We start from the raw sequence: 72,089 nt of genomic DNA on the forward strand, positions 1-72,089 counted from the left end.
CAATTAGAGTTGTTAACGAGAAGCGCATATGTATAGGCATATTTATAGATTCAGAAAACAAATATTTAGAACAAACTATAGACTGCAAACATCCCTTCGTGGGGATTTTTCTCTGTGAAATTATACCAGGTAGGCTTTTTAAAAATGAATTCAGAAAGTTTGGGTTGAGCTTTTCTTTTTCCTGTTTCGTAAAAGATTCCTTGAAGCAAATAGAGATGCTCTTCGTTGATCCAATTAAGATCTTCTCCTTGAAAATTTCATTGAGTAGTTTTTGAGCAGTAAGTTGTGGAAGATGGGGTTATTTTCACAATAATTTCATGTGGCTGATTATGGTTACAAGGGATAGATAGATGCATCTGAAGAGAAAGGCAGAAAGCAGATCACAATGTATCAGTATGTTTTGTGCCATTGTAGAATTATGGGCTAAATCCTCTAGATCGGTGGTCGGCAAACCGTGGCTCCTTGAGTGTTCTAACGCCACTTCTTCAAAATGGACTCGCCCAGGCAGAAAACCAACTTCTGTGCATGGGCCATGAAGTTTCAATCGCACTGTATGTGCGCACCCGCATGTGGTATTTTGTGCAAGAGCCACACTCAAGGGGCCCAAGAGCCACATGTGGCTCGCGAGCCACGGTTTGCCGACCACTGCTCTAGACAATGGGGAATTATTGAAGTTTTGACCATTTATGTAGTATGGTCATGTTGCATTTTATAAATGTATCTCTGGTAGCAAAGTAAAGCAGAGATCAGAAGGCAGAAAACATGAAGGCAGAGATACCAGCAGGGTAGGCAGGGAAATGAGTTGGGAGGCAGAGATACAGATTCAAATATTACTTAGTAGGTGAAATAGTAAGTCTTACAGAACAATTAAGTGTGAGGGGTAAAGTAAGGGGAGACATTTAGATTGGTTTTCAGCTCACCCATGGCCTTCATAATTGGGTAAATGATGGTATCATTAGTTAAGGTAATTGGAGAAGGAACAGGTGTTAGCAGGAAGATGATAAATTACTTTGCACATATTGAGTGTTCAATGCATATTCTAGGGGCATTCAAGAAGAGCTATGTTTGGGAGCCAGCTGTCTATACTAGTCTGAAGTTCAGTGGAGAGGTTTGAGCTTGTTTATGAATTTTGGCATGGTTAGAATATGTTAGCCAAAGCCATGAGATGCATTTGCCTAGAGAGAGTGTTTTGGGGAAGAACTAAGGAGGGCTCAGGATCAAAGCCTAGGCAATACCAAAGTTTAAAAACTATCGTATTTAAATAAAGTGTTTTCATTCTCCCTTCCAAAAATGGGCCTTCTCTTCTTGGTAAATATCCTCTAAAGTACTCAGGCTCCAGCCTTGGGACTGTACTCCTGACTCTCCTTTTGTGCACAAACAATTTTCAGGTCCCATTGAGTCTCCTTTTAAGTCTCTAGTCTCTGGCCCCTATTCTCCATTCTTCCTGTCTTTATCCTCAACCTCTAACATCACTCATCTGGCAAGAACCCTCCAGACATAAGAGGCTCTCTTATCATTGGGACCAGTAGCTTACCAATATTATTATTATTTTTTAAAATATATTTTATTGATTTTTTACAGAGAGGAAGAGAGAGGAATAGAGAGTTAAAAACATCAATGAAAAGAGAATCATCGATTAGCTGCCTCTTGCACAACCCCTACTGGGGATGTGTCCGCAACCAAGGTACATGCCCTTGACCAGAATCGAACTTGGGACCTTTCAGTCCGCAGGCCGACGCTCTATCCACTGAGCCAAACCGGTTTCGGCTCAATATTATTTTTAAGTCTGTATAAGCAGGGAATTATAAAAATTATGACACACATACATTATGAAAATATAGATATATACCCACTGATCATATTTTGATGTGACCATAGCATTTTCCTATTTGTTTATTTATTGGTGTTCTGCACTGTCCTTTAAAAAGACATATTACAGTGCATACTATTACTAATAATAGCCTTTGTTTAACATTTTCTGTGTAGTAGATACTCTTTTATGCACTTAAAATTTTTTAACTCTATTAATCCTCACTATAAATCATGAAGTATATAGTATTATTAACTCTATGTTACATATAAAGAAACTGAAACACATAAAAGCTAAGTAAATTACCTAAAGTTATATAGATAGCAAATGATAGAACTAGAATGAGATTCCTTAAATTTAGCTCTTTGACTCTTAACCACTGTGATACACTGCATCATCCTATACAATAAAGAGCTAATATGCTAATTAGACTGAACAGCAGAATGACTGTCCAGACGACCTTCTGGACGACCTTCTGGATGAAGGTCAGCCAGGGCTGTGAGGGCCAAACCCCTTGTATGACTTTCATGCATCGGGCCTCTAGTCTATTATATCGGGCCCAAGACTCTTACAAGTAACCTGCCTATAGAATCCCTCTAGATGTTTATTTTTCCCAATCCTTTACCCTAGTCTCACCCACTCTTACTCCTGCAGCACTTATTAAACCTCCATTTTGTCTTTCCAAAGCAGGTAGTGTGTTTTGCAGAAACAACTATCCTCATTTCTTTAGCCCTCAAAATTAATTGTATTTAAAAATATTTAATTAAATGATGTAACAAAGAGATTTGGGGGCAAACATTCTACCATTGGTAAGCAAGCAACTCACATGAAAGGACTGGGAATGCAAGGGTGAATTGGAGAGTGTCTTACTGGTCTCAGTCTCCAGGGTGCAAATCAGTCCATGGATTTTAGAGACAACACTGAGAGCAGAAATTAATGAGGCCTTTCGGTTGAGAGGAGGTCCCCTAAGAGAACTTCAGTTTTCGCTTACTTTTTCATCTCTTGCCATTCTGCCGAGGGCTTTCAAAGTGAGTCATCTTCCTAAATGATTATGCCATTCATCTGATCTAAACCGTTTGGCCATTCCTCTATTGCCACAGAGCAAAGTCCTGCATCCAGGGTAAAACCTAAATTCTCAACATGGCACTTAAAGCCCTCAAGGATTTAAAACCAGCTCTCCAAATATATTTATCTTTTCCATGCTCCAGGGATAATCTACATTGAGTTTGAATATTGAAAACCCATAATAAACTTTATTAATAATTCCCTAAGCAAAGTCCAGGCTTCTTATTAAGTCCCCTGCCTCTCTCTCTCTCTCTTCATAAAACTGCCAACAGCTACCGAGAGTATAAGCAAAGGAAGGAGAGGGGGACACAAAGAGATTGCTACATGGTATTCGTGCTATGAGCTCTATCGGGCTCTGTGACAGGATGTACAATATTTTACACTATGGCTATGGCAGCATTTCTGGCTGGACATTCCCTTCAGGACATCCTCCCAAGAGGCAAGGTCTCTGTTTTCTCACTTGAATTTGGGCAGGACCTCATAACCATTTCCACAGGTAAAATATGACAGAGGAGATGCTGTATGACTTTGAAAGCCATAGGGCATAGGAAGGATAGTGCTAGCCTACATTTGGGCTCTCTCCCTTAGGACGCTTGCCCCCACATTGGGATGATGTCAAACAAGCTTTTTTTGCAGAAAGACCTCATGCAGAAGCCCAACTGGAGTGGAACTCAGGCCCCCAGCTGACCATCGGGTGTTCACTGCCAGACATGTGAGTGAGGGAACCTTCAGATGACTACAGCCTCCGCTTTCGAGTCTGAGTCTTGCTGCTGAGGCCCAGACTGATTACAGGAGAGGTAAGCAGATCCCACTATGCTGCAGCATGGCCCACAGAATCTGAGCATAATAAATTGTTATCTTTCTCCAGTTTTAGAGTAATTTATTTTGCAGTCATACTAAGTGGATCAGGCCCGTTGGGCAAAAAAGTAGATAAATTGATTGTTTATGGGTTCTCCTCTCATAATCTTGAGTTAGAAATGATTGGAGAAACCTCCCATTTTAAGATTATTTGTTCAATGCTTCCTGCATGCCCCCCCTCCCCCCCGGGGTGGGGGAATTAAACCTGCAACCTAGGCATGTGCCCTGACCAGGAAACGAATCGGTGACCTCTTGATTGATGCTCAACCATTGTTCCACACCAGCTAGGCAAAATTCCCTCCTTTATGGAGAGTGTGAAGGGATCCTTGGTGCCTGAACTTGCAACCTCCGCTGATGACTGTCACCCAGTGGCCTCTTGGGCCCTATCACCCATCTTCACTGTGCACTGGGCTTGTCAGATGGCTGCCAACGTTGTCTTACCAATGATTCCTTTATCCTTCTGGGTGCTCCTTAGGTCCCCAGTAGATGTTTAAATGTTAGTTGATGCCAGCCTCAGTTGTTTTGGGCAATCTGAAGCAGGGAAATTTACTATATATGTTTCTATGGAAAATTGCCTTCTGCTTTAGAATTTCTTCACATATAATCTGTATTCAAAACAATATTTTCACAGCATTAGTGAAAAGGAGGTAAAATTATCATAAAATGCTGTGTGTAGAGAAGGGGCAGGAGATTCTTTATTATACTTTTTGCAACTCTCTCATCACCAATTCCAAAACAGTTCCTGCCCTTCTTTCCCCTTGAAGGATTTTCTTTGCCTGAAAAATCCCTGGAATTGTACCTATGTTTCTCGCCTTTCTCATCATAGATTCTCAATACATGCTTGTTTTCTTTAATTTCTGAATTAAATTTCTAAATGAAATAAGTGGTAAAATATTATGAAAATGATAAGTGAAATAAGGTTTCTATAATTTATGTTATATTACATGTGTATTAAAATATTTTTTTAATCCTCACTCAAGGATATTTTCCCCATTATCTTTTAGAGTGAGTGGGAAAGAGGAAAGGGAAGGGGGAGAGAGAGAGAAACATTAATGTGAGAGAGACACCTCAGTTGCCTCCATGACACAGACTGGGACTGGGGATCTAACCTACACCTCAGGTACATGCCCGCAACCAGGAATCAAACCCACAACTTTCAGTGTGAGGGCCAATGTGCTAACCACTGAGTAATCATACCAGCTAGGGCTATGTTATAATATATTATAATAAGCATCAACATTTAAAACAGATTAGAGGTCTCATATTGAGTTCAGGGTGTGTAGGTGTGTGTGTGTGTGTGTGTGTGTGTGTGTGTACACACGCACACATATATACATACATATATTTACATGTAATGTGGCATATCATTTCCTTCAGCATTTCAATAAATCATTGTTGCTACTATTTAGGCTTAATTTTATATGTAAAATCAGAAAATGCTCTAAGGGATTTACCTGGGAGAAACAGGGGATTTTAGTGATGGCAAGTTATCACACACCTAGTATTTAATTTAGATGATTAGTGGAAATGTACCCTATATATTCAGTTCTGTTTAAGAACTAATAGCAACTGAATGTGAAAATTTGAACATGGACAGTGATAAAATATAGATAAGAAGGAGCAAGAAAGAAATTTCAATGTTTTTCTCTAACAGATTTTGCTCAGTGGCCAGAGCGTTGGCCTGTGGATTCAAGGGTCCCAGATTCGATTCCAGTCTAGGGCATGTACCTTGGTTGCAGGCACATATCCAGTAGGGAGTGTGCAGGAGGCAGCTGATCGATGTTTCTCTCTCATCGATGTTTCTAACTCTCTATCCCTCTCCCTTCCTCTCTGTAAAAAAATCAATAAAATATATACTTTTAAAAAAGAAATTTCAATGTTTTAACATAGCTTTACTTTAAATTAAAAAGTGTGTTATCATATTTCTGTTTCAAAATAGTTGCTAAGTATATTGAATAATTTATACATACTTTGGGATTGAGATAAACTGCATAAAACAATTGTTTAGAATAAGTACACATTAGTGGATTATTCCTTAGTAACAATATCTTCATAGATCTTCTATTAAAAATATTAATAGCAACCCTTACATTATGCAAGATTTTTTCCAGCTACAGAATTTCAATAAACATACCCATCTATTTCCACATGAACTTGGGTTTCTGATAATTTTACACTAATTTCCTAAGATAAATAAATGAGATATTGGCTGCAATGCCTCAAAAAACTAAATCTTGTTTGGTGCTTGAAGTAACAAGTCCTGAGCCATGAGTTAATCAAGAAAACTATACTTAGGTCTTAATTAACATATCAAAAATTGGCCCACCAATTACAAAATCACTGAACATTTAATGGTGTAAAATTCAATCACACCCAACTTGGCCTGAAAACATCCGTATCTTAATAATTCCTTGTGTTTATAGGGACTAGAACCTTTCTTGTGGAGAGAGCTAAGTTCTTTTGCATTTCCTCTTTGATTACCCCCATGTAAGAGCAGATGCCATTACCCACAGAAGATCAAGGTGAAGTAGCTCAACCAAGGTCACGCTGCCAGAGAGAAATCCAAATCAGCTCTAGACGTTTTGGCTGCAATTAATGCTCTCCTGAGTCCAGAAATAAACAGGACACAATACATTTCTATTCTTGGACACATACAGGATAAATCTGTGGTCAAAAATGGCGCTGTCATCAGCCTCTGCCTCCCTCCTAGTGCTGTGTGCAATGAACAAATAGGTTTAGAAGAGGTGGAGGTGGCATCTAACCAGAGTTTGGAGGCCTTGATTCTGGAAAATGGTATAAATAGAAAACAGAGACACATGTATGTGTCCAACTATTATGAACTGTGGCTTTGGTCATAGATATTTCATAGTATGGTTTCAAGGGTTGTTATAACACGCTCATTCGTGAACATGGAATCAGGCACAAAGCACCCGTGGTAACACTGGCTGCTGTGGAAATGCTTGAGGGCAAAGGTTTGCGTGTCTGTGGTTCTGGGGGCTCCAGGTGCTGGTTGTAGAATGGGGGTACAGGAAGTTTGAAGGCAACATGCAATTAGTAGGGTTGTCCTAGGTTCTTGATATGACTCTAATACTTCTTCAGATGTTATTTTGGAGCCTGATTGGTACTTGTGTCTAGGTAGACGGTGCCAGATAATAGGGGTGAGGGGAAAAGAGGTGGGGAGAGAGAGAGAAGAAGAAGAAGAAAAAAAAAAGATAGAAAGAATAGGGAAGCATGGACTAGAAGTTAGGGTTGATGCTAGATCTGGCCTGGAAAACCAAAGACATGTCTGCCCTCATTCCTCTGTCGGAGGGCCCTGGAAGTGATACCCATTTGTCATCCTGGACTAGGTGCTCTTTAGAAATCCTTCTAGGTGTAACATTATCTTGTCCTACTTAAAGAAAGAGCTTTTGAAAATTATAGAACAATAATAAGTATTTCCCACATGCTATATTCTGTTCATCACCCTCCCTGAAAGCAGAGAATTATGGTTGTTTTTTAAAGGAGATAAGGCAAGTCAAGTACTGCAAGGTCATTTCAACAGCAACAGGTAAAAGAGCAACATGTCCTCTATTTAGCTATGTCAACTGCAAAGCTCACAGAGCGCATGAACAGACTGATTCAACAGAAGATGAAGTTATATTAGAGTCCTGAAGAAAACAAGGCTGAGAAAATGCTGCCCATAAATCAGCAATTACTGGTAGTTAGTCAATATCACAGGTTTGATAAAGTGCCAGAGCCCACTAATGGTATGAGAACATTAAGTCTTTGGTCACAAAGTCACAGCAAGACCTTGCGCGGATTTTCTTGGGAGCTGTCTGAGCTTGGAACTGCTGCTGTGAATAACAAATCAGGTGTTTTTCTTATGCCCTCATTTCTGTGCTGCACTTGCACTTGGTGAAAACAAAGGCAGGCTGGAGCAGAATAGCAGCTGGAGACGTGACACATTGGTGGAGAACTTTGACATATAGAAAGTTAAATTGGTCATGTAGTCTTGGTACATGCTTAGAATTCAATCCTCCAAACTCTTCTAATATTGACTGCTGGATTCTTTTGAACGATGGGCCAGCCATAGTCTTCTAAGACTAAAGGGATGCCCATGTGGGCCATAGGTTTTTTTTTCTCTTGCACCTACCTTTTCAGTAAAATCAATATAGAAATGGATTACCTTCTCCTAGTCCCAAGGAAATCTAAAATTATCTAAAGAAGTCAACAAAAATCTTTAATAAGATTCTATTTACTTACTTTGCTCAAGCCTCCTGTTAGAGTTGAGATTTTGCTTTGTAATATTAGTACCTGTTCAAAATAAATCTGCATAGTTCAGATACAATATGCTGCAAGTGAAATGGCCTAAATATTTCTGCAAGTGAAATGGCCTAAATCTACTCAGAAGCATAGTTCAGGGTGCAGTAGCATCCCGATCATCTGAGACCTTGTTAAAGTTCAGAACTCAGGCTCCAACCCAGAATCAGAAACTGTATTTTAACATAATTCTCAGGAGATTCATATGCATATTAAAGTTGGTTTTTTAATTAAGTAAATTTGACATGTAACATTGTTCAAGTTTAAGTACATAATGTATTACTTTGACACATGTATGTACTGTAATATGAATGTATTACATGTAGTTATACTTATTGCATTGCCTGATTATAGTACAATATTATTGTCTATACTCATTACACTGGGCATTAAGTCTCTATGGCTTATTTACTACTTGTTACATGTTTTTACCCTTAAACACCATCACTTAACCCCTCTCCCATCCCCTGGTATTTACTCTCTATTTACTCTTTTTTTTTTTTTTTACAGAGTTTAAAAAACTCTCTATTTTTATTTATTTATTTATTTATTTTTACAGATTTAACTTTTTTAGATTCCACATATTTACTCTCTATTTTTTACAGATTTAACTTTTTTAGATTCCACTAATAAATGATGTACAGTACTTGTCTTTCTCTATCTGTCTTATCTCACTTGTGCTTAAGGTTCATCCATGGTGTAACAAATGGGAGGATTCCTTCCTTTCTCTTGCCTGAATAGTATCCCATTGCTCATTAAAGTTTGAGGAGTATTGGCCCATATGACTTCTACTATTTTTACTGTAAAAATAGTAAAAATAGTAGAAGAATACCTGCTTAGCCCAGCCCTGTGGCTCAGTGGTTGAGCATCAACCCACGAACCAGGAGGTGATGGTTCATTTTGCAGCGGGAGAGGGAGGTTAAGAGCTCAGTCCCTAATGGGGGATATAGGAGACAGCCAATCAATGATTCTCCCTCATCACTGATGTTTCTATCTCTCTCTCTCCCTTCCTCTTTGAAATCAGTAAAAATATCTTTTAAAAGTTTAAAACATTAAAAAAGAATACCTGCTTGGATTCCCATTTATGGTTGGAGGTACAGACAAAACTGGAATAGAAAAACACACAATATGTTATGTCAAGTCCAACTCTTGTTCAAACTGAACATAAATTCCTGAACATAAATTTTATTAAAGGGAGAGAAAAATACTGATATTGTCCTTTAAAAAGGGCCCCTCCCATTCTCAAAATATGACCTTCAAAGAAAGAGCTCAGATACCCACTCTTCTGAATTTCAAATACTTGTGTTGGTTCCCTAGAGATACTGCTGAGTGATTGCATTAAGCTTGCTTTCTAGCTATACTAAAGGCTATGGAAAAATATTCATTATTAGGGAAATAGGACACACAAATATGAAATTGGCTTAAGACCTCTCATCCTATAAAATAGTCCAACACCATATGAGTAGCAATCTATTTAGTAAATAGTAAATAAAGTGCCCAGTTCCATAACAGATCAATCCCAATTGACCACTGTTAAATCTTGTCTGGCCCACCTCCAAGTTGTTTGTGCTGTCCTGGCAGCCGCAGGCATTCCCAGGGGACAGGAAGCCAGGAGGCGGGCGGAAGGGGCATGCTGCCAGCAGCCCATCCTGGCTTCTCACCCTCTGCTCTTAGTGACTTTCTTTGTGAGTCATTTGATTTGGAGGAAAAGACCCTTCCTCTAAAGCAATCAATTATCTCAACATTAAAGGCTGAAATGATAAGCAAGGAAAAATAACAAGAGAATAGTATATAACAGGGAGCTTTATATTTGGTAACATTTTGAGAAACCATTAGAGAGGAAAGCCAATTTCTCCTCAAAATTCAGAAAACCTTTTATATCAAGTTATAATTAAGGGGGGAGGGGTGTAAGCCTTATTTTAAATTTGTTTTTTATATTTCTTTTTAAATGTCTTTCTATTATTTGTTTCCATTTTCATGGAATATCTTTTTCGATCCCTTTATTTTCAGTCTGTGTGTGTCTTTCTATCTAAAGTGAGTTTCTTGTTGACAGCATGTGTAAGGGTCTTGTTTGGATATACTTCTTTCTGTTTCAAAGCACATGAGTAAAGAAGATACCATTATCAATTTTTTATTTATTTAAATATACAGATTATGTTACAATGGGGAAGGGACAGTGACAGTTGTGCAAGGGTGCAAATAAATGGGTGAATATTGCTTGCTTAACTGGATAATCTAGTTTCCTTAAATTTTCCTTGGAGGACAAAACAATTATGAGGATTGAAGGCTTTGAATTACATGGAACATTAATATTGGAACTCTCAGATAATCACATATCACTTTTGCTTTACTTGTATGGAAGAAAATCTTTGCTTTTTTTTTTTCTTTTTTCTTTTTCTGTTGATTATTGTGTCACTCTGTGAGTAGACTATAGGGATTTGCCTAATATAAATACACAGGAACTCTCAAAAGTTCACTTGAACCCTAGCCTGTTTGACTCAGTGGATAGAGCATTGGCCTGAAGACTGAAGGGTCCTGGATTTGATTCTGGTTAAGGGCCAATACCTTGGTTACAGGCTGGACCCCGGCCCTGGTTGGGGGACATGCAGGAGGCAACCAGTTGATGTGTCTCTCATATCAATGTTTCTCTCTCTGTCTCTCCCTGTTCTTCCACTCTCTCTAAAAATCAATGGGAAAATATCCTTTGGTGAGGATTAACAACAACAAAAAGTTCACTTGAAAAATGAAAAAGTATTAAGAAGAGGGATTACCTGGAGCAGTGGCCACAAGGTTCATTTTCACGGCTATGTGTTCCAGCCATTAAAGAACCATAGGCAAGAAGTTACTTCAGGAAGAGATCTATTCTGCCCACTGTCTCCAGGTACCCTGTTTCCCCGAAAATAAGACAGTGTCTTATATTAATTTTTTCTCCCAAAGTTGCGCTAGGTCTTATTTTTAGGGGATGTCTTATCTTTCCATGCGCTAGGTCTTATTTTCTGAGGATGTCTTACTTTTGGGGAAACTCGGTAGTATTTCTCCTACGTTATTCTTGACCACTGAAACTCTTTCATTATACTAAGTTTTCAAGTAAATGATCCAAGCTACATAAAAAAGGAATAGTACAAATCAAAACAGTACAAACTATGTTAGTTTTTATTTGTAAAATATTTTAAAATCTATTTCATGATATTCCTTTGAGATCTATGCAAATTCAGTCTAAAGTTTTTTTCAGATTTTATGCCATATATTTGATTTCTAGTTTGTCCTCACTTACCAAAGATATTAAACATTATTCATTGGAAGCCACAAGTTAAGTGACCTACATTTGAGTTTTGGCTTTGCAAAAACGTGCCATAAATTTTGGGGTAAATTTTCTAGTCTTTCTAGGCTTTTCTCTCCTCTGGTAACAATTGAAAGTTCTGTTCTGGCAATTTGTACTGGAAAGACTCAATTTTTGGTCTTCAACATGTTTTAATCCTATATAATAAAAACTAATATGCTAAGTGTCTAGTCGTCCAGTCAGCCATTCAACCAATCAAAGTGTATTATGCTAATGATATGCTAAGGCCTCTCAACTGTTTGCTATGAACGCCAGGGGGCAGACAGTCAACTGGTCGACCAGTTACTATGACATGCACTGACCACCAGGGGGCAGATGCTCCAACCAGTAGGTTAGCTGCTGGGGTCTGGCCAATTGGGACTGAACGAGATGGGCTGGACATGCCCTGGAATCCTCCATGGTCTCTCCCCAACTGGCCAACCTCCCATGTCCCTTCCCAGCCTCGATCATGCACTGGGGAGGTCCCTTGGTTTGGCCTGTGCCCTCTTTCAATTCAGGATCTCTCAGGGGATATCAGAGAGCCAGTTTCGACCCAATCCCACAGGCCAGGCTGAGGGCCCCCACTGGTGCATGAATTCATGCCCCGGGCCTCTAGTAATAGTAATAATATTCATACATTTGCATACTACTTTATAGCTCACAAAGTGCTTTCAACATATATGATCTCTTTTAAATCTCTGCTGTGCCTGTGAGCTGAGCACTGTTCACAGAACTGAGTACAAGTTCAGAGGAGTTGTAACTAATCCAAGATCACAGAGTTCTGTTCATGGCAGAGCAGCATAGACAGGTCCTCCTACCCCACGTACAATTTTCTCTCTAGTGTATTCAGCTCCTTAAGGTGATGGGGAAATGGGAGCATGATGAGTTCCATTTTTTGTTAAATTATAAAGTAATGTGATATCACTTTTTAAAACGCACTGATTTAAAGTCAGAGAATTAGGTTTCATTGACAGTTCTAACACTGATTTGGGGGAAGTCCCTTAACCTGTCTGAGCCTCATTTTCCTCATCTGTAAAAAAGGAGTTTGGACTTCATGACTTTTGGGTTTATTTCTTGCTTAAATTTTTTATTTTCTTCTTGATGATTGTAACTGTTTCTAGATTAATATTATGATAGATCAGTATTAAAATGAAACTTTTATTGACTATAAGAGGTTTTAAAAAGCACGCTGAGAGATCTTATTCATGCTTTTTGGCCACTGGCATATTAAAAACCTTGAACTAACATTACTGACTGAATACCACTTTCCAATAAACTAGTTAACTTAAAATTTCACAAAGAGGTAAATTATGTTCACTGAGTTATGTAGGAAGTGCATGGAGTTGCATTTTCTGAGTGGTCTTGACTTGATAGAAAAACTAACTTGGGAACCAATGATAGAATACCTCCTTGTGAAGACATTTTTGGCCCTTTTGGCAGTGAGATGGATGATGGTATCTTTTTTCTCTGACATAGTATCTTATTGTCATGCATACACCCCGAAAGTTTCTAATTGGTAGACATTTCGTTTTAAACTTTAAAAAAGCATTTGAAAATAGTGAAAGGTTATGATGATGAGTGTTTCAAGATTAGAAACAAAGAAGAGTTTTGAACCTGCTCCTTCTTTGCCCGCCTCCCCATCTGAGTAGACCATTGTTACTTTTGAAGCTAACATAGAATGGATCATAACCAGCTTGCTGAGCTGGTGACTTTATGCACAATTAAGCTTTGTTTGGACTTACTTTATTTGTAATAGTGCTGTTAAGGCGTGGGATGCTATTCAGCTGCAAACAACATTCCATTTAATAACTAGGCATTAGTTCCCCCATTAAATCAGTGCCATCACTAACTGATAAGTATCGCCCTTTTCCATGGCCTCACTTGACTCTTCTGTCCAGCGAACAAAGCATGGCAGTGGCACAGACCTTGGGACAAGAACATTGGAAGAGAGGGAAGACTGAGCAATAAAGGCCCAAATTCCATCTAGTACAGAAATGGAACTTTGCCCTAGTCTTTTCTTTTCCTTAAATATAAACTTGCATACTTTATAAGCAGCACTTTAAGTGCCTTTAAGAACAAAAACTAAACAAGCACACTGAATAAAGTAACAGCACCAACTACTACATCTCTTAAACACCAGAGATGAAAATGGATGGAGGGTCATGCACCAAAAGATATACATGGAAATGTTCATAGCAGCATTATTTGTAACAATCGAAATTAAAAACAGCTCAGTGCCCATCAGAATAGATAAATAAATTATGGTCTATTTATACAATAGAAACTCAAGATGTTACCGCTGCACTCAATGACATAACTGTCACAAGACTAATGTTGAGAGAGAGAGAAGCCAGACTCAAGGGAGTGTATAGTGTATGAATCCATCTTTATAAAGGCAAGAACCTAGCAAAATTAATCTCTGATATTAAAAGTCAGGACAGTGGTTACCCTTGGGGAGGAGTAAAGGTTATACATGTAGGAGAGCACGTGGGAGGTTCTGAGTGTGAGAACTTTTTTTTTTTTTTGAGTGCTGAATACATTAAACCCATATTTTGGTCATTTTCTGAATATATTTTATACTTCAATGAAAAGTTTATTTGGAATTGTGTTAGAAATGAGAAACTGCTTTAGGTAGATTGGGTCTGGATGCCCTGAAGGCATCAACTTAATTAAGTCTCACCTACAATCATGAAAGGGTCAGTTTTATTTATTAACTATTTGTAATCCACTTTTGACTTAAGATTAGACTGAGATTATAGAAAAGGTGCAGTGAGAGGTTCATGTATACCACTCACCCAATTCTCCCTTATTCTTAACGTCTTCCATTATAATAGTGCATTTGTTACAACTAAGAAACCAACATTGGTACATACATTACTATTAGCTAAATTCCACTCTTTATTCCAGTTTCACTAGTTTTCCCACCAATTCCTTTTCATATTCCAGGATCCCATTAAAGTACCATGTTACATTTACTGATCCTGTCTCCTAAGTTTCCCTCTGGTCTAAGAATTTCTGTTTTCCTCCCCTTCCCTTCTTCATTAACTTGACAATTTGTTCTGGCATTTTGTAGGATACCTAGGTATTCTGATGTTATCTTAAGGTTAGATTGAGTTCGTGGGTTTTAAGGAAGAATATCACAGAGAGGAAGTGCCCTTCTTATCACACATCAGGATACATGTTATCAACTTGGCTTATCTCTAATACTGTTCCCTTTCTTCTGGCCTAGGTGCTGGCCGGGTTTCTCCACAATAAAGCTACTTTCCACTCCTCCATAGTCTTTGGAAGCAAGTCACTAAGTGCTGCCCTCACTCAAGGGAGGTTGACAATTAAGCTTCAATTCCTTTTTAAAAAAATATATTTTATTGATTTTTTACAGAGAGGAAGGAAGAGGGACAGAAAGTCAGAAACATCGATGTGAGAGGAACATCCACCAGCTGCCTCCTGAACACCCCCCACTGGGAATGTGCTGCAACCAAGGTACATGCCCCTGACTGGAATCAAACCCGGGACCCTTCAGTCCCCAGGCCAATGCTTTATCCAATGAGCCAAACCGGTTTCAGCTCCTTTTTTAAAATTTACTGTTTTGCATACAATTTATACTACACATCACATATCAGCTCAGTTCCTATATATAATTTATAAATAAATATCATTATTTTGCCTCTTTAGTTCTGTAGTTCAACATCTTGTCATTATGAAATGTTTTACTATCTTAACAGAAACCTTATAATAAGATAAATATTGCAAACTTTTTAAAAGGTGATATTATCTGGTATATATACTGAAAATTAATTTTTTAAAAAAGACTAAGGGAGACCGCGAGAGCTTCATCATCAGAGGTAATGACCACGGGCTTCTGAACGTTGGGAGGGAAGTGAGCCTGCAGGACTGATGTTTATACGGGGAGCAGACATTTGCATAACTTTGGGGAGGTGTAAAGGTTTACCTTTAGTAGAAAACATAACTTTGTTCTACTTTTCCTCTTAGGACTTATCACTTGCCATCTCTCTGCATCACCCGATCCACCCACCCTGGACTGAGGGAGCCCTCGCAGGCCTGCACTGCAGATGACAGTCCTGGGCGTGCCCTATAAATGGCCAGTTTCCTTCTTTCCAGCAACCACGGCCCACCCTGGAGGAACAGGACCCTTTACAGGACACGCCCAGGACTGGGAGCCTCCGCCCCAGCGAGAGCCCCGCCTCCCGCCTCGTGGCCCCGCCCCCGCCCCTTAGCCCCGCCCCCTCCGGCCTTCCGCGTCTTCCTTCCGGGTCGCGCGGGGCCGGGCCGCCGCGGTGGTGCCGCTGCGCGTGAGTTTGGGGCCGCCCTCGCGCCCGGGCCTCCCCGCGCCGCCAGGTCGCTGGCGAAGCCCAGGGCGCGCACTCTCCCGGACCCTGCAGGGTACGGCCCTTTCTTTCCTTCCCCCGCCTGCGGGTCTCCATGTCCTTCCTCCGGCGCTGGAGCTGGGCCTGGGCCTGGCCCGGGCGGAGCGCCGCGCTCCGGGCCCCTGGCTGCACCTCCGAGGTCCGGCCTTCCCCCCTCCCCTGCCGCCCACGCGCGCGGGCGGGGCGTGTTCGGGACCCTGAGCGCCGCCCGCGGCCTCGGGCGCTGCTGGTCTCGGGTTTGCCCCGCGGCTGGAGTGCCGCCCCGGGGTTCGGGCGGGCAGGGGTGTGGACAGCGGCATCTGTGGGCCCTGGGGACTCGGGCCCCGCCGGGAGGCCCTGCAGTCCCGGGCCCGCCGCCTGCGCGTCGGTACCCGCTGCTCCTGTCTGTGCTTCCTCGGTTTTCCTCTGGGTCCGAGGGGTGTTGCCTGGCCAAGCCCGTGTCTTTGCTCAGGACTGCACCCACGAGATGCCTGGCAGCAGCCCTGTTTCTGGTTAGGGGTGCCCTAGAGCGCAGAGACGATGGACGCCCACTGTGCTCCCTGCCAGCACGTTAGCAGGGGGAGCGGTGTTGGGTCTCCTTGACGGTTCCCCAGGTTCTCATGGCCACAGTGTCGGGGTGCATTCACCAGTTGACATGTCCACACACTTAGAAAGCCAAGACCGTGCAAACCCGTGGTCAGGTAGTTGCTGGCAGCGTCTGTGTCTGACTTTAAGCCTTGGAGGACTCATTTAACACCAGATGTGGGACCTTCCAGGACGCAAGCTGCCTTGGTTCCAGGATGCAAGCTGCCTTGACTGCTTTCTGGCTACACTCCTCTAGGTCTCTTAAGTTCAGATCATAGGCACATTTCCCCCCCCCCCCCCCCCCCTTAAAACTCACTTTATGCTTCTGTTGTCCGAATTGCATGTTGTATCTGTTGGTTGAGTAGAGGGAGATTACCGGATACATCTGCGCTCCTATAGTCCTTTATTAGGAACTAGAGGCCAGCTGCACAGTCTTAAAGGGGTGGGGTCTCTGGCCTGGCCAGCGGTCAGGGCCTATGGGGAAGGGGGCTGGGAGGTTGTCTGTCGCCCCCCCCCCCCCCCCCAATCAGGACCTGTTGTGGGGAGGATGTGGGAGGTTGGCTGTGGGAGTGCACTGACCCCCTAGGGGGCAGCTCCTGCATTGAGTGTCTTCCCCCTGGTGGTCAGTGTGCATCATAGCAACCGGTTGACCAGTCTTTGGTTGTTTGGTGGCTTAGTTTTTATATATATATTGTAGATACTTAGAAACTTAATGAAATCATAAAATAAATGTATACTTTTTTAAAAAGTCAAAAATATGTATAGAAATAGCCAAAGGAAAAAGTAAATACGTTGTGTGTCCACCAGCCAGTAGCCCCATTCCTTAGAGATTATTATCATTCATTTGTTCTTCTCCCAGACATTAGAAATAAATGTATATGTCTACATGTTTCATAAATGGCAGTGTAGCTATATATAATTATCTATAATTCCAGTTAGTAACAATTGATGAGAATCTATGTTACTGCATATAACATCCCTTTTAAACTTAGTTTTTGGTATTTCACTGTAGGAAAACCCCCAAAACCTTAATATATAACCAATCCCCCTTATTGATATTTAGCCAATTCCAAATTTATTTCTATTGCAAACAAAACTACAGAGATCATTTTTGTATGTATCAATACATATGCACATTTGTTTATTTCTTTAGTATAAGTATTTAGATGTGGGATTGCTGGGTCAAAGGCTATTTTTTTAATGTTGATAGGTTGTTCCATGTTGCTCTTCAGAAAGATATAAGAGCAAATTTACACAATTTATGAGAACAGTGCTGCTGCCATATCATTGCCAAGAATGGTCAAAGCTGAGATTTTACCCTACATGCTAGTTAACAATCTCATGGATGCTGGAAGAAGACATGAGATTCCTGGGTCAGAGGCAAAACACAAATAAAAGTAGTCAGAGATCATCATTTTCTTGTGCTGCTTCCTTGAGCCCTAATTTATTCTGGGGGATGTGATGAGGGCCAGATGATTCTAGCATGTGCAGTAGATGAGGAGGAGAGGAACCCTGTGCTTAGGGAATCTGAATCTTTCATAATAGGCTGCAAGTAAACCTGCCTAACCTTTGTCCTAGGTCGAGACATTTTCTTTATTTTGCCAGACTAGAGTCCCTGTGCATAAAATTCATGCATGAAGGGGGGGCGGGTTCCTCAGCCTGGCCTTCACCCTCTCCAATCTGGATCAGCTGCCCGCTGCACACCGCCCACTGGGGATGTGCCCACAACCAAGGTACATGCCCTTGACCGAAATTGAACCTGGGACCCTTGAGTCCGCAGGCCGACACTCTATCCACTGAACCAAACCAGTTTTGCCATTCTTATTATTTTCTCAAAACTGACAAACCAGAAAGCAAAATGTGTTTGTCTCCTACAGTGAGTATGAATTTGATTGAATCCATCTTATAGATTACTATATATAGTTATTTGTTCTTAGTGGATTCTAATCTTATGAAATATAAAATGTCTTTTTTTTTTTTTTACCCTATTTATGATTTTTGCCTTGGATTCTACATTGTCTGAGATTACTGTTGCCATCTGTGTCAGTTTTGTGTAAACCAGATAGATCTTTATTGCCCATATGTTGATTTTCAATCTTTCTATATCATTTTGCTTTACTTGCCTCTCTTACACACCAAACATCATACAGCTGGACTTTCATTATCCTTTTAATCGTCACTCCTCCCAATTTGAAAGTATGCCTTTCATTATTTATTTGCATTATTAAAAAAAAATCTGTTTTTAAAAAGATGATTATAGATTCACACGCAGTAATAAGAAATGATACAGAGAGATCCTGTGTAGACTTCATCCATTTTCCTCCAATGGTAACATCTTGCATAAAACTATAGCATATTATACCTAGGAAATTGACGGTGATAGAATTGACAGAACCATACTCAGATTTCATCAGTTTTATATGCCTACGTGCGTTTAGTTCTCTGCAGTTTTATGTAGATCTTGTGACTATAACCAAAACCAAAATACAGAACCATTCTATCACAAGGATCCCTTGGGTGAAAGGGTTTATCTTTTAATAGGAAATTTTAACTACCTCATATTTTTTTCTCCCCTGTAAGCTTTCAAATCTAGAACCATGTATAATTGACTTTCTGTTACTCTCACACTTCCACGTAATAAGGTGAAACCTTCACTCCTTGGCTTCCCCCTTTCTTGGCTCTGTTGATTTTATTTCCATTGTACATTACTTGTCTTCTGCTTTTCCTCTAACCATCGTTTTCAACTTTACCATTACTGTTGCAGTAATGATTTAGATTTAACTGTAAGGTCACTGGCTACTTTTTATATTCTATGTTCCCCTTTTAAAATTATTTATTATTCATTTTAATTTCCTTGTTGACTAGTATACTTTGTTTTTATCCTCACCCAAGGTTATGTGTGTGTTTTTTAAATTGACATTAGAGAGAGAGAGGAAGGGGGAGAGAAACAGACAGACAGACATTGATGTGCAAAACATGGATCAGTTGTCTCCCATAGGTGCCCCAACCAGGGATTGAACCCGTAACCTTTTTGGTATGTGGATGATGCTTCAACCAACTGAGCCGCACAGCCAGGGCTTGGGTGATGTTTTTAAGAAGAGTTATGGGAAGTTTATTTGCGTGTCCAGAAACATTTTTATTTTGTTGTTTGTTTTTAATGGGAATAAGAGTTTTAGTCTGTTTTAATCCTTTAGACTTTCTATAGTATTACATGATCCTCTGGCATTTTATTGAATTTTTGTCAGAGTCAGTCTCTTCTTGAATTTATTTTTGGTAGATATTTGATTTCTTGCCTCTGTGTTCTAGGTCACTTATCTTTCTTTTTCATTTTAACATTCAGTTTATTTGGCCATTACGTCTTTAATTTCTAAGAACTTTTTAATTGTGTTTTTTAAATTAGCTTGTTGTTATTTATGGATCCTATACTCTGTTGATTCCCACTAAAGAAAATAGTTATTTTAAAACGATTTTCCTATTTTTTGCTTTAACTTTTATTAGAGACCATTTGCACTAATTGCCCAACTTGTTCCTCCTGTCTTTTAAGATGGGTAATTCTACTCTTCTTTATTAGTGCAGATTTATGTTGGCTGATGTGGTCCTGCTCAGGAATCTCTCTCAAGTTGTAAAAGTCACTATTCTCTTTTCCAGACAGGTCGTTCCCTAAGACCAGATGACTGGTTGAGGCTCTGTGCTCAGGCAGGACATAGAAATTGGTAGATATCTTTCAGAGTGTATTGGTCAAGAACAGACTAATAACATAGGGCACCCATAACAAGCCAGGACCAGGATATCAAATCTCCAGCTTGACATGATTTGGTCCAAAACAAAGATGGAAGAAAAAAGCATACAGAATAGTTCCATGCCCTAAGAATTCCTTTGTGTGGCTTCTTTTCAGTTATTGTAGTCAGCCCAGTCTTTTCTCATGACTTCCTGCCAACCACTGATCTGATTGTCTTCTCTGTAGCTTTGGCTTTTCCAAAGTATCCTGAAAATGAAATTGAAGGAAGGGAGAGGGAAAGAGAGTTAGAAACATCAATGATGAGAGAGAATCATTGATTGGCTGCCTTCACCACATCCCCCAATGGGGATCAAGCCAGGCATGTGCCCTTGACAGGAATCGAACCTGGGACCCATCAGTCCACTGAGCCAAACCAGCCAGGGCTGTTTAAAAAATGTTTTGACTTTCATTCTTTTTTCTTGCTACTAAAGATTATTATATTAATATTCTTGCCAGCTTTGAAAAGGCCCCTGCAATATTTCATAAATTTATATATGATTGTTAAAGTCTAGAAAAGAGAGAAAACATTTTGCAAAGCTAACCACTATTAATTTCTAGTTTAAATTAATTCTAAATCTTATCTCCTATTTCTGACAAGTCCATTGCTAGTTTGACTTACCACTTCTTAAAGCCTTGCCATTTGTTCATTAACTCATCAGAAGTTTTCAAGTGCCCAAACTGTGTCCCAATACTCTGTGTATACTCCTGAAAGAGAGGTGCTGTTTGCCTCTTTGGTTTTCAAGCTTTTTAGAGAGAGGTGCTGTTTGTCTCTGTATTTCAAGCTTTTCCTCGGCCCTTGTGTTGTTTTTTCCACATGTGCCCTGCCTCCTGCTTTACTCGCCTGGATTTCTGGGAACTTTAAAGCTGGATCGGAGGCTGTATTCTCCTTTATTATCCACCTGATTCAGTTAAGAACTCTACCTATTTATCCTATATTGGGGACTTGTGATTAAAAACTATAACCCCAGTAAAAATATTTTGACTAAAGGAGAATTTGCTTAGAGGAAGAGAGGCGCATAAAGTCATAATATTCCATCCCAGAAGTCTCCTTACTGACCTTGTTACATTCTCTTATACAGCATATTGGAATGTAAAGGAAAAGGAAAATGCTTTTACTAATAACAATATCAACTTGTCTTTTCATCCTTGCTTGAACTGCCTTTCTTGAACTGTTTTTCTCTATCATTCTTAGGTTATTTCCTTTTTTGAGAATTTTTTTTTCAGTCATAATTTTTCTGGTTCTCCATAATCACCCTATGGTCTTAACACAGATTTGGAGTCTTAAAAAACAACATTGTATTTGAGAAAATAACTTTTACCTCTCCAGTCACCTCTTTCATGAATCTTTCTTAATTTCAATCAGAGCTTCTTTGTGATCAAGGTCAAGTCTTTTACATATTCAGGGGCTGGTTTTATACTAAGAGAAGTTAATACTATTTTTTTTTAACCTTCTCTTTGAACAATATGTGTATACTATTCCTTATTGGATGGCTTCAATGAAAGTCGTACATTTGATTTTCACCTATTGTGCTTTGTCAAATAAAAAAAACAAAGCACAATAGATGAGAATCAAATGTATGACTTTTTTTTATATCAAAAACTTTTTTGCTTCATTTTTGGTATACATGTGCTTTATCTTGAAGAGTCACTGTCTTCTGCCATCTACTCTGCCAGTCTTACACACACACACACGCACGCACATGCACAAAACAAACACACACACACACACACACACACACACACAAAACAAAACCCCAGAACAAATGTTTATTGATATGTACTAGGCCCTAAGGGTATAGTTATAATTAAGACACATTCTCTGAACATGAGGAATTTATTGTTTGCCAGGGTAGAAAATTATCTCAGCATATAGGGAATGATACATTACGTGCAAGAGCAAAGAAAATGTAGGTGATAGATAAGGTCTAAACCTGACTAAAGGATGGATAAGAGGGTGCCAAGCTGAGGAAGAGCAAGGGTGTTTGTTCCAGGGGAACCCAGCCTTAGTGGCAAAGCCTGAGTGCAGTCTGGGGGTTGAAGCAAATGTGGGAGAAGACTGGTGCCAGGTAGGTCGAATGTTTCAGTGTATCATTTTATCAGAAAGACAGCCTTCCTTTAGTGGTACCTTAATACACTTGAGAATGAGGAAGAAGACCCAAGAGGAGACTGAGAAGCAGTTATTTGAGCGATGGGAGGAGATACAAGAGCATGTGGTGCCATAGAAACCCAGAGAGGGGGCAGGCCTGCAAAGAGGGCTGGTTATGAGTGTCAACTCTGCACCAAGTTCACCCATAATCCACTCTTCTTAATCACTTCCTCCATTTGCCCGTGTCTTGATTTCTAGACTCAACCAGGAAAGTCCTTTCCTCAAAAGTGTCTCTTGATCAGTTTCAGCAGTACACAGAAACAACAATTAAGATTGGCCTGTTTTCTTGATTTGGTACCATATTATACACTCTTAACTTTTGGTACTACTATGCTACAAAGCTGCCTAAATGCTCTTTTTATCTCTCACGTCATTGACATGTCTCTGTGGGATATTTTGCAAGTGAGTATTGTGTTACGAGTGCCTTCAATATATGACACTGCCTTATTGCCTCCTGTCCTTTTTATCTTTTTTCTGTGCCTTCACTTTAAGTCGAGAATACTCTTGAGTGTTCAATTTGTTTTCCAGGTTCCTTTATCACACTATGAACCTAGCCTTTGTGTGGCCCTGGCTCAGTCAAGTTCATTCCCATTGCCTCCTTTTGCGTATTTCATGAAAGTCCTTTTCCTTCCTCCCTTTTCCCCTACTGAAGTACAAGCCTTCTTCTCTGCAGTTTCTGCCATCCTGTTTCTCTCCGCCTCATCGACTCCCCCTCTCACTTCAAATCTCAGTGGTAAACATATGTTCTCCCTTGTCTGTACCGCTTAATTTCTCTTTCCCACTGTTACTGCTTTCTCTGTAATGGTATTATTTAACTTTGGTAAGCAGTTTATAATATGAAAGACGTAGTTGAAAATAAAGCATTATAATAAAATCATGTCCTATAAAGCAAGTTGTTTCCCAAGTAGTATGAAAGTCTCAGGATACAAGGTAAATGGCTTTTGTTTTGTATTCCTTGATTATGTTGAGTATAAAAGTTCATTGTGTTGACGAGAATTCTCACTTCATAACCATTGCAGATAAATGATTGAATTAAACAAGTAATAAAATAAAGGTTAGCCTATTTTTAATTCAGACTTTTTGTTAAATGGAAAATGTTATTTTTATATGTTGCAAGAGTCTTTAAAGAAGCATTTTGAATAAACTGAAAAGAAAATGTTTTCCAAAGATATATATTTTATAAGTGTCCTTTTGGAAAAATTTAGTGTACGAGACTAATTTTTACCAGGTGGAAAAAATAATTTTGTTTTTAAATCCCATTCTTTTAACAAAATAGTTATTCTATCTTGTTCATTGGTTTATTGCTCATTAGGATATACATTGGTTATCACAAATCACCTCCACTCCTTGGCAAAGGTCCAAACAGTACATGGACAGTTTGGACTTCTGCGTTGGTTGCTGCTGTCCACAGGTGTCCCGAGACTATGACTCTATCCCCCTTTTCAGCTTCATTTCCCAGGGAATGAAGTTATCCTCTCTCTTATGGTCTTCTCTACCACCAAAACACTTTTATGTGTGATCTTAGTTGATAGAGTTTAGTATCAGTGAAAGGTGTTAATAACAATGAGTTTGCACATTTTTTTCTATATCTAGTTTATTTTTAAAAACAGATTTTTAATTTTATTTTTTGAATAGTTGCTGTTTGCTTTTTCATTTTTTTTGGTTATTTTTAGCTTTATCTCAAAAAATTAACTCTAAAGATTATTTATTGTTGGGAAAAAAATAAAGCATCCATTTACATTTCTCTTGTACACTGAATATATTTGAACATGTAATATTGTTTGTAACTCACTTTTATATATGTTGCCTCAATATGAAATTTTATTTAACAGCCTAAAAATGACATTGCACATATGACACTTGCTACTTTTACTAGTATCCCTTCTCTGTAGTGTTAAAAGCTAGCTGGGAAACAGTTTGTGGTTTGTATGTCAAATAGAATTTGACTTTCACAATTTGTCTCAATTTTTTCGTCAAGAATATGAACATGAATGATATCTAATTTGCAGATGTTTCTTTGGTTTTATAGAACTTTTTTTTTTTTTTTGATAAATGCTGTTTTATAAAGAGAGTGAAAAGAGCTTGGGTGAGCAATTTACAGGCTGTGGAGTGAGCAGTGATGTCCAAAGATTATACAGTCAAATGCAACCCCATCCACCTTGGCAAGTGGTATTTCCTTCTCTTGAAGATTTCTAGGGATAAAGCATCTAGTTTCCCAAATTAGTTGGCCAGTTTATTGAGTTGGATACTTATACATTGTTGTTTATTTCCTAAATTTCATTTTTATAATTTAAATTTATTTAATTACTTTTTTTTCCTTTAAGAAAGAGAGTGACTAAGTAACTTCTTTGGAAAATTATTTCTCTTAATTTACCTGGGGGCTTATTTTAAAATAAAATATACATGGTAAAAGAAAGAGCTGTGTCATTTCACATTTTGGTGTAAAAGATTTAATATTTGTGCAGTTGTAAGTTTTTTGTTTTTGTTTTTTTTTACTTGACAGATTTTTACTTGTGGTAGGCGAGATGTTTGCATAAGCAAGTGATCTGCTATGTAATTATTTTTCCCCACATTTATAACATGATCTGTTCTTCAGCACTGAAATCTTTAGAAAGGGTTTAACTTCTGTCCTATGTTGTGGAAGCATCCCTGCGAAGATGGTTCCCATCTGCCCCTAACAGGCCCTGAAGTATTACCGGCTCAGGACTACTTCTTTGTAAAGTTTTTGACTTGGAGATGGAGTATGCACTCTAAACCATGAAGGAAGTATGAACGTAGTTTCACTCTGTGTGCATAGTACATGCCTAATAAGGGTCTGATTTTACGCTGGTGACTTTCCCCCATTGCCTAGGTTGATATTACATCTTGGGCTTCCTGGCCAGTGAGCTAAGTTTTCATATTCCTGGTTTCATGGATAGGGTGATCTTTGCTGAGTTTTGGCTTTCCGAATGGCATCTGTGGCACCTTAAAACCACGAAGGCCTGTAACTGGTGCCACGAGTCATATTAGCTTCAGCTCCTGCTCTCTGACTTTGATTTCTTCTGTTTCTCACAACTGTGGATTTTCCTAACTTGTTTCAAACTCAGTTATTTATTGACTGTTTTACTTGTTACATTTTTTCAAGCATTTCACTGGGTTTGGGTCTGGCTGGGATTGAGAAATAGAAGGATGCTGTTAGGTAATTTTTAATTATTTTAGACATACCGTAAATTTTTTGTGTGCTTATTACCTTTCCTGACAACAAGTCAGATACTTTGTTTTTACTATGTGTTGAGTACTTTGAGAACTGAAGATTTTTGGCTAGATTCCCTCCAATAAATTTAGTTCTATGTAGACCCTTGTGGAGTTAGGTTATATATCTGATACAAAGATGATACCAGCAGATAGCAGAAAATAAGCCTACTTATGTGTTTTATAAATTATGATGTTTTATAATCTTAGCGCTAAAATTTTAAAAGGCTAGCACATTGTTCTACTAAAGAGATATTAGTATATTCCTCTTCTTTTACTTAGGAGAAGTTAAGCTCCAGACCAGGGGTCCTCAAACTTTTTAAAGTGGGGGCCAGATCACGGTCCCTCAGAGAGCTGGAGGGCCAGACTCTATGAACTACTAATTCCTACTGTAACACCTCGGCTGTGCTCACTGCCCAAAAAACCTGGCGGGCCGGATCAGACTCCTCTGCGGGCCGCATGTGGCCCGCGGGCCGTAGTTTGAAGACGCCTGCTCCAGACTTTCCAGATACAAAAATAAACATGTTTGATTTCCTTATTTGTGTAGATAAGAAGTTAACTACTCAGTATGGACAGGGTCAGGCCTTGGCTGTGAGGCTGGTAGGCTGGCCAGGAATAACGGCAGATATGCAGAGAGCTCAGACTTCTTCTAACTGGGGGCCTAGTGATTGTTAAAAATTGCAAGCTAGTCGAATTTTAAAAAACACTATCTGGTCCCAACAAAATGTCTGTTGGTATAGTTTGGCTTATAAGCTCTGGGTTTGCAATATCTATTTAGAAAGGATTCATTATTATGTTTTTATACATTCTTCCATAAAATTAACAAGATATATTAGTTATTCGTAATAGTCCACAAATTCAGAAAAGTGTGACCTATTCAGTTTGAAAGTTCAATGATATATATTTTGGGATAGTTGACTTCCTAAGTTGAAAATTAAAATATTTTTTAAAATTCTTATTTAACAGGTAAAAGAATGTCACATGTCAACATTTGTACCTGAAGTCAATGTGCCATTTTCAGGCTGCATGGATGAATGCCAACTTTTGCATATCCTATGACCTTTCTATCTGGGGGTGAGTGATTTCTAAGAGTGGCTGGCAACAAGCCAGATGCCAGCCAGCTGTAGACCGCCCTAACAAATAATGCTAAGAGCTATAAATTAAACACTGTCTGGTGATCTGTGATGTGTAAGGCAGTTAATTTAGTTGGTCTGGATTAACTGTCAGCTCCAGAAAACTATATTCCCATAATGTGAGATCCATAACTAGATATTAACTGTCAGCTCCAGAAAACTATATTCCCATAATAATTAACAATAGGGAATCACTTGTTAAAAAAATGAAATTAAAAATGTCTAAGATTTTTTTGGACTTATAGCAATATTTTAGTACTTTGCCATATACTTTAAATAATTAATTTTTAAAGTTTAAACTCAGTATTTCTTGAAGGATAGTTATAATTTTGTATAAAATGGGAGTTTTGAGGTAATACATCTTTCATTGTTTTATAATATTAGTTTTGTTTCTCATATAGCATAAAATTGTATCCATTTCAATATTGGATTTCTTAAAAATACATTAGATAGATTATACTAAAGATTCAATGAGCCGGAACTGGTTTGGCTCAGCGGATAGAGCGTCGGCCTGCGGACTGAAAGGTCCTGGGTTCTATTCCAGGCAAGGGCATGTGCCTTGGTTGCGGGCACATCCCCGGTGGAGGGTGTGCAGGAGGCAGCTGATCGATGATTCTCTCTCATCGATGTTTCTAACTCTCTATCTCTCTCTTTCCTCTCTGTGAAAAATCAATAAAATATATTTATAAAAAAAAATAAAAGATTCAATGAAGTTTACAATGAGGTTTTTTTTTTTTCAGTTTCATTCTCGGAAATTACATTGGGTAAAAAGTATACAATGAAGTTTTTTTTTTTTTTTTCAGTTTCATTCTCGGAAATTACATTGGGTAAAAAGTATACTTATTCATTTTTATGCATTTTTATGCTTATTTAAATTATTTTACTTTATCAAGCCATTCAATTTTTTTTAGAACATCCTTCAGAGAGTTTATGCATCTTATGGAAGACACCTGACCTTTTGAAGCTTCATAATTCACATCTGCATGTCACCAGTCTTCCCCATGTTAACAGTTCTGACCATGTTTTATTACCTATGCCTGCGGCGCCGAGCCAGGACAGCTGCGAGGGGAGAGATGATGAACAGCCATAGAGCCATAGAATCAAACAGCCGGACTTCCCCTCTGAATGCAGAGGTGGTCCAGTATGCCAAAGAAGTGGTGGATTTCAGCTCCCATTATGGAAGTGAGAATAGTATGTCCTATACCATGTTGAACTTGGCAGGTGTCCCAAATGTTTTCCCGAATTCTGGTGACTTCACTCAGACAGCTGTGTTTCGAACTTACGGAACATGGTGGGATCAGTGTCCCAGTGCTTCCTTGCCATTCAAGAGGACACCGCCTAATTTTCAGAGCCAAGACTTCGTGGAACTTACTTTTGAACAACAGGTGTATCCTACAGCTGTTCATGTTCTGGAAACCTATCATCCTGGAGCGGTCATTAGAATCCTAGCTTGCTCTGCGAATCCCTATTCCCCCAGTCCACCGGCTGAAGTAAGGTAGGACTCATTTTGTAATGATCATGTCATATGGCTGAAAGGTATTGGTTGTTTTAATGCTGCAGGGCTTGTTTTATTGGAAGCGTTCTCCTACGTAATTTAATCAAATTTGATTTTTAAAATGCTCCTTAGTTTTCTGATGGGAAAAGAAAGATCACATGTATGAAGATTTACTGCATTCTTCATACCCTTAACGCCTCACATCATAATATTAAGAGATTGTGGAATTGGTGTGTCACAGAATTTACTATTTACATAATTAATTTGCATAGCAGTGCCTCTTTATTTCTCTCTTGTTTTGGTAGTTCAACCTGCTGGTTTTTTAATATGTAATTATTTGACTAGTATATTCACATGTTTCATTAACGTAAAAAAATGCATAATTTTAAATAGTACCCTGTTCTCCATGAGCCTAGGACTCATCTCTCCCTCCTGAAAAAATACAAAAAATTCCACTTTTATTCACTTCTTTGCATTTTTCCAGAATTTATTTATTTAAGTATAAGCAAATACAAATATAGTCTTAATTCTCTTTATACACAAAAATAAGCACACTGTTCATATTGTTTTGTACGTTGTTTCATTTAGTAGTACATATCGGATCTTTTCATAGAAGTGCAAAGAGTGCTTACTCATTCTTTTCTACAGTTGCAAGTAATGCACAATGTATGTGTACCCCACCTTGTTAACTATTCCCTAATGATGAGTACTCAGTTGTTTCCATACTTTTGCTTTTATAAACTTTAGGACAGTATATAACCTTGTCATGAGTCACTTCACATGACTGCACATGTGTGATAAATTGTCAGGATTGCTGGGCCAAGTTTCTTGCATTTGTAATTTTAATATATAGTGTCAACTCTACCTCCAAAGAGACTCTACCTATTTATATTTCCAGTAGCAATTTATGTGCATACATGTTTTGTCAAAGCCCCACCTACAGAGTGTGTTAATACATTTTAATATTTTTGTCCATTTTGGTAAGTAAAAAATGTCTCATGTTAATTTTAAGTTAAAGTTATTATCTGAGATTGAATATCTTCTCATGTTTAAGAATCGCTAATATTTCCTTTTCCTTGAGTGATCCGATTATATTATTTGCCCATTTTTCTATTATTTGTTGATATTATCACTTTTTAGATCTTTATATCACTTTATTAATTTATTCATTAAATATTTGTGTGTCTACCATGTATTAAGCATTATGCTAGTTATTAGGGGTACAACAAAGAACCAAATAGAAAAATCCCTGCCCTTGAGTTTATTCTAGCCCCAAAGAAGTTTGTTGGCACCAGTTAAATTGTAGGACCCCAGGTGCCAGTGGAGAAGCAGTGGGGGCAGGGGGGCAGCTGCCACCTGACATACTGCTTCTTTGACTTCCCCATCCCCTCAACTCCGAGGAACAGTTCCCAGACACCCAGGAAACAAATGCAGAGCACAGCTCAACTCAGGCTGGTATGGTCTTTATTGTTCTTTTCAGAACTGCCTTCATAATTCATGGTGAACAATATTATTAATGATTCAAATTATTTTTTTAAATCTTTGTTATTGAAAGAATTACATATGTCCCCTATTTTTCTTCTTGACCCCTTCTAATTTACCTTTACCCCCCACCCTAGACCTTCACCACACTGTTGTCTGTGTCCATGGGTTAAACATACAAGCATACAAGTTCTTTGGTTGGTCTCTTCCCACATATCCACCCACCCCTCTGAGATTTTCCTCGGAGATTTGACAGTCTCAATCAAATTATTTTAAACACAAAAAACAGCATCTTTTAATATATAGGTATGTTTTTTTTTTTTCTGAGAGAAAATAAAAGTACTTTGGGCATAATCCTTTCTTATATGAAAATTGGTTTTTTGGACTCTGTCATTCTTTGCCTCTTTCCTACAAAGTTATCTACCTTTTTCTTAAAATACTAACCAAATTTAGAAATAAAAATCTATGAAACATGTAATGTCTTTCCTCAAATCTATATGCTCTTGGTTCCTAGCTGAGAGCTCTAATGTGTGATAGTGACTAAAGTGACAGCTTTATTTACAGTGATATCTAATGCACTTAACTAATTTTTAGCTTTATTCTACAGAAAATACCATTCCATTTTAGGAGAGAAAGAATCTAACCAACATTTGTTATTGCAGAATAGAAAGGGGTCTTTTTAATTTTCCTGATTATGAAATCAATAGATGTTTCATTGTTTAAAAAGCTTGTTAGGAAATACAAAAAGAAAAGAAAAGAAAAGAAAAAAAAAAAAAAAGAAAAGAAAAAGAGAGAGGGAGAGAGAGAGAGAGAGAGAGAGAGAGAGAGAGAGAGAGAGAGAGAGAGAGAGAAGAAAATATATAGGTGAAAAAACACTTCACTATCTTCTGCCTGGATTCGGTAACTGTTCTCAGTTTGGTGAATTTTTTTTGGACAGTCAGAAACATTGCTTGCTCTGCCAGTTCAGTCTGAGAACAAAGCAGAGAGCCAGACAAATATGGCTTGTGTTCTTTTTAGTCTACAGACCAACATGGAAGAGGATCCTGAGATTATAAAGAACATGTGTTGGTGGAAGGAAAGTTTTGGGCTCAGGAAAGTTTTCACCGCAGAAGTGACTTTGAGACTGTGGGTTGAGGAGGCTTTAGTTTGGATGGGGACGGTGGAGAGAGAAGAGCACATGCAAAGGTGAAATCATGAGCTGATCTCTTGGGGTTGGAAGCAGTGAGAAGCCCAGAGTGTAGGAAATGAACTATTCAAGGGCCACAAGCATGGGAGTGCCATTCTTAAGCTCGAGTCGTGACTTCCAGACTTTGGGATGTCATAGAGCTTGGGTCCAGTTTCCCAGAAGCAGACGTTGAGAAGATTATTCCTATGCAAGTGATTTGTTATGGAAATCCTCTTGGAGAGACCAGTATGGGAGTGGGAAAAGTGCTTTGGGGAGGGGAAGAAATCAGGCAAGGATGCAGTTTCATGCGTGCAGTCCCAGTAAGCCTGGAGGCAAAGTTGCTAGAGAGATGAGCTCTCACACTGCTGAACCTGTCTGCTGTCAGCCATAGGCCATGGGAATGGAAATCTTTCAGGCACAGACCTGGTTGAAGAGCCTCCCCCAGTCAGTTCTCTGAAGGCTGGAGGTGGAAGCCCTTAGTTGAAGCAAGCAGAGCACAGGTAGGAAAAGTCACTATGAGAGTGAACCAAATAGTAATGATAATAAAAATTAGAGAACTAATACAGGGTTGTCAGATTATTTACTTAGCTAAATAAACACAAACAATTAAAAAGACAAACAAATGAAATACCAAAATAATTTATAATCACCATCATCTCATAGTAAAACCTCAGTTTATATTGAGAAATGAGCACAATTAGAATATTGAAAAAAGAACAGTTGGCAATTTTACATGTATATATGTGCATGTATATATACATATATATATAATCTTTATTTTTTACATTTAGCCATGGAAACCTCCATCACACACTATTGTATGGGAATTGCTGGACTTTACTGCCTATTATTAATTGAGCACCTGGTTTTATGCCAACCTTAGGAGGTAGTAACTGAGAGTGTGAATTGGAGTAGCTCAGGAGTTTGTTTACAGAAAATGGACTTGTAGTCCCAAGACATTAAGAATTTAAAAGCAGCCTTCCCCCATTTCATCCAGTTGCAATTCTTTGTTCAAAGAGTAAAGTAGAAAAGTTAGTCAATAAGGTCTCAAAGTCTTCTGACTTCTTGCCTAGTGCCCTATTAGAGGGAAAGAAAATAAGGTAGTGTAGAGTGTCCTGGTCCTGAGGATAACATCTTAATGGGCGCTGGTGTAAGAGGCAGAAAATAGGCTAGCACAGGGTTACATACTGGAAGAGAGATACAGGGGAATAAAATGACTAATTGAGGTCAGTAAAAAACTGATGGGAATAAAGTTATTTGAGGATAAAATTTAGTGGTATGGATCTCTTCTGGGTGTTTTTTCTTTGTTTTTGTTTTTAGTATTAAAAACATTTTAACCACATAATAGGGAAGTTAAGAAAGCAAGGACAAAGAAAGTGGCTGTTGTGCAGAGAATCTACTGCCAAAAGGAGTTGCTTAACGAAGCAACGATTTCACGAATTGGTAATGAGATAATCTCATTGACTTTGCGGGCCAACAAGCATGATCTTGCCATTTAAGTCAGAGTTGACCAGACCCTTTACTGGTTGATTCTTTTTAAAGCAGCTGCCAGTTTGTTAGTTCCAACTAGAGATGGGCTGGGAGGCAAGGAGTGAGTAGGTACATCCATCAGAGTACTATTCCTTTTTCCTTGTTGTGTTCCTGTCTTTTTCTGTGGCTTTCACTTGCGCCTGGTGAAATAGTAGAGCCTTCGCAAGAGAACTTTCTTTTTGCTGGCAACTAGACACGCTTACTAACCAGGAGAACGTTTGGTTATACGGAAGCTTTTTGCATTTATATGCCTGGCTTCCAACCTGAATACATAGGAAAATCGCTTTCATGTGTTTCTATTGATCAGCATCTCTCTTATCTACCTGCTGCTTCCAGTGAACCCTAGAGAGACTTTCTCAGTGGGGTCACAACAGATCAGGAGTCACAGAGGGTGGCTTGTTACTTAATTTCCAACCACTGGACACACAGTAGGCATTTAATGCAACCAACAGAAGAAGAAATAGGTGTGCTGATGAAGAGAGTGCTGTTGGTTACCATCCCAAAATTAAGTGCTCCAAATGCAGATTGAAGCAGAGCCTGAAAGGGATTCCAAGCTGAGTTCTGCATGTGTGTTATTATAGACTAGTGGCCCGGTGCATGAAATTTGTGCACATTAAAGGAAATTAATTGGAGGAAATATTTTAATAATTGCTATTTGCCCCTTCTCTGTAATAGAAATGTCAGAGATGAAAGAAAATTAGTAAAATGTATATGAAAATCTTTCTTATGTCAAAGTCTGGGGTGTACCATAGGACCCAGAGTCAAGTCCCTGCCCACTCATGCATACCTCCAAATCACGTGAGACCAGCCCCAGCCAGCCCCACCCCCTGTCAAGCCCTGCCAGACAGGGGGCCAGCCTCAGGCTGGGTGGGGGCGGGGGTGGGGGAGGGTGCGCAGCCTAGGTCCCCTGGCCTGGTGCTGGCTAGGGGTTTGGGGGGTGGGCACAGCCTCAGGGCTCCCAGCGCATGCCAAGTGGAGGGTGCAGCCTCAGGTTCTCCAGCCCAGTACCCTGGTGGGGATGTAGCCTCAGGTCTCCCAGCCCAGCACCAGGGCGGAGGGCATTGCCTGCGGTTCCCTGGCCTGTGCTGGGGTGGGAAGCATGCTTTGAGATCCCCTGTCAAGCCCTTCCAAGTGGGGGATGTGCCCTGAGGTCCCCCATCTCTGGCTGGGGCGGGTTTGGAACCTGAGGTCCCCTGGCCCAGCACTGGGATGGGGGGACCAGCCCCGCTGTAGGAGGCAGCGCGGCCTGAGGTCCCCTATCAAGCTCTGGCCCGGCGCTGGGGCGAGGGGGCGAGGGGGCAAGGGGGCGCGGTCCTGGTGCTGTGACGTGCGGCTGGGCCTGAGGTCCCCTGTCAAGCCTCAGGTCCCTGCTGATTGTTCCTTAAGGCTGGTTACAGGAACTCGGCCTCCGCTGTGGGTGCAGCCATCTTGTGTTACATTTAATATTATTTTGTGTTTCAGGTGTACAGCATAGAGGTTAGATGATCATCTACTTTACAAAGTGTTTCCCCATATTTCTAATACCACATGGCACCATACGTAGTTATTACAGTATTATTGACTATATTCCCTCTGTTGTATTTTATATCCCCATGACTATTTTAATACATTATTAAAATAGCATATTTCTATTCTAATCACTGCTTTTTTTTAAGCTTATATTTGTGATTTTACAATGTAATTTACATTATACTGCAAATCAAGCTATACATGAAGAACATGCTCATGTATTTATTGCAAAGGACCTGGCAGAGGTGACTTCTGTATTAAATTTTCAGTGTTTCTATTAAGCCTCATAAAAACTCACTGAAGCTAAAAAGTAGGCTGGTTTAGTCCACATGTATTGTGAATCAGTACAGGCAATTATTTCAGATTCCTTAGTGGTCCTTATTTCTTGGACATGAGTTGTTTCTCCAGTATTATCTGATATCATTTTGCATTTGCAAGAAAAAGATGAATAAAACCAAAGTTTGAATTTTCTCATGCATTCCACCATTTACCTCATGATTCTTAGAAATATACTGTCCAGAAATAGGAATACATTCTCCCACCAACATGGTTTTAAATGTTTAATACTTCAGTTCCCTTGTACCTATATGGCTAGCTCTGTTTAACCACGGAGATTTACATAAGAGTGTGCAAATAATTGCATTGTTAAGAACCCTCAAGATTTTTGCAGTTAACATTTGGGATCATGACTTAGGTTTAGATAGGCATTCCAAATTTGCTTTCCTACCTTGTTACAGGAAGAAGAAAATGCCTAGCCTGCTTTCCTTTTCTCTTTAAATCTGCCACAACCAGCTTTATTCCTTAGAATTCTTCCCCTGCCCCCCAACACTGGGTATAGAGTGGGAACAATCTCTGGATACAAATGTTGTCTCTGAATACAAATAGTAACAGGTTCTTTATGTTTGATGGGTTTTATTACTAATTTTCAGTACAGCATCAGCAAAATTAGCAAATATGGAGGGTTGCAAAGTTTCTAGAAACTGTAGAAGTTTCTATTGTTATGATTAGTGTTATCTTTGCTAAAATCCCCATTGAAGTTCTGTCTTATGTTTTTATTCTTAAAGTTAGAAATTACCATATTTGCCCTTCTTGCTCCCATCATGACCTGAAGATCATCAGGATTCCTGCGTCTATTTCAGCTTCCTAAACACCTTTCCACAATCAGTTTTTACTTAGATCTAATAGGTCATTTATTTAAATAAACAGGCAAAAGGGAAAATCCTCATATGATTAATAAGTGTATAAAACAGTTTGTTACTTATAATCACTGAATTATATATTAGGTAATACAGAGCCATGTCTCACTATGAAAGTAGAGATTTTTTTAAGCATAAATAATGATTTCATTGGTCATTGTTGTATACTGTGGTATATATTTCTTTGAAAGCAGCTTGTATATATTATGAAACGTAAAAATATTGTTAGTCTTTGACAAAATCTTTGTTAAAAAATTCTGCTATCTAAAGTAAATTAGAAATAGAGTAAAGGTGTTTATTGAAGTATTTTCTATATTTCTAACTTTCTCTGATATATTAGAAAGAATATTAGAGAAATGGTTACATATGACATAAATGTGAAAATATTATAATAGTATATACTTGATATTTTATGAGAAATCTTTAAGTAATTTTGGAAAATAGTTTTATAAGAAGACTTAGGTGCTGTAATACTTTCAACAATAAAGATAAATTTTAAAAAACCTGATGACTTATATGAAGAAATGGAATAGGAGTTGGGCCTTGAAAATAGGATAATCTGTAGGTTGGGTATTTCATTGGGGGTAGACAACATGAGTAAAGACACAAAGTTGGAAGTAAGTTTATTTTCTGGAAAGTAATGATTAATATCACAGGAAAGGAGGGGTTCATTTGGGAGAAATTGGAGAAAATGTTATTCATCATTACATGTTAGATACTTGCTAACTAACTTGATACAAGTATGACTAAGAGAAAAATTAAGACTTTAGGTAAAGGCACTCTGTACCTGCCTCCGCCAAAAATTATAGCTAGTTACTACGACATTGTATCATAGAGGGCTCTGCGGGATTTACCAAGAAGTTTGCATTTTATCCCTTCAGCTAGTGGTCCTCAGGGAGCCTGGTTACTCCATACTCCTCACTTTCTCCAACTCAAAATTTATAGCTAGTTAGAAGGATATTGTATAAACAATTCAGGCTATCTCTCTTCCAAATTGGTGGGTATTTCAGGTAATGGCAATTTAAAAGAAGGACATATGTAAAAAGACAATTTCATGAAAAATTTTAAAAAACAATGAGTGGATAAAAATATCAAAAATAATGAGAGTTTTGATTTTGTATGATATTAGTACAGAAATGGGAAAGCTGGAAAAGAAGACCTTTGTGAGGCAAGATTACCAGTTTAGTTTTCACAGTTGGTTGAAGACATGCACACAGGAGAGCTGTAGTTATCCTGTGTGCTTTATTCTTACTTAGCTTTTTCTAGAAAAAATGAATGTTGTTCTTCCTATACTTCTAACTACCTATTCCAGTTTTTAATGTGAAATCTTCAAAAAAGACTTTCCCGGGAGTTGTAAAAGTAACTTAAGTAGTAAAAATATTTAAGCAATAAGGTCTATGGTGTTTAGTTCTTAAGTTTTTTTGTTTGTTTGTTTGTTTTTTATGTACTGGAAACAATACTTGTATTTGGTTCTCTTCACCTTATTTAATGTCTTTGTTTCACACTGTAACATATTGGGTGTGGGACCATAACCTTAAGGTAACAGTAAATCTCATTCTAAGCTCTATTATAGGGAAGTTTCTTTCTTTAGCAGATGGGAGATTCTTTGGTCAGAGAGACCTACGAAGGTGAATGCTTCCCAGGCTCGCCAGTTTAAACCTTGTATTAAGCAGATAAATTTTCCCACAAATCTTATACGGCTGGAAGTAAATAGTTCTCTTCTGGATTATTACACTGAATTAGATGCAGTTGTATTGCATGGTATGAAGGACAAGCCAGTACTTTCTCTCAAGACTTCACTTATTGACATGAATGATCTAGAAGATGATGACTTTGAAGAAAACAATGATTGTGGAATGGACAGTCTTAACAAAAAACTTAGCAGCACCACCCTTGGGGAAGAGCCAAATAATGGATACTTTGACAAACTACCTTATGAGGTAAGACAAATTTATTTAGTAGCCATATTGCAAATAACACAATTATTTTTTAAAGTTTAGGTATTAATATTTATTTTGCTAGATACTAGAGAAATAGAAGTATTGATAAGTTATACATAACCTAATGTATATTTTGATTTTGGAAAAACTAGACAAAATTATGTTGAGTAGTTTCACCACTTTGGTTTTGGATTGACTTTTAATAATTTTGGATAAACTATTAAAAATATGTTTTTATATCACTGATTAAAAATAAACAAACTATATAAACCAGTAATAAATTATATTCCACTACAATTCATAATTATACAATATAAATATGGACAATATGTGCTTAACTTTATACTAGTTAAGTTAAAGATGATTTGCAATAAAAAATAAGAGGACTAATAAGATTGCAAGAGGAATGCTTAATCTATTTAATAGTCCAAAGTTTCTCCAAGTGTCATTTATTTTTCTATGCCAATTCTATTCTGTATCCTTCTAATTAGCTATAATTTTTGGTCTGGGCAGGTACAGAGTGCCTTTGCCTAGCATCTTGTTTTCTGTGTGTGTCTGTAAGGGCATTTCTGCAGTGTATTTAACATCCCTGGCTCCCAGGCATCAAATGCCTGTTGCACACCCTTTGGGGTGGGAGTAGGGCCTAGCATTTCAGTCCCTGGCTGACAACTTCTGTGTGTGGTTAAAAATAATATAATAAAAAAAAATTTTTTTTTAAAGAAAAATTTAAAGCCTCAAATTTCAACCAATTTAGATTACTCCCAAATTGGTGGGTATTTCAGGCTTCATTGTAATGACACATGTAGCTTAACTTGTGTAGAACAATAATATAGCCTCTCAGTAACTATAATGCCTATGTAACATTCTACAGTTAAATGCTATTTTACAGTTATTTCCTGAGAAGTAGCTAAAATTTCCACATAAAGGCAAATTAAAGGATCCAAGATAATTTAGTCCGTAAGCCATGGGACCATTTCAGTATGGCTGGATCAGGATTAGATAGTAGAAGCTATAAGAGATGAAATTGGATGCTGGCTCACGGCTGCCTCCCTGCAGAACTCCTCAGGATACCGTTCCCATTGAAGAAGTGATGGGGACATCCTAGCCTTGGCTGTGTCCAGCCTACTCTGCTGTATCATAGAAAGCCCTGTGGGTATTACCAAGAGGCTTGCATTTTCTCCTTTAGCCAGGGATCCTCAGAGTGCCCTGTTATTCCAGTACACGGCAACATCAGTTGGGAAAGTCATTCATACTTTAAACTTTAAATAATTCACTTTTCCGTATTTGTGATTTCACACTCACTTTCTTGTATTCTTTTGTAATCTTCATTTTTTTTTTTTTTTTTTTGAGTGGGAGAGAAAATGTAAAATACTAACTAACATTCCAGGAATTATCTTTACTATGCAGACATTTTTGCATATGCTTTGGCCCACAATTAGATAATTGCCTAGGAGTTCAGTATCATGTAAACTTTGTGTTTCATATGTGTCATGACATAAAAAAAAGATTGTGGACATTTTCTGTAGTCAGTAGGAAACAGTGAAGATTTTATTTATTTAAAAAGGAGAATAACAAAATGCGATTTCTGTCTTAGATTACTCTGTTGGTAAATGAAGAATAGACCAAAAGGGGATCAGGGATATCAGTTAGGAAGCTGCTACAGTAATTTGGGCAAGGAATTATGAAGCCTTTGTTATTGGAAGTTTTGGAAAGGAGATGAGTGGGAGAAATACTCCAGAGATGTAGAAGGTAGAAATCATAGGTAACTAGTGAATGTGGAGATGAAACAGAACATCAGAAGGACTTTAGATTTCTGGTAGAAATGACTCAGTGGGTGGACATGCCATTAATTACAGAACAGTGGGTGAAGGTGGGAAGGACATCCTGACTTTGAGATGCTTGTGATTCATCAAAGCAGGCTTGTTGGGTTGGGGACAAAAGTTTAAAACTCAGGAGAAAGGTCTGATTTTATATTTGAGTGATTCTACTCAAGAGAGGGGAGGGACATCATCCTATATAATAAAAGCCTAATATGCTAAGTGTCTGGTCATCCAGTCAGCCGTTCAACCAATCAAAGCGTAATATATTAATAATATGCTAAAGCCACTCAACTGCTCGCTATGACGTGCACTGACCACTAGGGCGCAGACACTCTGATCAGTAGGTTACCTTGCTGCTGGGGTCCAGCCAATCAGAACTGAGTGAGACAGGCCGGACCTGCCCTGGTGGTTCCTCCCCAGCTGGCCAACCTCCTATTTCCCTCCCTGGCCCCAGTTGTGCACTGGTGGAGTCCCTCAGCCTGGCTAGTGCTTCTCTTGCAATTTGGGACCCTTTGGGGGATGTTGGAGGGCCAGTTTTGGTATGATCCCACAGGCCAGGCAGAGGGACTCCACTGTTGCATGAATTGAGTGCACTGGGCCTCTAGTGGTAGTTAAAATTGACCAATGAAGCTCTGTAAAATGTGAACAAAGGACCAAGAATAGAATTCTGGGATACTAAAATCTAAGAATCGTTAGGAAGGTATGTCAGAAATGGCACTTAAGACAAATATGAGGTTGTCTTAAAAGCAAAGTGCTAGGAAGCTAAGTATAGAAAACAGTGCCCACCGGCTTTTTTTGTTGAGGGGTTCTTTACTATGATCAGTTCAGTGGAGCCATGCCATAGGGTGAGAATGAGAAAACCTTACCATATTTGGTTAAGGCTTCAAGGAGGAAGGAGCAGAGACAAAACATGCCAAGTCTATGTTTAAGCAGAAAAATAATTCTGTTAATATACTGTAACTGTGGACTGTAACATGGGTAAGACTATCCTATACTGGCATGCTGACTAACACTCCACTCTTTTGTGTCACACTCAAAAAAGGGCATATCAACATGAGGGAGTGTATGTAGTTATGGGTTTATCTCTTCTAACTTATCTTTTAAAGGGAGAAAAGACAGGTGAATGGTATGGTAGAGGATGCAGCAGAGAAAGTTTCCATTTGTGATGCAGGTTGAGAGAGCTTTCAGCACGTTTATATGCTGAAGGGAAGGAGCAATAGAGAGGGAAAGTTTCCTAAACATGTAGGGGGTTTAATCAAAACTACAAAGTCCTGTAGAGGAAACCTGGAGATAGAAGCAGTAGTCCTCGAGGTCACTCATTAGCCATGATGAAAGCAGTGTGCCATGTACAGAGGGAATGATCTCACAGTGAATAAAAAGAGAAACTCTTTTAAAAAAATGTTACCCAAATTATTTAAAGATAATGCAGATTATTTCAAGGGGTGGGGTGGGGGTGGGAATCACATTTAAATATGTCAAGTGATGTAATGTTTTTATTGTTGAAAATAATTATATTATGAGTAGAGTTGGTTTGAGGGCAGATAAATTGTGTTTTGGGAGTCGTTCCCAACACATCATGTCCTACAGTCACTGTGGTATCAAATGGTACTTTGTTCAGGCATACTCCAATGTAAAAGCACATTTTGACAGACACCAGATACTAGATTAGTAATGATTAATGGATGTTGTCTTATAGGCCTGAAAACTGTTATCTTTTATTTAATCAAAATCCAAAAGTGTTTTTTCACATGTCGCATGTCAATGTCATAGTCCCAGTGACTTTTCATTATTCTTTTTCTATTCTGATATTTGCTTAAAATGTAATATTAATTGTCATAGAGTGTTTTCACATAGTACACATCTTTTAATATTGGTGACTTTTGTTTGGAACAATGCCAGAAATTGCTGAGAGTTATTTAAATTACAAATCATCTGGAAAAAGTAAATCATGTATCCTCTGATACAGGGATATATTTAACTTTTAATGCCTCTTTGCACTAACTGCTTAAAAATCATACTGAAATAACTTTTAACACTGTGGTTAAAACAACAAATTTTTAATTCATTTTAAAAATATTTAAGGTCCTACGGTTGCTGAGCTCAGGTAGCTAATAAATTCAAGCATTTAAGAAACAGGTAAATCTATATTATTTTAACTCTTATAACATAAAGAAAAATAAAAGTTATCACTGTTTTTAATGAAGCCAGTTGAACACTATGGCACATAAAAAGAAAACTGTAAGCTATGTGTCATCCTTCAGTATCCTCTGGGGATTGGTTCCAGCCCAACCCTCCATACCAAAATTCTCAGATGCTCACGTCCCTTACATAAAATGGCATAGTATTTGCATATAACCTAAACACACCTTCTCATATACTTTAAATTATCTCTAGGTTACTTTTCCCCTTGGAGAGTATTATGCTAAGTGAAATAAGCCATACAGAGGAAGACCTGTCTGTCTTTTCACCTAGTTTGCCTCTCACCCTTTAAAGCTGAACCTTCCTGATACGTGTCCTCTTTCATTTTGTGGTGAGGACCCCGTCTTGTGTTAGGCTCTGGCGGCAGCCTGTGCTTCTCTCTATCAAAGCTATTAAAACATGTCTCTGTATTTACCAGTCCCCACTAGACTCTGAAAACTTTGAAAGTGGGAACTCTTTTCTATCAGCAGTGTTTGGTGTATAGTAGATGTTTAGTAAATAGTGAATCTATGAAAATTTGTGTTTTTCAACAGATTACCAAAATACATCTTTGCATTATAAAAAAAATTAGTCGGCTTGAGATGAGTGTACTTCGAACATTTTTATATGTAATTAAGTCTTTTTTAAAAATATTATTATTATTATTTTACATATGTGTTCTTATTCCCCCATTATCCCCTACCCTCCACTCATACCCCACCCCCTGCTGTCTGTGACCATTGATGAGGCTCATATGTATGCACACAAGTCCCTTGGTTGATTTCTCCCCCTTACTCCCAGCGATCCTTTCCTTCTGTAATTAAGTCTTAAGTAGGTATGGTTTTTTTCTGTTTTGGATAATTCAGTTCAGTGTTGATCATTTTAGTTTGTGAAAATAGTGTTATAAAATACATGATACTGTTGTTCTGTTTGTCAGTCTTGATGATACTGGTTTCTTTGTTTTATGTAGCTCATTCAACTGATTCTGAATCATCTTACACTACCAGACCTGTGCAGATTAGCACAGACTTGCAAACTGCTGAACCAGCATTGCTACGATCCTCTCCAGTACATCTATCTCAATCTGCAGCCTTACTGGGCAAAACTCAATGACACCTCACTGGAGTTTCTGCAGGCTCGCTGCACTCTAGTCCAGTGGCTTAACTTATCTTGGACTGGCAATAGGGGCTTCATCTCTGTTGCAGGATTCAGCAGGTTAGTGCCAAGTTGGTGAGGTTATTTCTCCACCAGGCTATATTTATGTAATAGTTTCCACAATTAAGTTTGAAATCATATACTTCACAGAAATACAAAAGGATACATTTTGTGCATCATCCTGTTCAGAATGCTTCTGCTTATAAAAGTGGATGAGTTTCACTTTTTTAGCAACACTTCATGATAATAGGAAGGGAAACTATGCCCTTTACCTCATATTTTTAAAATCCCAAATAAGTTTAACAGAGCTCCTTTTTTTTTTCTTTCTCATATTTCCAGGACAGATGATTAACACATTTAAAAAACTATTTCTAAATCAAAATCCACCTCTCTAATGTGATTTGTCAGAAATAGAAAACAATTTATTATAGAACATTTTTAATTAAATCTTAATTACATGTGCAATACATCACCCAAATTTAGAAGCACATTTAAACTAATTATGTTGAAAATGCAATTGCATGCTAAAGAGGCGACCACTCTTGCAGACCTGCCCAGGTGTTTCTGCTCCTTTCTATTTAAGCATTTAGTTTTTTTGCTATTAAATGTCACCTGTTAAACATGGTAAAGCTTGCATAAGTGCATATTCATTTAGTAATGCCATAACAATTTTTCTTATGGTACAAACAGGTGTTTTCTCTTAATCTTGATGATGGTTATTCTCAGAGTGTGTTACAATTTAATCCCATCATTTCATTAAGCTAAATAATGAATAAGTAGAAACTTTGGGAAAACTACCTATTATTTTTGATTAATGAATAATCTCCTACCCTGTTTTTAGAAGTTAAAAATGAACTTCAGTTCTCCCGACACACATCCCTAGTGGCCACGTTCTTGAACAGTGGTTTATGAATTAGAAATTTATATATTGAGCCTTGTTTCCCCTTGATTTACATTATAAAAATAAGCATGAAGTTCCATAAAATAAAATAAATATTTGATACCATTATATTCAGATATAATAATAATGCTTGGAATAATAAAAATGTGTTCAAAATGCTAATATTGATAGTTTATGCAATAAAATGAAAAATTTACACAAGTATTTAATAGCTTATTAATGCATGTTGAAACCATGGGTAAACTGACAGCCTGTCTTTTCTGCCAGAAATAGAGCCAGAGGAAGGGGTTCTTCAATAAAATATTATGGTATTGTGGGTCAGAGATTCTGAAGACTTTATAACATGCTCTGTACACCAAATTATTTTTCATTAGTAGGAGTTATCTGTAGTAGAAAAATAAAGCATTTATTTTAGCAGTGTAGTTTTGGTGAATTTTTTTAAGTTGATAGACGATGACAACTAGTTAGTGGAACACCATTTAGTCCTTTCTACTCACCCTTGCCCAAACATATTTCATTCACAAATTTTCCTCTCTGCTAATAGGATCAAGAAGAATTGAAGCTAATGATGACTATGGGTATTTAGAGTATATATTATGGATTATAAACCAAGACAAACTGAGAGCAGATAGAACAGTTGGTGTCAGTAAGCATTATTTTACATTATAAGGACCTTTCCAGTATTTTAAATAGACATTAAAAGAAACATTGGTAATGAAGGCTAAACTCCAGCTTCTTTGGCAAAATGTTGCCTATAAAAATGTTATAATGAGTAAAAGATAAAGGTAATATTAAATAAATTTTTAAAAACTCTTCTGAATGTAACTCATTCTGATGCATGAACAGAAATATAAATTGTAAGAAGAAAACTTGGGAATGCTATTTTTAAAATTTTAGACTCATAATTCTGAAGTTCTTTTATAAGGTTAAAGCCCCAATCTACTTTCTCACTAGCAATTTCTGTTTCATTTTCAATCCAGCCATGTTAGTTGCTGTGGGGCTGTTCGAATATTCACAAAAGTACATATACATAAATTTAAGTTTTCCATATTTTACTGTAGTTTTCAGCAAGTAAAACCATAAATCTTGATGGCATTCCTTTAAGTGTAGTCATTTTTCCCTTTAAGAAAAGAAAATGTTTAAATAACAGGGAGGGAATCTTTTTGGGAGACCGAAGATGCTGAAGTTTTGCCTCCTGATTGCTGTTGGCCCCCATGACTTGACTGCTGAATTGATAGTCATTATGGCTTGTAGGCAGCATTCCCAGAATAAACAATAAATATTCATGGCTTGATTATTAATGAATAACCTATGAATAAGTATGGCCTATTTGTGCTCATTACTGTGAAGAAGAATTATTTATAATACTTTAAAGACAAAAGTACATTTTTAGACTAGAGACCAATCATGATGAGCTGCTAGTTTAGCAAGTCTTTGGGAAAAGTTTGATACAGTTTATTTTTGTTGCCTAAAAACATAATCCTCACAAGTTGGAATTGCTTAACTGGATTTTAAAGAATTTTTTAGGAATTCTTATTCAAAATAGCAGGGAAATAGGTTAAATTGAAATAACAAGAATTTAAAGCTTTTAATCAGTTATTAAAATCCTGTCCTAGCTATAGATTTATGATTTGCAACTTCAAGTACTACCTATGCATATTATTATTCATTAAAATCCCATATATTATAATTGTACTTTTCTTTTATAATATAGTTCCCTAAAGTCTTGGCTATTCCTTAATCATATCATTCTGATGTTCAAAAGCCTAGTACTATTTTTCTTCAGATAGTTACCCAAACTGATCACAGTGATCTCCACCTCAGTTAGGCAGAGATTTTTACTCTAACCTTCCACTTGTTTCTCTCAGAAACATTCTTGAATACTTTCTAGATTCAAGAACTTTATTAGATGTTTGACACAGAGCTACAGTTTTATGGGATAAAGAGCTTACTGCCTATTTACATATTAGTTTATTCAATTGCTTGCCTGTACTTCAAGCAGTTGTCTCTTTGTGATTGTCAATATCTAGATATTAGAAATGATTTATTGATTTTTTTTACTATTAGCAGATAGTACCATACACATTTAGGCAGGAAGTCTTGTTTTAATGGCTTTATTTTGGACCAGATGTAATAAATAGTGTTCCAAGTTATTTGAGATTAAAAATGATTTTAAATGTGCTATTTTATAAAACTCCATGAGGGTCAGCTAACAAAGCATAAGATTAGGAATCAGGGCGATGGATATTTATATCTAATTCTCTTCTTATTTTCTATATCAGGTGGATTGTGGGGATTAGTGCCTTCTGTTTTGTGATGAGTAAACTCAGTTTAAATCATTCATTCATGTGATGTTAATTATTTTAGGATGCAAGTTACAATTTAGTAAATTACTTCTTATATGCTTACATTACTCTGGACAAATTAATTCACCTCATAATAATAAGCAATTTATTTCTCTCTCCAGAGACTCCTTTTCTTATAGCAGGAGACCTAGTTTGGGATTGTGTATCTGTACTTAGTTCTTCTCATAATACCTTCAAATCAAGAAATACTTTATGAGAATTCATAACCTGGAATGAATAGGTTATAGGAATTAAGGAAGCTGTAGTTCTCTGTACAGGTGATCAGTATCACAATTGAGATGAATAAATAGAGGACCATTTAATTATGCCTTAAAATAAGACGTACATGAGCAGCATTAAGAAAGGAAATGTGTTATATTCAGCTAATTAATTGGGTCTGCTGCTACTTCTGCCTTCTTGGAATGGACATGCTATGAAAAAGTAGGTAATGTAGATCTTGTACGTTTAGGAAGAGAGACTGGGGATGTTGACCAAATCTGCTCAGAGTAAAAATATACACTATAGGAAAAGAGAGACAGAAAGGCAGTCTAGGCATGGCTATTACTGTGCTTTCTAATTCTGTCATTCATTAAATCGATTTGGCAAGTTTTCTAGTCTCTTTACAGTTGGCTTTCTGGTGATTGGCTTGATGTCACTATAAGTTCTTTAGAGGGAAAAGTTCAATAATGAGAGCAAGGAAAGAGGGATGTTAAAGTATCCCAAGTCCAATATGAAAAAGCATTGTAGAACAAAGTGCTTTGTTCTCTAAATAATGAAAACCTTTAAGAGATAAGATGCTTAAAAATTTTAATTTTAAGAAAGAATATACTCATTTAACTTTTGTGAGCTGCAGTTAATTTCAGAAGTATCAAATCAAATAGGATATCATTAGTTCTCTGAAACTTTATGTCCATTTAGTTCTAGATTGCTAGATTATAAAATAACGAAGAACTACCCAAAACTACTAAGTATACTTAAAAAAAAAAAAAAAAAGCTAATTTTGTCATATTCCTTGGGCGTAATTTGACCCTACTGAGGGAAAAATACTCTGAATTAGTAGAACTTTGGCCCAGCATAGAGGAACTTAAATTCGTCAAGTGAATTTTCATAATTGGAAGATTCATTTAACAGTTCTGATCAGATAAATTTGTAGTAACTGTTTTTATTGTTTGAATATGAGTTGGCCAGGATTTAACTTTTATTTTAGTATTTGTGGGGTGCTTTGACCTTTTCAAACTGCTTTCACATATTATTTGATGTTCAAAACCATGAGATAGTGTGGTGAGTGCTATTAGATAATTTTAGTCTGCCTTTTCCAGGCGAGGAAATGCTGGGTAAGTGCATTTTCCAAGGTTACATGCTAGGAAGTAGTGGAACGGGACAAAAAAAAAAAAAAAAAAAATCCAACTTTTGATTTAGAAATCCAGTGTTACTTTCTTTACTTACTTAAGTGATTAATTTAGTTAATTTTATTTTTATGTGTATTTAATCATTAAATTGTTTAGGAAAGAGATTGGCATAAATAAACGAATAGTGTGTAACTAATGTGACATGAATAGGCAAGACGATGTCCAGAGATCTGGATAGGGATGATTGGTGTACTGTTTAAGGATTCAATCTGCTTAGCTGATAATTTCATGGATTCAAATACTCCTAGACTCACATTTACTTTTAGATTATTTTCAGATGATGATTATGGTCAGGACTGTTTTTCCCTATCTGGAATGTAACTAGGATAAAGATTGTTATTTTTATTCTAAGAAGGAACTTTGGGTCCTCCAGGTTGAATTGTTTCTGTGTATTTTATGGGAAGCTGCAATTGAATATCTTGCAGTAATTTCAGTGTCAGTCCAACTGCTAAGTAGTAACAGTTGCAAGAAGCATATCACAGCAGTACAGTTAAGCCAACCCAGAAGTTTATCGAGTAAGAGTAGGCTAGTCTGATCTGTTTGAGGTTATTTAATTAAAACTATCACTTCACATATTACATGCAAAATAAGTTATCTAGTGTTCAATGGGTACTGTGTAGGGGGAAATATCTTCCAAGAGTTTAGAGTTTTGTTATGTTTTGTTTTTTGGCTCTACTAACTTAGATGCGAATTTCATGTATGTTGGAGAAACATACTCTGCTTTCTTAATTTTTCACTTAGTATTAGTTGAAGTTTTTTTGTGATATGAGTCCATTTTATCTTCTCAGGTTGCTTTATTTTGCCTAACTATGCCTATTTTAGTATGCATTAAATAAGGATTTGAGTGAAACAAGTTTTACATTTTTCTTCATGGAAATCCATTCTTCTGAAGGTATCTGCTTAGAGTTGATATAATTCCAGATACTTGCAGCAATACTTTTACTTTTATGAAATTCACAGAGAACAATATTTTTACAGGTTTCTGAAAGTTTGTGGGTCCGAATTGGTGCGTCTTGAATTATCTTGCAGCCACTTCCTAAATGAAACTTGCTTGGAGATTATTTCTGAGATGTGTCCACATCTACAAGAGTTAAATCTCTCTTCCTGCGATAAGCTACCACCTCCAGCTTTCAACCATATTGCCAAATTATGTGGCCTTAAACGACTTGTTCTCTATCGAACAAAAATAGAGGTAAGAATAACTCATTTACATCTTTGCTAGTGTCACATGCAACTGAATATTTAGTTACTCATAATAATGTGGTTTCTGGTTTTTAAATAGATTAAGTTTATGATGCCACCTGGCTATTCAAAAATTATTAGAACTGATTCAGTCATTTCAAAACTATTTAGCATCTTTTGTGCTATTTTTTTTTTTTTTTTAGTTATAAGAAAATGTTCTTCTCTGTGTTCTTAAAATTTTTGTAAAGCTGTTCATGTTTCCAGGTAAAAACAAAACAAAAAAACAAGCAATGGGTTGGGGTGAGCTGAAATGTTGGCAAGGAATGAATTAGAGAAAGGAGTAGGAGCATGGTATGCAGGAGGACATTTGCTTGGAGCAGGAGGAAACAAAGTGGATGACCAGGCTTGCAGGGGAGGGCAGTTAGGGGCAATCGGGCCAGTAGGGGAGTATTAGACATCAATCAGGCTGGCAGGGGAGTAGTTAGGGGATGATCAGGCTGGCAGACAGAAGCGGTTAGGAGCAATCAGGCAGGCAGGCAAGCAGTTGGGAGCCAGCAGTCCTGAATCGTGAGAGGGATGTCCAACTGCCAGTTTAGGCCCAATTCCACCAGGATTGGACCTAAACGACGGGCAGTCGGACATCCCTCGAGGGGGCCCAGATTGGCCCAGTAGGTTCCTCTACTATGTGCATTTTTTCCCCCTGAATCACTTGAAAATAAGTAGAAGATATAAATGCCCTTTACCCCTATGGGGTATATGTCTGCAACCTACATACTCTTAAATACTGTGTTATGGGCTGAATTGTGTTACCCTAATATTCATATATTGAAGTTTTAACTCCTAGTAACTCATAATGTAGTGAAGATAAGGTCTGTAAAGAGGTAATTAAGGTTAAGTGAGGCCATTAGTGTAAGCTCTAATCCAGTATGATTGGCGTCTTTATAAGAAGAGGAGATCAGGACACAGATACACACAGAGGGAAGACCATGTAAAGACTCTGGAAGATGGTCAGTTTCAAGCCAAGAAGTGAGGCCTTTGAAGAAACTAACCCTGCTGACACCTTGATCTCAGACTTCTAGCCTCCAGAATTATGAAAAAATTAATTTCTGTTGCTTAAGCTATATAGCCTGTGGTACTCTGTTCTATCAGCCCTAGCAAACTATTACAACCTGTAAAGGATGGCATAAGAATAACTTTTTAACATACTTCCTAAAAAGTGTCTTTAGGTGAAGTCCTGTGCTTTTACTAAACCAATGGGGATTAGTGTTAGAAGTTGGAGCCTGTTTAACTTTTCTTTTTGTTTGGGGAAAAAAAAAATCTGGGATAGGGGTGAGATGGGGCATGACAGGTAACTCTGTAAGAATGTCGTTCTGTTGCTTAGCAGCAGACAAGAAAACCAAGAGTATTTTTTTTTAAGTTGGAGTTATAAATGGAACACCTGCATCCAGTTCTGATTGCCTCACTTCAAGAATGATAGAGCATAAATTGAAAGAATCTGAAGGAGTGAAAAAACTGATTACAGATATTGTGGGGGACTAGTATCTGACAGTAATCCCTAAATGTGGCTTAGCAGCTGTTTACTGGCTGGGACAACAGTTTCATGGACCTGCTGCCTTCATCTTCATGAACCAGAAGACAACAAAAATAGTTGATCTTTACTTCTATTGGATATCAACACTGCCCTCCTGTTTTCTTCATTCTGTGGCAGTTTATTTGGCAGAATGCATATCTATAAATTAAGTAAGTAAAAATGCAAACCACCCTGCCTGTTGATGAAAAGCACCTGGGCTTTGCTACGGAAGACATATAAACTGCCATATTATGAAGTCCTGATTCTGAGTGGGGCAATCTGTGAGGTCCCTAAACAGGGAAGAATGAAGACTGAAAGGGGTTGGAGTTCAAAGGTAAATGAAAACATATTTTTAAACAGAATATAAAAATATTTAAGTATAAAAATATTTAAAAAAAATATTTTTAAAATAAACGTAAGAAATTATGGACTATAAATAGTCTAAACCAGCAAGATAAGTAGGTGTGAAAAAGAATGATTAGAAATTTAGAAAATAAATGGTAGTCATTATAATAAAAAGTAAGTTGATAAATTCTAAATTACAAAAAACTGCTAAGCTGAAAGAGAAGTCTGAGGAATGCACTTAAATTTGTAAAAGCCTTAAATATTAGGCACTGCTGTAAGTAGCTTATATCTTATTTATTTATTGCTGTCTATCAGTTGCCCCCAAACTTAGTGGTTTTAAAAAAAACCATGTTCATAATTGCACACAATTTCTGTAGGTCAGGAGTCTGGGAGTGTTTGCCTGGGCAGTTTTGGCTCAGGGTTCCCAACGGGGTGCAGCCATTTTTGCCAAGGGGGCTTGGCTGCATCTGAAAGATCAGCTTCTAAGCTCACACATGGGGCTGTTGGCGAAGTTCCTCTTAGCTGTTGGCCAGAGGCCTCTGTTTCTCTCTTCATGGGCCTCCCTTCTCCTGCCTGATTGTTCTCATGGCATGACAGCTGGCTTTTCCTAAATGAGCAATGGTGGAGGGAGCCACAGCCCTCTTACAACTATTAGAGTTTTCCAGGAAAACAGCAATGAGAGGGAGTGTATGTATATATATATCTTTATTATAAGGAATTGGCTCGTGGTTATGGAGGCTGGCAAGTCCAAGTCCTACACAGTGAGTTGGGAAGCCAGAGACTCATTGTCAGGGCATTGCCAGCCTTTTTGTTCTATTCAGATCTCTGACTGATTGGATGAAGTCCACCAACGTTAGAGAATACTCTGCTTTCCTTGGTATACTGATTAAACATTAATCTCACCCCAAAAACACCCTTACAGAAATGGCCAGAATAGTGTTGGACCAAGTGTCTGGGCACCCTGTGGCTTACTCAGATTGATACATAGTATTAGCCGTCACAGTAGCCTAACATACTGTCACTTCTATGTTTTGTTTGTTAGAAGCAAGTCACTAAGTCCATCCCACCCACAAAGGGGGAAGAATTACATTTTACCTCTGGGAGGAAGGAGTATAGACCAATTTGTGGACATATTTTTAACACTACTATAGGCACTGGTACTTGAGAGACTCCAAAATTCATTATTTAATAAGAGTTCCAAAAGAAAAAATGGAGGAAATGTTGGAGAAGCCATATTTGAAGAGAGAATTGTTAAGAATCTTGATTGTTCATGAAAAAAGATGTAAGTCTTCACTTAAATGTTCACTTGGGATACCAAACAGAATAAATGAAAATAAAATTTTACCTAGACATGTGATGAAGTTGCAGAATATAAATGAGAAAGGGACAAGAACTATCAGAGAGAAGAAACATTACTTACAGAGGAAGATAATTAGACTGACAGTAGACTTCTTATAAAAAATAATGGAGGCTGATAGGTAATGGAGCAAAACTTTCAAAATGATGAAAGAAAATAACTGGAATCCATGTTACGCCTGGCTAACCTTTCATTCAAGATTGAGGAGATATATAAAGGCTCAACATATTATTTAACTTTCTGCGATTCAGATTCCTTATGTGATATGATGTTTACCTTATAGGTTATTTTCTGCCATGTAGACTGATAAATCTCAAGTGCCAGAACAGTGCTTAACACATAGTAGGTATTCAATAAATATTTATTAAATGAATGAACAAGGTCTTGTGAGGATTAATGTATATAAAGAATTTATAGCATTAATCAGAGAAAGACAAATATCACTTAATATCACTTATTTGTAGAATCTAATGAACAAATCAATTGACCAACAAAGTAAAAGGGAGGCATGAAACAGACTGACATACCTTGATGTACGGGTGAGGGGATGAGGAGAGATAAACCAAATATATTTATATGCACAGCCCATGGACACAGACATTAGGGTGGTGAAGCCCTGGAGGCAGGGGGTAGGGACTGGGCAGAGGAGAGTAAAGGGGGGAAAATGGGAGCTATCTGTAATACTGTCAACAATTTAAAGAATATTTTAAGAAAAAGAATTTACAGCAATGCTGACAAGTTAATAACTACTCAGTAAATGTTTGTTGTTAAGATTTTACCACTCATGGATGCTCACTGAAAGAACTATTAAAAATAGTTTTCAACAAGAACATTTCAGGAAGAGGGTATTAGATATAATAAATAATTATGACACAGAAATTGATAAAGTGCCAGTAAATTAAATAATGATCATGGGGAAGAAAGAAAAATGAATCTTTCATATTTTTTAAAAGGTAAACGAAAAACTTTAAAGTGATTCTAAAATATGAAAGAGCAAAAGGCTTTTTAGTGTTTTATAGAATTAAGAAAGGGTATTTTCCTTACTAGATTTATAGACTTATTACAAACTATAATAATTAAGATTGAAGTGTCAGTGTAGGAAAAGACAAGTAGACCAGTAAAAGACAATGACCCAGAAGTAGACTTACACATACAAGGGAACTTGATATATGACAGAAAGCATTACAAATCAGTGGATAAGATAGACTCTTCAGTAAATTGAACTGGGACAAATGGTTATTCCTAAGGAGAAAGCATGAAATTTGGTACCTTACCATGTATAAAAATCAATTTCAGTTGGGGTAAAACCTAAGTGCAAAAAAGAAAAAAATTAAAGTTGTCATTCAAAAAATAATAATAGAAGAATATCCTTCTGTGAGCAAAGAAGCACTTTTCAAAAAGACAACAGAATAAACATGTAAAGATTGATGTGACTTTTTAAAATTTAAAATTTCATGTCTCAGAAGATTCTATAAACAAAGCAAAAAAACAAGTCTTAGATTTAGGAAAGATATTTGTAATGCATGTAACTGGAAAAGATTGGTATCCATCATAAAAAGAGAATTCCTACAAGTCAAGAAGGAAGAAACAACCTAATGGAAACATCAGTAAAGAATATGATTAAGGAATGGCTGTGGAGGGGGGAGAGGTCAATTGGGAGAAAAGGAGACATACGTAAAACTTTAGACACTAAAAAAAAAAAAAGAATATGATTAAGCAGTTTACAGAAGAGAAATATGACTGGCCCGTAAACATGAAAAAATTTTCAAACTCACTAGGAATTATACTAATGCAAATTATACCATTCCATACTCATCGGACAGATAATAACAAGGATGAGAAGACTATATGTTGGCAGAAATGTGGGAACCCAACACTTACACCGCTGGTGGAGTGTCAATTAATACAATCACTCCGAGTGCTATTTTGAAAAACCTAATAACGTCGGTCATACATAAACACCTGGAAATTCTTACTTTAGTATGTGCTCTAGTGAAATACTCTTTTATAAATGCACAGGAAGCACTATAAATATGCTTATTCTAACATTCTTTGTTATGGTAGAACTTGTAAGCAAGCTAAATATTCTTTGAGTGAAAGTTACGCTGTATTATATTTGCATAATGGAATAGTAGACAATTAAGTCAGAACTAAAGCTGTGAGTATCAACATGGACAAAACCCTCACAAACACTGTTAAGGAGGATGCAGAAGTACATGCATAATAAAATGCCATTATATAAAAACCATGGAGAACAATATTATATGCTATTTATGGACACATACTGTATAATAAAATTACATAATCTTTAGGCATGTTTTTAAACACTGAATACTGATAAAGGTTACCTCTGAGGAAGTATGTGAATGGATTGAGAGAGACACAAATAGAGAAAGATAAGCAAAGAAGGCAAAATGGATGTTTGTTATATGGACTCTATACTTGTCTGTATATTTGAAATTATTTAAAAAGACATTACCAAACAAGTTCTATGATGAAGTGTGTGTGTGTGTGTGTGTGTGTGTGTGTGTGTGTGTACGCATGCGCGTTAATTTAAAAATTCTTACAAGAATTGTGGAATCTTCTCTAAAAATTCTCTAATATGTTCTGGATCTTGCTCATGGGAAAACCTTACAAAGCATCATTGTTGTAAGGATCTGATACTTTAATAAAAACAAACCATGTCATTCCCCCATCTGTTAATAAGTTAAAATAGCTAAGTATTATGAAGAATCTAAAAAAAAACTTATCTTCATATATCTCTTCTACTTGCCAACATTCTGAGAGCTACATGGAATTGCCTTTTATAAGTTGTGTTAAAACTTAAGTATGAAATCAATATAAACTTTTTTCTTAAATTTAAAGAAACACTCAACAGTGAACCAGTCTTAAGTCTAGTATCTCTCTAGGGCCCATTATAACTAGAGTTATTTTATTTTTACCTTACGTTTATTTTATATGAAATATTTCACTACGTTATTTTCTTATTGAGAATCTTACCTGGGGTCGAACCGATGTTTTGTATTGTCATTGACATATTTGTCATCCTCTCCCCAATTAATATTTTTCAGATTCTGGACACTTGCAACAGATTAAACATAGGTTTTATAGTATTTTAACTTTCTTAGATATGATTTAGTTCAAATGTATAGAAAGAAATTTTGCCACAAAGTTGGAGTAGCTTTTTTCTTCATTTGAATATAAAAATTAGAAATTTGAATGTTTTGCATTGTTGTTTTTTTTTTTTTTTTTACAAGTTTTCATGGCAGACGTGTCATCAAATGAAGTTATGGCTTTAGAAATGTTTTGGTTATCAAGATTATATCACAGCCTAGCATTTCTTTGGCTTTCTTGAGTGATGAGAGTGTTTCATTGCCTTGCACGGGTAGATGGGCTGAAATGGCAGGAACATAACTAGAAAGTGCACATTAAATATGTTTCAGTCAGCATGTTGCTAGTGACAGGTGTTCAATGGTTGTTGGGATCCTTGTCAGCAGAGAGAATCCTTTGACATTAAAGTCACCAGCTCAATCCTGATTTCGGGCAACTCTATTGGCAGTTCCATCAGGCTGCCGCTGATCGGTGAATGTCAGAGCTGCCACTGTTCCTCAGAGTGTCACCAGCCCACTGTGGGGTTTTTTTTTTATTTGTTTGTTTTTGGCAGGGGAGGTTGTTTAGCTTGTCTTGTTGTTCAGCCTTAACCAGACTTTCAAATTGCTTACGTTTGGGAAATGAAATGAGAGGTCATGGGGAATACAGGTATCTTTAGGGCATGCAAAACCACATGCAGAGTGACAACTTACTTGGAGGCTGGTAATGATTACCTTGACTCCCAGCCAATCAATGGTGGGAGCACCTGGGGACTCATTAAATGGCATTTGTGGTGTCTTGTAACCTAGGTTTTGAGCTCTGTTTCAGGAGAAGTAGTGACAGCCTTTAATGTCTAATTGACCTCTTCTCTTTGTTTCACTTTCTTTCACTTTCTGTGTTTGCCTCTGATGTGGTCCCTGGGGCAGCAAACAGCACTGCTCAGCATTTTGAACTTCTGCTCAGAGCTTCAGCACCTCAGTTTGGGTAGTTGTGTAATGGTAAGTATTTGAAAATTTGTATTCCCAGTTGCTTATTCTCTTTCTCCCCTTGGGTGAATTTTTTCCTGACTCATCCCACCCCATTCCCCACCCACAGCTTTTCTGATTTACAGTTAACTATTGGACCCCACTTTCAAACATTTTTCTTAAAGGGAAGACTATGTCTTTGAAACGTTGGCATTATTTAGCCTCGAGAGCAAGAAGAGAAGTATAGTGTGGCAAAAAGTTTGGTTCTTCCTCAAGTCAGATGACATTTCAGACAAGTCATCTACTTCTCTGTTTTTTTTTAATAAAATAAATGATCAATCATACACAAATGCCAGTAGTTGAGTGAGTTTTTCACAAAGCTTAATTAATTTTTTAAGTTCTGATATTATGATAGTAGATTTATTTTGTGTTTTGTTTGTTTGTGTTACTGGCCTTACTGGGTGAGATAAAAGAGTGGTTATTCTGTGTTGGAACTCGGGTGTTTTTTGTTTGTTTGTTTACTGGTCCATGAAATCCAAAAGCCTAGGGACTACATGACTAGATAGTCTCTACAGTCCTTCCAGATTTAAAATGAGAACTTTAGGGGCCATTGAAAGAGCTCATGGGATAAGTTAAATCTTTTTCATCTAAATTACATGACTTATAAATAATATTGACACTCAAGGGACTATAGAATTCTTCGTTGTGTTTGTGTGGCATGCATCTATGCGCACATTTCCAGGAAATGCATCTCCCAGTATCGTTGTGAGCAATCCATTCCTCTTCAAGGCAGATTTAAAGGATCCCCAACCATTTCAGTTTTGCATCCACTTACCAGGAAGATCAGAATAAGCAGGATGGTTGCAAGATTCCAGAGCGGTTCCTAGACTTGGGATCAACATGGACAGGCACTGACCAAAAAGTAGATCCCATTGAACATCTTTTAGAGCCAACAGTAACTTCAGAGATGCCTCAAGGTTTGGCAGTGTAAGTTAGAGAGGCCAATTAAAATGACACATTAGTCACCATGTCTCTGTAGTTTTAAATTCTGTGATTAAGCCTGATTAAAGCCTAACTATGGGCCCAGGCCCACCCTAGTTTCTGGAAATAGTTTGGTGAGCCCACTAATACAGCATTATATTTTCCTTCTATTAATATGTAATATACTATGGTAAATGATTTTTTAGAAAAATAAGCTTCTTTTAAATTAAAGTATGTAATTACTAATAAAATATTGTTACTTTTGATATTTGTTGTCAGGAAATTAAATATTAAAGACTTGACATTAAAGTTCAGAAATAAGACTAATATTGCTACTATCATCCTAATCAAAATATTTTATTCCTGCCATAGTTCTTACTTCACAGCAGATCTAGAGTTTACCAGAACAGCAACAGAGATAGCTCTTGGTTGATACTTTAATGCTATATTTATCTCAGTTTCTTTTCTGTCAATTGACCAAAAGGTCAGTTTGCTATTTTATTTCTGACTATCAAAATAATAGCAATCAGAATCATGGTTTCAGGAAATTTTGAATGTTTCTTTCTAAAGAAGCAAATTGGCTGCACCACAAGTCTGTGTTATTCAGGTACACTCACTGATGTGAATAGTTATATCCTCTCCAATTTGTTTCTCGTGGCTTCTGCAGTTGCTAAAGACCAGACACTATCACCACTATATCTAGTCCATAAGCCTTAGGTTTTGACTCAAAATATATCCCCAAATCTGTCTACTTCTCTAGTTTCTCTGTTACTTCATTAACCCAAACCTGTCATCTCTCCTCTAAGCTAGTGCAGGCTTTTTCACTGGGCCTCCGCCCCCATTCTTACCCACCATAGACCATCTTTCAGATAGAATAAAGAGGGATTTTTGTTTGTTTTCATATAAATTATATTTGTTTCTAACTCTCCATTAATTTCCTTAGCACTTAAAATAAAAATCAAATGCTTTCATGGCCTAATGGCCTGGCCCCGGCATAACTCTCTGCCTTCCCAGCCTGTCCTATCTTTCAGTCTGCAGACCAACGCTCTACCACTGAGCCAAACCGGTTTTGGCCTGTCCTATCTTTCACTACCCAGGCCCATGTCTTTCACTACCTATCTCTTTCCTGTTCCTGGAATGCACTGAGCTCACCCTCGAGGTCACAGCAGCCCTCCCTCAGCTAACTCCTAACCCTCTGATTGCTCTCACATCACCCTCTTTACTACCTTCACACCACTTACCACTCTCTGAATTTATTTTGCTCATTATTCGAATGTCTTTCCCAAAATCGTGAACAGAGTGTTTGTTGGTTCACTGTTGTTCCTAGCATCTGGAGTGATGCTGGCGAGTAGTAATGGAGAATATGATTAACAAATAAACAAAAGGAAATTATCTGAGTGTTTGTTTTGTTCCCTTTTGACTTCTGGTGATAATTTTGATACCTGATTATAACAAAATCAAGTGAAACTCTTAAAATGTAAGCACCTACTTAAAGAAACATTATTAAAGCAAATAAAGCCCATGAACTTAAATGTTTAATCCTTGGTTAATAAAGGCTTATCCTGTGATATTGAGCTAAATCATTGGATACCTCCTGTAAAATGACAGTGATTAACATACATAATCTAAATTTTGTGTGTGTTGTATATTCAGTCCCCAAATGTCTACTTTCACCCACAACTAAGATCCTTATTAGTAGTGTCAGCATATTCACATACTGTTTTAGAGCCTAGTAAAATGTACACCTTTATCAAAGGGATCTTATGTATCTCCCAAAATTGATTAATTATATCTAAAATATAAGAAGCTAGACCTTGTCAGCAAGTAGCAGCAGCAAGATCAAACTGGGAGGCATACAGGAACAGCTCAGAATCCTCAAATTCTTCACAAGAGACTGAGGATTTCAAACTGCTTTGGGATTTCATTCATTAACGTCCTCTGTCTGGAGTTCTGTTAAATACATTTTTAAGTAAGTGATTACTCTTGCTGTCTTATGAAACAGTGGCAGTTCTGTGAGATGAGTGGGCAGATCTATATTAATGAGAATGTGGGTATGTTTACATGGAAGCAAACAATAGGGGATGATTAAGAATGTTTAACTTGCTATCCAAACTGTTCATATTTCTGAGCATAATATGTGAAAGATGGGAATTATTTGACTTCCAGATTGAAGACTATGATGTGATCGCCAGCATGATAGGGGCCAAGTGTAAAAAACTGCGCACCCTGGATCTGTGGCGCTGCAAGAACATTACTGAGAACGGGATAGCGGAGCTGGCCTCTGGGTGTCCGCTCCTGGAGGAACTTGACCTCGGTTGGTGTCCTACTCTGCAGAGCAGCACTGGGTGCTTTGCCAAACTGGCACGACAGCTCCCAAACTTGCAAAAACTCTTTCTTACGGCCAACAGGTCTGTGTGTGACACAGACATTGAGGAACTGGCGTGTAATTGTACCAGACTACGGCAACTGGACATACTAGGTAAGGATGCAATATATCAGTTTGTTTTAAAGCCTTGACATAAGAGCTGACTCAGACTTTTGGGGGAAAAAACAAACAAACAAACAAAACAACAACAACAACAAAACACACACACACACCAAAAAACATAAAATTGGATACAATGAAAATTTTGTCCTGCTAAGACTGCTTGGTTTGATAGGAAGTGCTCTGGCAGCCTAGGATGGGGACTGTGGCCTAGTTAGTTCTTCACTATCCAACTTCCTTCCCTGGCATTCTTTTAGGAACTTCTAACTTATCAGCAAATTCAGATTGTAATGACCAAGACTGGCAAAGATAAAATAAACATGATCCTAGGTAAAAACAAAACAAAACACCACAAAGCCAAGTGTCTTAGTTGACGTTCTTTGGTCTTACATAACGGAAACCTACTCAAGATAGTTTAAGCATAAGAAAAAAAAATTATTATGAAGATAAAAGTGTCTCCCTCAGATCCCTTCTCCCTCAGAATCATGCAATGGTAAATCCATCAGTAGGAGCTAGTTATGGTCCAACTTCAGGAGGGAGTGGAAAACAGTCAAAAAGCAGGGAAGCTATTTTCTGTTTTCCCTTCCTTTTTCCCTGCCCCATCCCTGCCTCTGCAGCTGTATGCACACAGTCTTATGTCTGCTTCTCACTTTGGTTTGCCTTTTTCTTTTGTCTTGCGTGTTATCTCTGCTTCTCTAAGTAGACATGTCCAAATATAACAGACCCAACCCAGTTCTCCATGTCTTTAGTTTTAAGGATCTATGGACACAGAAGGCTTTACTGAATTCCAATGATAAATTTTCAGGAGAATCTATATTGGTTTGGTGAGGGGCCAGTCACAGCCTGGGTAGCTGTGTAGTTGCAGCTTCCACAGCTCATGTCAGGGAGAGGAGGAGAAAGAAGTTCTCAGAAAAAAAGGTCTGGGTTAACATTTCAGAAACTGTAATCCCCATCCCAGCAGACATATTAAATAATACAATTGTGATATTTTCCCCCTAGTAAAGCTATAGTTAAAGAACAGCATGTTCCAACAGATGACGTCTTATAGCCTGGTGATAATTTAGCTTCCATCTGAATATCCCATAGTTACTTCAAATATGATGTGGGCTAGCTAGTACTCATCATCTATCATCTGTCTTCCAGTACTGCCATTTTACACCCATCACTTGCTGTAAAACTTACCAAGTCGTGTTGTAGTTAATAGCTTTCTACCCTGGTCACTGAGTTCCTCGAATCTCCAGTGCTTTAAACAAGTTTCTACAGGGTAGTTGCTCAGTAATTGCATTGTATGGTATTAGAGGTTGAATCTTATTGGAGGTTGTAAGCATAGCTGCCATGGATGAAGAAAAAGAGATTCAAATGGTTTTGAACTGGGGTGACAGAAATAGGAAAGTCTGGAGTAGCTGATTAGAAGGGGCAGGAGGTGGGAATGAGGATAGTGGGTGAAGATGCCAAATTGTCTGGGAAAATTCAGTGCGTATTTCTTTACAGACTATTTGTATATGAAGTCTTTTAAGAAATGCTTTTAATTTTTAAAAGGAAATTATTTGAAGTGTATTTTAAACAATAAGTAATAAAGGTACTCTTTTTGAGAACATTATATAAATATTCTATTTAAAGTGTTTTTTGTGGTTTTGTTTTTTTGAACAGGAACAAGAATGGTAAGTCCGGTGTCCTTAAGAAAACTCCTGGAATCATGCAAAGATCTTTCCCTACTTGATGTGTCCTTCTGCTCTCAGATTGACAATAGAACTGTGCTCGAGTTCAATGGGAGCTTTCCAAATGTGTTCATAAAAAAGAGCTTTACTCAGTGACATATATGTTCTGTAATAAAATCAGTGCTTTTGTGGGGTTACATATTAGAATTGATTCTGTTTTGTTGTGTTGTGTGGTTTTTATAATGGTGGAAATGTCTTAACCTATTAAGACATTTGTAGATTTTAAAGAAAAATATGAAGTATTATGAAATACAGATAGGTATTGCCAAATACATATGTTAATTCATGAGAAGAATATGATACTCATTTAGCATATTTATCACTTGGAAGGCATTGATAGAATTCTATTACATTCCTTCTTCTGATAATTTTCTTTTAGCATGTTATTACATTGCAGATTTATCACTGCCAATTGAAGGTTAGGTTGGAGCTCCTTGATTGCACAACTAAATGGTTATTAGGAAATGGAAATTTCCTTTATACTTGCATCAGGGTCCAAAAAATCCACTTGGACTTATAGTTTGAACTTAGAAAATCTGATGCAGATTTATGTGAAAACAGAGAGCTCGCTTATTGTCTTATGTTTTGATAGCATAGGAAATATATAAAACAGCTTGATGTTACTTCATAATTCAAACAATGTAGTTGTCATCAGAATTACATTAGTATGTTTCATATATAAACACTGTTTAGCTATACTCCCATAACTTTCAATTCAGTAGAATTTGTGATTCTAATAAGTACTCAGTCAGGTGCGGTTGCTGGTGGTGGTGGACTGAGGGCTTCCTTTTGAGAATCACAGCTCTAGATCTTTCCTTGAGTCTGGGGGCTTTCCCTGAATCCCAGTGAATCCACATTCAGAGGGGATGACTGTTCTCATTATGCTGAACTGGTTAAACTTTGAGTTGAATTAATAAAAAAAAGCATTGTCAAGTCTGCAACAAAAGCTAAATTCCGAAGCCCTTTAGTGTTTCAGATAGTGGTTGAGGGTATTTCTTCTCCTTCAGAAAAATTTCAATATCAGCCCTGAGCTCAAAAACAATAAAACTACCACTGCTAAGCCAGCAAATTGCTGGGTGATGGTACTAGTTCAATAACACAAGATTGAGTTAAATATATTCCACAAAGTACCTGCTGATGAATAATATATAAATAGCCATGGGTTTTAACACTTTATATTTTTATAAGCTTTGTAAGTTTGACCAACTAAGTCTTCTTTTTGCTCCACACACATTTTTACCATCACCAGTTCTAACACATCTTAGCAAATTCAGATTGTCCTGAAACCATGCTTTCTTAACTTCTTAGAAAATATTCTTGCCTTTAATTGTTCCATACATAGTACTCATGGACACTAACTCTTCAGACACTTTAACCTTGGCATTGACTTACTGATACTACCTAGTGATTGTTGATTATCAAATAAACAACAATCACTAGGTAGCATCGGTAACATCTTTGATTCACCAAGAACCATGGGAAACCACTCAGAATCATTTGACTTGCCTTGTTTGTTTTTATTGACTACATTGATGTTCCCAGTATTCTCAATTCTTTTAAGCAACTGTTTCTGACAAAACAGCTAATAGTCTTAAGCAAGTTTATTTTGGATACATCTCTTCAACTTATGAGTCAAAAATAATGTAATGAACTTAACGTTGGTGAAAAGGCTTTCTTTGCTTGGCTAACAGATGAGCCACTCCGAAACTTACTTTACAGCTTTATTTTCATTTTTGTAAATAAATTTTGCTGTGATGAGATACTTTGTTTTAATTTTCTAATTTCTCTGATCACTGCATTTTGTAAATTGAGAATACTTCATTTGGTAATTCCAGTGTGTGTGTGTGTGTGTGTGTGTGTGTGTGTGTGTGTGTGTGTGCGAACAGCTACAGTGTCACTGCATGTTAATGCTTTGCCACGTAATGCAATAACAAAATAACCCATCGTTCACTGTGCCTTAAATTTAACATGACACCTAAGTTCTCTCTCATATTGACATTATTGGTATGAACTGAAAACTTTAAAATGTTGTAGTATGACAATCTATGTGCCATTCAAAATGCTAGTAGTTATAAACTGCATCACTATACTTTGTAACATGCTAGGCAGCAATGCAAAGCAATGAGAGCACCATGTAGGTCTCTGTTGCAGTTACTCAGCTCTGCCATTATAGTGTGGAAGCAACAATAGACAATACATACATGAATGCATGTGGCCAGGGACCAATAAAAGTCTCTTCTCTTATGGACATGAAAAGTTGAATTTCATATAATTTTCATGTATCACAAAATAATCTTTTATTTTTTTATTTTTGCCATTAGAAAATGTAAAAAAAAACATATTTAAGGGGCAGACTAGGTTTGGGTTGTGGAGTGAATTTGAACACCTAAGTTATTTTCAAATCAATTAGTAAACCCATGTATGTCCATTCCTAATTTTATAAACCATGTTCAAACCTGTTCTTAGCCTTTATCTTTCTCATTTTTACCATTCAGATTTTAAAATGAAGTACTGTATTTTATTGATTTAGAGAAAACCAAATTTGTTACCATATAAGTTTTGACATTTTTATGAGATATATTTGATAATTGTATATATTATATACATTTTGTTTATATTAAGGTATACAAATTGATGATTTAATATACATTTACATTGTGAAATAATATTAAACCAACATTGTACCAGGATTTCCTTAACAAGAGAGAACATACAGGCTACCATTAAAATTTGAAGCCAAATGACCCATTGTTACTAGCATTGTCAACTGACTTCGTTTTTTATAATTCTTTTATCTTAGCATTTTGGTAAGATAAATGATCTTCCCAGTGGCTAGTAATAGATAAAGACATGCCCCTGACTCTGTGAGCATAATTACAGGAACCTCTCAATTTAAATTGCTTGAAATAAGACCCTAAAAATACACATTTAGTCAGTTAATATTCTTCCTTTCCTTTGGAGTGATTAGCTTTGGGCCAATAGATAACAAAGAATTTGCAGAGTATTGTTATTTTTTTGGTGCTTTCCAGGAATTCACTAAATACCAAAAACTTATATTTGCAAGTATAATAATACTAACCAGGGAGTCAATAAAAATTACACTTGATTACCATATGCTGTATATTAATAATGAATGTTTGGCTTTTGCTTTTCTACTTGGAGATATTAAAAGGATACTATTAATGACAGTCATTTTCATTTTCACAGCCATTTGCACACGTTTATCTGTGCTTCATCTACTCCCCCAATCCCCTTTAGCACGTTTAGTATTGGTACTTCAGAAGGGTGTTGGGTTATTTTTAGCCACTATGAAAATCTTGTCAGTGACCCTTAACAGAATATTAGCTATTGCCAAAACACTATTTTAGCATCTATCATTTTATACTTGGAGTCTAGTTCTCTAGCAGTACATTAATGTTAATAAACAAATAATGTGATGTTTGGTAGCAATAGCTAGAAGTCAGAAGGTAAAAGATAAATTACTTTAATCAGAGATAATGATATATATTTTTTGTAAATATGAAAAGAGACCAAAATATTTCTTTGGTGACAGCAGAAATAATGCTTAAAATGTTTGCCTATAAATTAATTTCTGGCTTAAATTTTAGTATGTTTGAATACTATTAATGGTTTGAAAAAAAAAAAAAAGGGTGCCATGCCAGTGTGACTCAGTTGAGCGTCATTCTCGGCACTGAAGGGTTGCCAGTTCAATTCCCAGTCTGAGCACATGTCCAGGCTGCAGATTCGGTCCTGGTGGAGAGGCAAGCAATTGATGTTTCTCTCTCACATCATTCCCTCCCCTCCACCCCCATCCCTTAAACTCCTCTCCCTTCCTCCCTCTCTAAAATTAATTTAAAAAAAAAATTTTTTTTTTAAAGGAAAAAATAATTGTGACATTTTAAGAGGAAGGAAGATTATTATCAACTAGTAGCCCTTCACACAAATCCCTATGCCAGTAGCTCCTGGCACCCTCCTGTAGCTCTCCCCACCCCCCACTCTATCCCCCATTATAGCTTGCTGCCCTGCCCCTCCCGTAGCTCTCCGCTGCCTGCTTGTAGCTCGCTGCCCCACCCTCCTGCTGCATGCAGTCGGTTGTTAATGCTTCACGGGCATAAGGGCCATTTGCATATTACATCTTTATTATATTAGGTAAATAAATTAGTGCAGTCTTGGCTATAAAATTTTTAAGGAAAAATGTAAAAGCAAAGCAGTCATATGATCAGATAAATGGAGTAGGTAGTCTTTCTGTTACAAGTGAGAATCTGTACAGTGTTTTAAATTTTATTTGTATAGAAATGCTATTCCATATCTAATGGTTTTCATTGTTTATATTATTTTGTACTTTAGAATAATAAGATAAGCTTGAGTATCTCATTAGCTCACTTTCATGGATCATGTCAGGACACTGCTGTATGTAATGGAAGGTTTGAGTAAATAGGTTTGTGTCAAGGCCTCTATGAAATGAGACGAGGATAAGCCTGGAAGATGAGCCATCATCTGTGCTCTGAACACTAACAATTCATCCTTGTGTTATGAAATGACGTCAGCTGAGGTGCATTTTAAACTCTAAAATTACACAAATCTGCAATTAAACTACTAGTAAACTGAGCTCACACTATTCTTTCTCCTCTCTCTAATTCCACCAAATGAGATTTATTGACTTAAAAGTTTGGTTTGTCACATAAAGCAAACCAAAGTTTGATATAGTGTTTTCCTACGTTTACTTGTAAGGTATCATGTACTGTGGTGTTTATTTGCTTTTTGTAGAAGCCGATTCTTTCATTACTAATTAGTTCCTAAGTTGTCTCACAGTTCTTAGTCATGCCAAGTTTGCTTTTGGTGAGCTAGAGTGGCATAAATGGCAACAGATAAGATATATTGATCTATCCATTTAGTTCACGATAATATAAACAACAAATAAGTATTGACATCTGTGTCTAGGCACAGATTGGGATGGGGGATGGGTTTACAGAATGCATGTCTAGTAACAGCAATTTTCAAAAATGGTTATCGCCAAGAAAAAATTCTGTTATGGTGAAATAAGCATGGGATACAATGGACTCAGCAATGTTAGGCATATTTCTTTACTGCTGAACTTCAAAACCAGTAATATGTAATGGACATTGAAGGTGAGATGAGTTAAGGTCTGTAGTGTTTCCTAATTTTTGGTGGAATGCTGGCAATGTGCTTTTGAAAACTTCAGTTTCTCAGAACACAGTTTGGAAGATGCAGCTAAGAAGCACTAAGTGGTATATTTTGGAAGATATTCACTACAGTGACTTTAATATACTTGCTAAAGATTATGCACTGGAATTTGTTTCTAATAGATATTTTTAATTTATTTAAGATGAGGAAGTTAAATGATACTTTGGTGATGTGATTTAAGAAAAAAAAATGTTTCTGAGCATGATTCCTCTTTTTTGCCCATAATTTCTAATTCAACTTTTATTCTTATACTAGAGGCCCAATGCACAAAATTTGTGCAAGAGCAGGCCTGCCTTCCCCAGCTGCCAGCACCAGCTTCCTCGCAGCCCAGCTTCGTCCAAGGTTGTCCAGAAGGCTGTCTGGTCTAATTAACATATTATGCTTTTATTATTATAGACTAGACTTTTAGAATTTTTGCTTACTTTCTCTGAAATGTGAACCATGTCTAGTCACTGGGAATGACTAAAGGAACTGCTATATCATCTGGTGTTTTTAAATATTTGTTTGTAGGATTCCATTCTCACGTTGCTTTATTTATTACTAGGGGTCCGGTGTATAAAAATTCATGCACTGGAAGGGGTGGGTCCCTCAGCCCTACCTGCCCCCTCTCACAGTCTGGGAGCCCTCAGGGGTAAGAGGCAACTGGCTATCAGGGGAAGGCCAGTGGTGTGCAATGCCCCATCACACTTCTGCTGCTACCACTGCTGGCAGCACAAGCCTCAGCTAGCCCTGAGTGGCTGAGCATCCACCATCTGAGGCTTGCCTGCGCCTCAGGCAGGCCCTGGGCGGCTGGGGGGCTGAGGGGACTGGGCACCACCACCTTGTGGCTGTGAGCACTGCCATCTTTGAGGGCATGGCAGTCAATTAGCATATTCCCTCCTTATTGGCTGTGGGTGTTGCAATGTTTGTGGTGGCATGAGAGTCAATTAGCATATTCCTTCTTTATTAGGATTTATATGTTGTGCTAGTCTGCCAACTATTCTAAAAAATAAATTGTGCATTAGTTTTTAAAAGTAAAAATTTTAAATTAATTTCTGATCAGTGAATATTTTAAATTTTGATATGTAATTTTTAAAAAATGGGTATAGTAATGACAATATATTACTATCATTTGTTTTCTGAAGTCTTTGAAGGAAGGTTCTAGTTTATTACAAGAATCACACTTTTGTGTGAACCCTGTATATGTGCAGTCACATATAAACATATACGTAAGTATATTTATTTCAGTCTCTCAAGTTCATGTGTTTCATTTATTTTGTTAAACATTTTTAAGTGCAAATTTTATTGCACACATTTCTGCAATATGTGCTATAGAATATTTATGTTACTCCTAAGATTACAGCAAAAGCTAGAGAATTGTTTATATGAACAAATATTGGCACACCATTTTTCATACTTGAGATGTTTTTGTGGATAGATACTTCAAATAAAGGATTGAGAGTATTGAAGCCCTGTTTTCTTTGTTTTAAAGTCTTGAAATAAATCTACATAGTAAAACCTAAACTATTTCTTTATAAAGAGAAAAACTGAAAGACCTTAAGAAGTGTGTACCTCGCATGTGATCCTTACAGTTTGTCAGCCTTGTGTCTGACCACATGTAACTCACCCAGAGAACAGAAACACTATTCAACTCTGACTGCTGTTCTGCTTCTGCCTTTTAAAAGTCTTCCGAGTTCCTGTCTATATCACTTGTGCCAAAGCCACGTGTCTCATTTCCTTCTGTAGGTGCACCTGTTTTACCTGGGCCTGGAGTCTGAGCAGAGCGGTGTTCCTGCACCAGCACCAGGCCTCATTCCTCCGCGCTTTCAGTCCTTCCCAGCCTCTAAGAAGCCACTAGCCTCAGTTTTACGTATTCAGCCTTAAATCCTCCCTTATAAATCAAATTGGGCCATCTATTTTTTATGCTTTGATATTCAAGTATCAAATGTTAAAGGAGGTGAATGTTTAAGGTACATGGAAAAACATTTAACCACCAACTCTGGCGGAGGAAAAAGCCCTAATTTGTAGTGCCTTCCAATTATCGTCTAAAGTCTCCCACCATGACCAGTTTCAAGCTATCAATGTGAAGTCTGTCTGAGTTGGGATGAGATGTATACACTTTGCTCTTTCAAGTTGATAGGAACTGGCTCTGTCTCACCACTGCCAGGTGAAATTATTAAACATTGATTGCATAATTTCTGGGGGAAAAAATAGACATAATAATCTATGGCTAGATTTCCCCAAGTTTATGTTATCTGTAGTCAAATCCTTTAGCATCATATGAAATTCTTCCTTGCCACTGAATATATTAACAGAATAAAATAAAATTTCCTAAACATTCAATAATCATTAGTAGGAAGTTTAAGAATAGTAAGGAGGAAAACTTTTTAAAAATTAAGGGGAAGTAAATTATATTTGCTGATGTAAATCTGACATTGCTCATATAAATTGATAGATATCCCAAATATGTGTTTGTGGGATTATAATTTTCCTATATATAAACACATTCCCATATATTTCCATGGACTTTGAAATTATATCCCTAGATAAATTGTGACATTTTCTTTCTGCACATTGGTGCAATTTTACATTACAAAATTGTCATGTAGATTCATTACTCCTATTTTCCAAACACAAATGACCATAACTTACATCCATACCTGTCATATACCGAAGTCTAAAACATAGAAACATTCTATCACTAATGTTTATACAGGCACATTGATAAGATACTTACATGTCTTTATAACAAAAATTCTTGGCCTAGGGACTTCAGAATTTTTACTTTTGATATCTTTCTGGCTCAGGTACCAGATTTTTGGTCCAGATTTGAGAGCAGAGTAACAACCTCCAAAATTTCAATGGCTTTCAGTAACATGTATTTCTCACCCATGTGGCCTGTTGGCTGCTGGAGGCTGGTTGCTGGATTCCAGGTCAGGTCTGCTTTATCCAGGACCCAGGCTATGCCTGGCTCAGGCTATGCCTTCCAGTGGCAGGGGCAGATGCGAGAGAATTGGCAGCAATGTGAAATGGATCTAAAAATGTTTAAGTGGATATACTAATCACTAATCTGTTCACACCTGATAGCCAAGACAAGACATGTGGCCAAGCCCATTCACTGAGCAACAAGACTACTCTTCATACAGGGACCATTATGAGTTACAGCCAAAGGTATTGGGAAAAAATATTTGAGCTTACTCTAAGTAGCTATAGTGTGTCAAAATAATGAAAGGAAATCTCTTAATTTTTTAAAAGAAAAATATAAACCTAGTTTAATAATGTAATAATGGGTTTTAGAATATAAACCTACTTACTAGATTAGTTCAGATTTTTTAGGAGGTTCTTCACTCTTTGTATTTTACTTTTTGGAAAACGAAGAGATTTTCCCAAATATCACTGTTATCTGAATCTGTGGTTAATAAAAAAATACAATATGATAAACTAATAGAAATGTTCCTAGATAATGGATGGTTAGTCATGGTGTTAATAGAGGGGAGAAGGATCATGAGTCTATAAGCAAGACCTTGCTACCTTTTGACTGTTACTTAACTTTTCTGAGTCTCAATTTACTCATTTGTCAAATAAGAAAGTTGTTCTATCCACTTCCTAAGGTCAGTCTTACAGTAAATCTTTTATTCTAGTGCTTTTTATATTGCCATCTAATTAAGCATATTCTTATGCAATTTTTGTTATGGTTTAACTCATTGTTTTTCTTAGAATTGTCACAGAACAATGGAATTTTAATTTTCCTATATCCATATCCCATCCTATTCAAAAATGGATTTGAGATAAATAGACTATAATCCTCCCTGTTTTTAATCTTACTGTCAAACTAATACTCTTCAATTACTCTGAGATTTGCTGTTTTAAACATCATTATATGTTAGAATCATCTGGGAGTTTGTTTAAAATGTAAATTTCCAGTCCCCAAACCCTTAGAGATTTTTAAGACTAGATAGAATCCAGAACACTACATTTTAACAAGCACCCCAAGGTATCTAAATCAATCTAAACTACAAACCCTATAAATTATTTTGGTAACAATAATAAAAAAGCACCACATACTGGGATACTCTGTACTTAGTATGATAGTTTAAAATTAGTTGTTAATATCATGTTCCTCAATTATACATTGTTTATTTGGAGTATGCCTTTTGTATTCAGGAACTTTATTTTTTGTTTGTTGTCACATTTATGTATTGGACCTCTCTGTAAGTGATGGATTTAGGTTCATGTATAAATTTTAGAAATGTGCAAACCAAAATATCTCAGTATTCCTTTGAAGTGAAAGTGCTTTGATTACTATTAGTGTTCTCCAAATGTGTACAGGGTGGATTTATCTCAGAATGAAATATTACAAAAGTAGAACTACTGTTGGACTATTGCATCTAGTCTCCCTGCTTCTAGGGAAAGATGATTTCCTTACCATCTAAGCTCTACAGCCTTCGGATGCCTTTTAAAACACACTCATGTCATTTCTCTGCTTGAAAACCTCCAAAGCCCTGTAGGATTCTGCTCCTTCTTGCTGCTTGCCCTCTACACTTTGCTCCTTGCTGCAATGTTCTTATGTCGTCGCTATGCTAGCTTTTACTTTGTTCAGGTCTCTACTTCAATATTGCGTACGCAGAGAGACCCTTATTGACCACCCAAAATAAAATAGGATATTCCCTTCCACCCGTCAACCATTAGCCTTTGTACACTACTATATTTTTATTGATAGCACTTGTGACTGGTAGACATATTGTGTATTGATTTATGTTTACGCCTTTATAATTTTAAGTTCTGTAAGGACTTTGTTTTGTAAGTCCCCAGGACTTAGAATGATATCTGGCACATAGTAGGTACTCAGTTAACACTTGTTGAACTTGTTGTTTTTTTCTGGAAAGTAACCACAGCTTGGTTTGTCTTTAGTATACAAAATAAGTAATATTTTTAAAGGCAGTTTTATTTTCTTTTAATTTCTCATCTATTTTGAAAGTCATTTTAATGTATTACTTTCAGATTTATCATCCCTTTTGCAAACTATTTTCTTTCCGTGTTTTACTAACTTACTTTAAAATTATGTGTGATACTATGTTTTGAATTATGGCTATTTAAAGTTGATATTTTATTTCAACAAACTTTAATTACCTAATTGAGATATGAAACTCCAACTAAGAATTCAGTTTTGGTGGAAGGAACCAGATTTACATCCCCATAAAACGGAGCACTTACCTTCATGTGATACATGTATGGGGTAGGTGAATGAATAAGCAATAGCATTCGGGATTTCTTCTGCAAACTAGAAATCCTCTTGATTAAAAAACAAAGCTAAAGGATAATATATTCCTCAGCATCCTCTGATACATGCCCTCTAACACCAGCTTATTTACAGGTAGAGGCTTTTATGCCATAAAGTATGCTTGACTGGAGCAGAACTGAGGCAATGTAGACAGTAGGTTCAAAACACTTTGAAAACCTACCATAGTGTTTATATATTGTTAACTTCCCATCACAGTATTTAAATCATGGTCATCAAGAAGAGTAAACATCATTGAAGAACGTTTGGCATCCTCTTCTGGGGAAAGGGTTAGGGCATTTTTGTCTTCATATGCAGAATAGTTGTATCTTAGGTGGAATTATGACCCTCTTATTCTCTTTATTTGAAGACTAATAATGGAGATTATGTGGGGGTTAATAATATATGGGATTCAGGAGATGTGTATGACTGCCAAGTTGACAAGGAGTGTACTTGAGATGGTCAACTTTATGTATCAATTTGGCACCACGGAGTGCCCAGATACTTGGTCAAACATTATTCTGGGTGTGTTCTAACATTTAAATAGGTGGATTTCAATGAAAGATAATGCCCTCCCTCACGTAGGTGGGCCTTATCCAATCAGTTGAAGGCCTGAATAGAACAGCAAGAGAGAATTTTCCAGCAGGCCATGTTTGGACTTCATTTATAACACTAGCTCTTCCTGCTCCTATCGCAGCCTGCTTATGGATTCCAAGGAACGTTGAGTTCTGCTGAGTCTTCAGCCTGCCAGTCTACCTTGGAGATTTTGGATTTACCAACCTCCATAATCCCAGGCGCCAATTCCTTATAATTGTACATACATGCATACGTATACATCCTATTGGTTCTGTTTCTCTGGAGAACCCTAATACACTTCTCAACAAGGCCCAAAAACCTTGTGATCTACAAATTATAAAGGAAATAAAGAGATTTTACTAACTGGATTGAAAACATTTTATCAAAGCCAGTAGAAGTTTGTATTACATATACTTTATTGAAGAGTTCTAGTTATTCATTGATCTTCAAGTGTAGATTTCAATATCTTGTTACCTGCTTTGTTTTTTAAAAAATATAGTTTATTGATTTTTTACAGAAAGAAAGGGAGAAGGATAGAGAGTTAGAAACGTCGATGAGAGAGAAACATCGATCAGCTGCCTCCTGCACACTTCTCACTGGATATGTGCCTGCAACCAAGGTACATGCCCTTGACTGGAATTGAAC

At 37.3% G+C, this 72,089-nt stretch overlaps 1 protein-coding gene across 5 annotated transcripts; it reads left to right on the top strand.

Annotated features, from left to right (window-relative positions):
* The first annotated feature begins 15,605 nt into the window (after window positions 1-15,605).
* FBXL4 (F-box and leucine rich repeat protein 4) lies at window positions 15,606-60,543 on the top strand. Of its 5 annotated transcripts, XM_045572582.1 has the most exons (10): window positions 15,606-15,752; window positions 22,877-22,957; window positions 26,422-26,529; window positions 27,500-28,083; window positions 36,539-36,905; window positions 41,874-42,118; window positions 47,692-47,905; window positions 55,184-55,255; window positions 58,370-58,682; window positions 60,339-60,543. In XM_045572582.1, exons 4-10 carry the CDS (start codon window positions 27,572-27,574, stop codon window positions 60,500-60,502), a joined length of 1,887 nt encoding a protein of 628 aa, XP_045428538.1. In that variant the 5' UTR covers window positions 15,606-15,752; window positions 22,877-22,957; window positions 26,422-26,529; window positions 27,500-27,571; the 3' UTR covers window positions 60,503-60,543. The 5 variants fall into 5 exon arrangements, with proteins under 5 accessions (XP_045428538.1, XP_036270033.1, XP_036270035.1 ...); XM_036414140.2 differs by lacking the exon at window positions 22,877-22,957; XM_036414142.2 differs by lacking the exon at window positions 22,877-22,957 and having other exon boundaries at window positions 36,557-36,905.
* The last annotated feature ends 11,546 nt before the right edge of the window (window positions 60,544-72,089 follow it).

The sequence above is a fragment of the Pipistrellus kuhlii genome, unplaced genomic scaffold (genome assembly GCF_014108245.1).
Source record: "Pipistrellus kuhlii isolate mPipKuh1 unplaced genomic scaffold, mPipKuh1.p scaffold_m20_p_5, whole genome shotgun sequence".
NCBI classification, from domain to species: Eukaryota; Metazoa; Chordata; class Mammalia; order Chiroptera; family Vespertilionidae; genus Pipistrellus; species Pipistrellus kuhlii.

What these genes read in the sequence shown, in the direction of transcription:
- FBXL4 (XM_045572582.1), top strand. Translation starts at nt 27,572, where the DNA reads ATGTCACCAGTCTTCCCCATGTTAACAGTTCTGACCATGTTTTATTAC. An exon ending in TCTGTTGCAGGATTCAGCAG is followed by an intron (nt 42,119 to 47,691) that starts GTTAGTGCCAAG and finishes ATATTTTTACAG; the next exon opens with GTTTCTGAAAGTTTGTGGGT. An exon ending in TCTATCGAACAAAAATAGAG is followed by an intron (nt 47,906 to 55,183) that starts GTAAGAATAACT and finishes TCCCTGGGGCAG; the next exon opens with CAAACAGCACTGCTCAGCAT.